Raw genomic sequence first — 72,089 nt, 5'->3', positions numbered from 1 at the left:
CTGCTTAAATGTTTAACTTCATAATTTTTACTTTCATTAAACCTTTCACTGTACTATGATGCACTCTCGCTTTGTTTATTCTCAATGGAAGTTCAGTCAGGGATCAAACTTGTTATAAGTGGTTCGCTTAACGAAGTTTCGCTTAACGAAGGGTTTTATAGGAACCTAATCCCTTCGTTAAGCGGGGGTTGCCTGTATGTATGTATATATATATATATATATATATATATATATATATATATATATATATATATATATATATATATATATATATATATATATATATATATATATATATATATATATATGATGCACATACCTAAAGAGGAGTTCATACTCTTTTTCCCGCAGTACTTCCAGCCGCCGCTGTTCTCCAAGCACTGCCTTCATCCACTCTGCTTCTGCTCTCCTCTGCTTCATCTAAAAAAAATATTATATATATATATATATATATATATATATATATATATATATATATATATATATATATTTACAAAAGGAAAGCTCTATGAGCACTGAGGATTGAGTGTAGGCGAAGCCCAGACACTATACCTGCTGGTCAACATCCTCGGGAGGAAACCCACCCAGCAGGTCCTCCACAATGCCTTCGTCCTCCAAAAGTTCCTGCTGGATGTCTGCTGCTCGCTTCTTCAATTTCAGCTGGTGCTGACGTGCCCAGAATAGCCTATAAGTATTGCTCTTTTTAGTGCTTCATCTATTACAAAGAAGCTGTACATATTCATGCCATGGGGTAAGACTCCATGTGGACAATCAATGAAAACACAATCATGAACACTCACTCTAGTTCCTTGCGCTGTCTCAATTCTTTCATCCGATCTCGCCTCTGACTGATTTCATGCAATTGAAGCTTTTCCTTCTCTAGAACTATTTCTTCTGCTGCTAATAACTCATCTTTCCTTTCCCTTTCCCTGGAAAAAACATTAATTAACATTACACTTTGTACTTCATTTTAGAACAAGAGAAGAAACAGGGGTAAATGTCACTCCTATGATTTACACCCAAACAACTGTAAATCACAATAGTGGCAAATATTTAAATCCTTACTTTATTTGTTCTATTTGAGCTTCTAATTGAACCTTCCATTCTGCTTGTTTACTTAATCTTTCTTCTTGCACTTTCCTCTCTTCTTCTTCAATGCGGAGACGAATTTCCTCAGCTTCTTTTTCCTTTTTTCTGTCCTCTTCAATTCTTCTCTCCCTTTCATCTGCCTTCCACTGTCTTTGGTTCACCCATGCATCTTGTACAAAACGACCGAATCTTTCAGACTCCATCTGGTTAGAAAAAATAAAGTCAATAGGAAAATGTCATGCATAATTGATTCAATTACTATTCATCATCAGTTACCATCTTGAATATCAAATGATGTATCTCAAATTCAACCATTTATACACCAGGTTGAGATCTCCCCTAAAGTGAGGTAACTTAAATCAAAACTTGTCACTTATGTTTGTGGGAATAGAGAGAGAGAGAGAGAGAGAGAGAGAGAGAGAGAGAGAGAGAGAGAGAGAGAGAGAGAGAGAGAGAGAGAGAGAGAGAGAGAGAGAGAGAGAGAGAGAGAGAGAGAGAGAGAGAGAGAGAGAGAGAGAGAGAGAGAGAGAGCCACCAACTGCCTTGCCTGATCCATTCCCGTCACCTTCTATGATGCAAAAGGAATACAATTAGTGTTTTTCCAATCCAGTCATCCAGTCTGTGGCCAGGCCATTCCCTCCCTAAACTTTATACAAATAAACTATGCGGATGTCATATCGAATCTTACTCTCCAAGATCAACATGCAACTATCTTTTTTCTCAACAGTCACAATTATATACACAACATAAAGTTTCCAATGATTTTCATATGGTACTTATGATTACAAGAACTGGTTTCTAAAACAAATGTCAAAAAATATCATAACATTCCTAGAAATTTTCTGTATCTCACAAACATTAAAATCCTGTCTTATTATTTACCTGTATCTCTCACAAACATTAAAATTTTGTACCATCATCTATCTTACAAACATTACAATCCAGTTCTGTTATCTATCTGTATCTGTGGCAAGTTTTAAAATCCAGACAATCCTGAAAACTGTTCTAATCACACAAGATATGTTTTACTTGGGGAATCTACGCACCTGTCTCACTTGAGGATTACTTTTTCTCCAAGCCTCGTAAGACAAAGCCTCGGAGAGCTTCTTTCTTTCTTCTTGGTTTTTCTTTTTCAAGTCTTCTAGGCGGGTTCTCATCATATCAACCTACCAACAACAAGAAAAAAAAGTTGGATTAATCTTTATAGATATCACATAACCAACAAACTTCTGGTATCAAATGTGTACTACTTCTACATCTATCTGTACATCCACTTTTCCTGAATCCATAATAACCTTGAACCAAGTGATTTGATCTTATATCGAGCACTAGCTTAAAATTTCTCCTGATATCTTTCATTATTTGCAGCACCTCATATCAATTTGCATTCAAAGACCCACATCATGTTGTCAAAGATATCAATCAATCTGTCAATATATGCCATCTCACTCAAGCAAACAAACAGAAGTCGGCTTAACCCACTTTAACTGAGAACAGACCTCTGGATACATAAAGTGACGGTGAACAGTATGGTGCTTGGATTCTCTGTACTTCTTTTCTCTTTCATCCTGGTATCGCTTTTCATCTTCTTTTAATAATGTTCTTAATTTGTTCCGTCTTTCCTCCAGCTTCCGTCTCTTTTCCTCTTTCCTTTTCCACTCCTCTTCGTCAGAGCTGGAAAGTAAGAACAACAAAATAAAGATGAAAACAGTACAAAGGAAATCACAACCTATACTATTAAAGCAAAAAGAACCGGAAAAAAGAGCAAAGTACAAAAGGATTGTGTCTTAACATATACACATGCACAATTATTCAACAACATTTCCAATAAAAGAAGAAACATATATATGCACTTTCCTATTCATGTTTTCAAATAAAATATGCATGTTATATAATAATCAGGTTTAGGAAAAACAAAATACTATACAGTATACTGACATTTTCTTCCTTGGCTGAGCAATGATATTATAATATTGAGCTTCCCATTCTCTTCTTTTATACAGGTTTACAGTGTTCCTCCATTCCTCCATCCTCCAAGCCTCCTCATTCCTCCTGTGGTTGTAGGCTTCAAACCACTCCCGGGCAGAACTGGGCCGGCTGCCAGGACGCACCCTCAGTGCCCCCACAGCAGAGCTGGACCGCACTGACCCCGCCGTCCCTGGCCGCCGCCGAGACATGGTCTACCAAATAGTAATGATGGCACTCTCATCTTGAGCATACTGTAAGAACTTAGTGATTTCAACCAGTAAGAAAGTCCATATTCAAAAGTACATTATTGAGTAAATCATAATACAATAGGAGTAATGATCACATTAAGATCCATTGCAAATACCTTATTTTGCTTCAAACCCCCTTCCTCCTCCCTAATACACTGCAATTTTTCAGAGGAAATGGAAGCAAGTTTCTAAAAAACATATAGATGTATGAAATGATCAGTGTCTTAACTATGTAAGATGCAGGGACTGTTTTTGCTATGAGCAATGTGGGCGACTGCCCAGAATGCAATATATTTTAGGGTGAACGAGCACCCCTCCTACCACCCACAAAAGAAAAAAAAAAAAAAAATCACCAGCTTTCTATACTAATACTACTAATTTCCACATCGTTAGAGGAGTGGTCGCTGGGGTGCCCCTTCTATTTGTAATAAAACAATAAATGATATAGTCAGCAGTGGATTTGGGTTTGGTGGTGAGGGGGGGGGCGCCAATGGAGGGTTCCCCAGGGCGTAAAAGTAACCAGGACTGCCTCTGGTAAGATGAACTAGCTGCCATGCTTCACTCTTGACCATGTGAAAGATGTTTTATGAACTTAATAAACACAAGTTCATAGTCCATCAATGTGGACCATTAGACAGTCCCTCGGGACCCCACTGTTCAGATCACTAAAAACAATCATGTCTGTTTAAAGTGAATAATGCCACACTGAATTTTTTTTTATCATATTACAACCAACATTTTTAAAACCTCACATGGACTAATTGTTAAGCACTGACTCTAGTACTAGTTTGGAGCATCAAAATACCGGTAACTTTAGTAGACAAACACCCAAACTACCCTAGAAAATGGTGTAAATACCTATAGCAGTTTTGAGTGTTATTTTCCGTTACATCCGTTAGCAAACCATCACTATGTATATTCAAACTCCTGCCCGAAAAAAATGGTGCATACGCTCCCATTTATAACCCTTCAGTATGAACAGGGATGGTAATGCGGACACCGCCACTAATAATCTCTAATTAGGCATCCAGTAATGTCAAAGTACCGCCAATACACCAGCTGACACAGGTGTTATGACGACGTCCTATCCTCATTTTGTTTTATTTATACACAAAAGCAATCTTAGTAATTCAACTCAACTTAACCAAGTAACCAACACTTACTTGCTGTCTTCTAGATCACGAAGACAAATGTACATCAACACATAATTTCCTCATGTCAGTGGTTTGCGGTGGGCGTCCGTCACCCTGCGTCCATGGCAACGTTTGTTTACAGCTCCACAGTCTCAGGCGGCTCTCAGCTGCCTGTTGGCTCTGGCTGTCAAATGAGTAACTGATAGTTGATACTAACAACTTGTAACAACCATCATCTTCTGTCTTAATAGCAATATAATGATAATCTTTATAATGATAATAGCAATAATAAGAATGATAATAATAATAAAATGATGTTATTTGTATAGCGCTCATTAGTGTTCCCAAATTTAGCACATTTTTATGCTTTTATCCATAATTTCGACTGAAATTCGGTGTTTAACATAATTTTTAGGATAACTGGCTTTTTGACATAATTTTTGCTTAATTCTGCCATGTTTGGGATCATTTTACCTAGATAGCACATTGCTTACAAACTCCTTTCTATACTTACCTAAAAGCGATAGAGGCGAATATCTTACCGCGCGAAATTTAATCAAGATCTTTCTTGTCCGAATGATTGATTGATTGATTGATACATTTATTGCTGAATTAATAAATAATTACAACAAAGGAGGAGGATGGGCCTTGCCACTCACTCCTTGGATTAAAGAATGAAGGAACATAAATATATATATATATATATATATATATATATATATATATATATATATATATATATATATATATATATATATATATATATATATATATATATATATATATATATATATATATATATATATATATATATATATATATATATATATATATATATATATATATATATATATATATATATATATATATATATATATATATATATATATATATATATATATATATATATATATATATATATATATATATATATATATATATATATATATATATATATATATATATATATATATATATATATATATATATATATATATATATATATATATATATATATATATATATATATATATATATATATATATATATATATATATATATATATATATATATATATATATATATATATATATATATATATATATATATATATATATATATATATATATATATATATATATATATATATATATATATATATATATATATATATATATATATATATATATATATATATATATATATATATATATATATATATATATATATATATATATATATATATATATATATATATATATATATATATATATATATATATATATATATATATATATATATATATATATATATATATATATATATATATATATATATATATATATATATATATATATATATATATATATATATATATATATATATATATATATATATATATATATATATATATATATATATATATATATATATATATATATATATATATATATATATATATATATATATATATATATATATATATATATATATATATATATATATATATATATATATATATATATATATATATATATATATATATATATATATATATATATATATATATATATATATATATATATATATATATATATATATATATATATATATATATATATATATATATATATATATATATATATATATATATATATATATATATATATATATATATATATATATATATATATATATATATATATATATATATATATATATATATATATATATATATATATATATATATATATATATATATATATATATATATATATATATATATATATATATATATATATATATATATATATATATATATATATATATATATATATATATATATATATATATATATATATATATATATATATATATATATATATATATATATATATATATATATATATATATATATATATATATATATATATATATATATATATATATATATATATATATATATATATATATATATATATATATATATATATATATATATATATATATATATATATATATATATATATATATATATATATATATATATATATATATATATATATATATATATATATATATATATATATATATATATATATATATATATATATATATATATATATATATATATATATATATATATATATATATATATATATATATATATATATATATATATATATATATATATATATATATATATATATATATATATATATATATATATATATATATATATATATATATATATATATATATATATATATATATATATATATATATATATATATATATATATATATATATATATATATATATATATATATATATATATATATATATATATATATATATATATATATATATATATATATATATATATATATATATATATATATATATATATATATATATATATATATATATATATATATATATATATATATATATATATATATATATATATATATATACAATTTTGTTAATAGTTCATGTGAAGATTTTTTTTTTTTGTTTGTTTGTTTGTTTGCAATGAAGATGATGCAAAAAAATAGTTGAGTAAATTAGTGGGTGTGTTTTTGTGGCACTAGTGTTTTGTATTGAAAGGAATATTTAGCTTTTATAGATCTGGACTTGATTTGAGACAGAGATACCCAAATATTCTTAGCTTTTTTTTCATAGACCTACCTGGCAAACTGTAAATTATGTTTGTAGGCCTATTGTAATGCCAGTAAAGACGCAAAATGAAAGAAAAATTAATATGCTTTATTTTGATACCCATAAAATATCAAAACTGTCCTCAGAAAACCTGAAAAATAAATAAATAAATAAATAAACCAATCGTCATGTTAATTCCTGAAAATCGTACGGGACCTCCTTATTTATAATTGATAAGGCCGAGTTAAGCACTAAAGCTAGCTGAACTTCCGCCTTTAGTAACCATTAATTAAAAAATCATAAGGTGCTCTATTATTTCAAAACCATAAGGATTAGAATATCTTTAAAACAACTCTAATTCCCATCTTTCCTAATTTCCAAATAAAAAATATATAAGAATAAATAAAAATAAATTAACCATAAAACCTTCAGAACTTTTAAATAGACAATAAAAATAAATAAATAAATAAATAAAGTGATAGCCATACGGGGCTCTTATTTCAATATCATAGAGGCGAGAATAGCCCTAAACCAACGAGGACTTCCGCCTTTAGTGACCAGCTGACATTGGGTGCAAGTCAGTTACAAAATAGACCATTATATTTCCTAACAGTCATGGAGCGGTAGATATTAATAGGAGATGGAAATAGTCATAGAAATTGTAGAAATAGTGCATAGATAATTAGAGAGAGAGATTAGCAGTAGATAAGTTAAAATAGTAGTAGTAGTGGTGGTAGTAGTAGTAGTAGTAGTAGTAGTAGTAATAGTAGTAGTAGTGATGGTGGTGGTTGTGGTGGTGGTGGTAGTAGTAGTTGTAGTAGTAGTAGTAGTAGTAGTAGTAGTGATGGTGGTGGTGGTGGTGGTAGTAGTAGTAGTAGTAGTAGTAGTAGTAGTAGTAGTAGTAGTGGTGGTGGTGATGGTGGTAGTAGTAGTAGTGGTAGTAGTAGTGGTGGTGGTGGTGGTAGTAGTAGTGGTGGTGGTAGTAGTAGTAGTAGTAGTAGTAGTAGTAGTAGTAGTGGTGGTGGTGGTGGCGAGATCCCATACCAAGATGCTTCTGAATTAACACTTGTCAGTAAATATTGTCATTTTCTGTCATACTCAGGCTATGTAATATGAGTGAAAAAGTCCGCAAATATGTGTAATAATAGTAGTAGTAGTAGTAGTAGTAGTGGTAGTGATGGTGGTGGTGGTGGTAGTAGTAGTAGTAGTAGTTGTAGTAGTAGTAGTAGTAGTAGTAGTAGTGATGGTGGTAGTAGTAGTAGTAGTAGTGATGGTGGTGGTAGTGGTGGTAGTAGTAGTAGTGGTAGTAGTAGTGGTGGTGGTGGTGGTAGTAGTAGTAGTGGTGGTGGTGGTGGTAATAATAATAGTAGTAGTAGTAGTAGTAGTAGTAGTAGTAGTAGTAGTAGTAGCAGCAGCAGCAAATTGAAGCAAAATATATCTTATTATGTTATAGATTGTCGAGAGAGAGAGAGAGAGAGAGAGAGAGAGAGAGAGATCCCTGTGAAGGCGTAGTGCGTACGTATTCTGTTTACCTTAGTCCTGGCTGGTACTCAGTACTCACTCACTCTGATACTCCCTCTCGCCTCCTGGTAATCGTTTCAACTTGGGTCCAGGGTTCCCCGCGCGGCGCGAACTTGCGGGTAGTATGTGTTGCATATCAGGGTATCACCCGGGTGCATATTTACCAAGTCTGGAAGGGTTCATCCCTGGACGAAATTAGAGCCAATCATAGCGCGAGCTGACCATGACGTCGCCAGAGAGCGAGGAAGTGGCGGAAAAGCTCGCTGTGATCATGAAGGCAGTGCTCTCAGGAAGAAGCTGTGTGTGTGTTGGTGAGAGAGAGAGAGAGAGAGAGAGAGAGATTGTCCCATAGAAGTGTATAATTCTAAGGCTAATTTAATCAAAGAAACAAAGACTTTTGATATTTAACATGCATAATGTAACATTATTGATAGTTAGTGTAGTGTAGTGTGCATAAACAATATTCCCTTGTGAAGCTTGAAAAATCTGTTGGTAACATTTTGCCTTTCCATTTTCGGGGTCTAATTTTATTAGGTGCTGATGTCTAAGTTGTGTATATGCACTAAAACATTGATATTCACTACCAGAACACTCAGTCATCCAGCAAACAGAGGAAATGCGCAAGGTTTACTGCCTATTAATTTGATGCCAACGTCGACGAGCGGAAAGATGCCTCCACGAACTTGTTGGCTTTCCAACCCGTTTGTTTACTGAAGATTCGTAAACACCGCGGAGACCAAAATGGCCCAAGAGGTAGCGTCACTCTCATAGAACGTGAAGAACCAAAATCTGAAATGAGTTTTTTTATTACGAGCTCTTGGATGTTTTTCATGTTATAAAATATTACAATAAAATAAAATAAGATTTCGATTTTTTGTTATATATCGTATGAATCAATTGTTATTGAATAAAAAATAGAAATAGAAATGTTCATGATAACTCATCCTAGACGGTGATTGGCTGGCGTCACGATAAGCTCCGCCCCTTCATCAACCCTTATAAGCCCCGCCCATTTGTTCAAACACGACGTTTTATCGTTTGTGTGTGGTGATGTTTTTCATATTTTTGGCATGGTGTCGTGTGCTGTGGCTACTTGTTTAATAAAATGGAAAAACAAAAAAGAATATATAAGCTTTCATTCATTTCCAAGAACCAGAAAACTAAGAAAAAAATGGATAGAAGCGTGCAAAAGAAAAGACCTAAATAATTACAATGACCTAAAGAAACACCACATGATCTGCTCAATGCATTTTAGTGTTGCGTGTTTCCAGTTTCATACAACCTATGAAAACAAAACTATTATTAACACCACAGTCCTGCCCAACACTAAACCTACCAGGACTGCAAGGCACCATTAAGAACTTAAATTCTTATGAGCAACACATAGAATGAGTATTAATAATATCCCTTATAGTGTGCCATTTTCTGCCTTGTCAGTGTGTGTGTGTGTGTGTGTGTGTGTGTGTGTGTAATTTTTCTCTGTATATTATTAGTATTTAAGGCCAATATATCCTGCAGGACGAAATAAAGATTTATTATTATTATTATTATTATTATTATTATTATTATTATTATTATTATTATTATTATTATTATACAGATTTACAATGACGGCTGCAGATCCATCCATTAAAAAACAATGATACCAATGCAAACTTTAATATATCTTATATATATATATATATATATATATATATATATATATATATATATATATATATATATATATATATATATATATATATATATATATCGTAATATTAGCTAGAGATGTTTTCTGAATAAAAAAAACATCAATCATATCATGATCAAATATAGCGACAATAAGATAATTTTAATTGAAGGTTGCAATGATAGTGAATATCCATACCATCATCATCATCATCATTATTATTATTATTATTATTATTATTATTATTATTATTATTATAGCTGGGTCATGTTTCATCAGTGAATTAGACTAGGCTACTCGATAGGAAAAAGTTAAAAGATATTAAGTTACCGCAAAAAGAGAGCAACTGGAGTTAACAAAAATCTACTTATTCAATAGATGCCATATAAACAATACATTTCACAAGAATCGATGTTCTTATCATTACAGCTCCATATTTTTATTAATACTGCAGTGCAGTGTTCTATGCACTCGCCACGGAGGCAGGAACAAAGGGGCGTGGCCAACCTGCTAGGCTAAAGAGTTGTCAACCAGTGATTTCCTCCAGCCGCGGATGACTATTCCTTCTATACCTACCTTGAAATGGCCAGCTTGCTGGATAAAAATTCCGTTTTAATGAATATGTTATGTGAGAGAGAGAGAGAGAGAGAGAGAGAGAGAGAGAGAGAGAGAGAGAGAGAGAGAGCTATACTGTAGGGTAAGTAAAAAAAAAGCCAGCTCTGATTATTGTGGAGTACAAAGGTAAAACAAGCAGGAAAGGCAACATGTAATCCTATCCTTGCTGGTGAGTGTTTTTCTAAGATAATGAATATTACTGATGAACATTTAATGGTAAAATATTGTCTCCTTTCCTGCTCTTACAATCAGGTAGGTAAACCAGTTCTAAACACGAAAGGGGCATACAGTTTCTACAATAAACAACACTTGTGCATGATGTGCTAGTTACGTATTGGGGTTAAAATCTTCAAACCCATTTTCATCTAATTTAACTATATAGTGGCTGCTTTTAAGATTAATTCGTGGAGACATCTTTCGGCTCGTCGACGTTGGCATCAAATTAATAGGCAGTAAACCTTGCACATTTCCTCTGTTTGCTGGATGACTGAGTGTTTTGGTAATGAATATCACTGTTTTAATGCATATACACAGTTTACTTAGACATCATCGCTGAATAAAATTAGACACCGAAGGCGGAAAGGCAAAATATTACTAGTAGATTTTTCAAGCTTCACAAGGGAATATTGTTTATGCACTGTATTCCAGTGTTGTGCTACACTACACTAGCTATCAATAATGTTACCATATGCATGTTAAATATCGAAAGTCTTTGTTTCTTTGATTGAATTAGCCTTAGAATTATACACTTCTATGGAGACAACTTTCTCTCTCTCTCTCTCTCTCTCTCTCTCTCTCTCTCTCTCTCTCTCTCTGGCACTCCACCAACACACACACACACACACACACACACACACACACACACACACACACACACACACACACACAGCCTCTTCCTGAGAGCATCGCCTTCATCATCAGTGTCGCCTGTGCCAGGTAAGTATGATTTTTCCGCCACTTCCTCGCTCTCTGGCAACGTCATGGTGACGTCATAGTCAGCTCGCGCTATGATTGGCTCTAATTTCGTCCCGGGACGAACCACGGCCAAAGGCTATATAAATAAACAAGACTGGAAAGCGTCAATTTACCGTGTAGCCTAGGCAAACTGGTAACTCTTCTTGTTTGTGGTTCACTCACGCGATGGCGCTGCTGTTGCAGCTTAAGATCAAGATCAGCACCGTTGATCCGTCTGCATGTTTATATGTGTCAACACTCAAACAAGAGGGCCTACAGCAGTGACAGGTTACACGCCGCATGTTCTCAAGAAATCCGCAAAAATGAACACTAGACTGGGGCATCCATGTGTTAATTTTGTCGCAGGACAAAGGGCACCCACCCACACTTGGTCTTCTATCGCTTTCCTAAAGATCATGACAGGTATAGCTTAAGTGAAATAAGTGAAAGGGTGGTTACTGCAGCCACCATACACAGACAAGCTATATGCATAGCTATAGATATGGAGACAGGCTAATGTGCCATGCTGTACAGCACAACTATAGGTAAATAAGCACACACACACTACCAATAATGTACTCTAGTACAGTACATATTTACTTCATCCACCTGTGACCCCGTTCAAGCTCCCTTGTATCCAACTTGAGTTGTAAGTATATCATAGAGATATATGTATATTGTACATGTGCGATAACTATTTATAATTAGTGAGGCAACACACACACGTGTGTGTGTGTGTGTGTGTGTGTGTGTGTGTGTAATTCACCACGGTTGCCTGCTGGTCACCCAGCCAGTCTTTCCCATTACGGAGCGAGCTCAGAGCTCATAGACCGATCTTCGGGGTAGAACTGAGACCACAACACACTCCACACACCGGGAAAGCGAGGCCACAACCCCTCGAGTTACATCCCGTACCTATTTAATGCTAGGTGAGCAGGGGCCACACATTAAGAGGGCTTGTGTGTGTGTGTGTGTGTGTGTGTGTGTGTCGCCTCCCTAATTATAAATAGTTATCGCACATGTACAATATACATATATCTCTATGATATACTTATAACTCAAGTTAGATACAAGGAAGCTAGAACGGGGTCACAGGTAGATGAAGTAAATATGTACTGTACTAGAGTACATTATTAATAATGTGTGTGTGTGTGTGTGTGTGTGTGTGTGTGTGTGGAGGAAGGAACTCAAAGCGATTATTCAAATCGTGGCGCTGTTTGTTTACCGAGGCGTTAGTTTGCGGTTCACTCAATGGATGGCGCTGTTATCCACTATTCTAGCGGTATCTGGCATCTTTACTAGCGACACGAATTTCTTATGGTGAATGGCAATTTTTCCAGTCTTGTTTTATCTATAGTCTTTGCCACGGCCTTCTCATCAGGCCTGATGGATGTGACGTCAGTGCGAGTAGGCCATCTGCGTTTATTGGGTGTGTCGGGAGTGTTTTGGAACTCCGCCGTGGTCTTGTTTTAAGTGGTTTTGGTGCATTCACTAGGCCTTCTGCCATGCCTTACAAGTGTTGCGTTCCTTTATGTAAAGGGAATTACAAAAGTGGGCCAAAGGTGTGCTTATTTTCATTCCCAAAAGAAGAGAAGCTTGCGCGGGCTTGGCTTCATGCTATCAAGCAAACAGACTCCACCCCAACCAAAAGCACCAAGGTAAGTAAACTAAACCAATGTTTATTGTATACAACTAGTATAGTTTTATCCACATTATAATACAGGGTGTAACACGAGTTTCTGCGAATACTTATAGAGGTGAAAGTACAAGTTTGTTTAGTCGTGGGGTGAAATTCAAGTGCATGTGGCGGGGTGACTGTTACACCGGCTGGGCCGGTCGGGTGTTTTATGTTATAGAAACACTATATCAACTTACTCCACCTTACTGTAAGTGTGTGGCATTTTGTATATATTTTCTTCCTTTGGAAATAAATCAAAATTTATTTACCGTCACCGTCTTAACGTGAAATTTCAAACAACTAATTTTCTGCTAGATAGCCTCACTACCGCCTTCCTGCCAGGGGAGGTGGGTAGCCTTTTATTTTATTTGTCACTAATTACAGACATGTTAACATTGTGTAATGTTTACCGGTAAATTCCTAATCTTGTCTGATCATGGGATACTGTAACACCCACAAATTTGCAGAAATGATTGAATAACCCACTACTTTTCACCATCGAACAAACTGCATAACTGGCTATCATTTCTACAAGTTTTGGGGTATAGCAATATTCTGCAATGAGACGAGTAGTATTGACTGAGAGGTAATTTACAGATAAATCTGACACCGTGTTAGAATGTCTGTAATTACTGACAAATAAAGTAATAGGCTATACGGGGACACCTTGCCTGCCTGAGGGAGGCTAGCAGCAGATCAGCTGTTCGGAATTTCACACCAAGATTGACGGTAAATAAATCTCGATGGTACTGCATGATTTTGACAGACAAAAATCTCTGTTGAAAGTACCACACACTTACAGTAAGGTGGACATGGTGTTTCTACGAAATAAAACAATCGCCCGTACCAGCCACACTTAAATTTCACCCCCCCAACTAAACAAAGCCTCAAAAGTCTAAAGAGTGTTTTTAGCTTGCTGGTTTAAATGTTTTAGCTTGAGTTGTTGGTCTAAAAAGTTGAGCTTGTTGGTCTAAAATGTTTTCAGCTTGTTGGTCTAAAGGTTGTTTTAGCTTGCTGGTCTAAAGGGTATGTTTATCTTGCTGGTCTAAAGGGATGTTTATCTTGCTGGTCTAAAGGGATGTTTATCTTGCTGGTCTAAAGGGAGGTTTATCTTGCTGGTCTAAAGGGTATGTTTATCTTGCTGGTCTAAAGGGTGTTTATCTTGCTGGTCTAAAGGGGTGTTTATCTTGCTGGTCTAAAGGGTATGTTTATCTTGCTGGTCTAAAGGGTATTTATCTTGCTGGTCTAAAGGGTGTGTTTATCTTGCTGGTCTAAAAGGGATGTTTATCTTGCTGGTCTAAAGGGTATGTTTATCTTGCTGGTCTAAAGGGGATGTTTATCTTGCTGGTCTAAAGGGTATGTTTATCTTGCTGGTCTAAAGGGTATGATTATCTTGCTGGTCTAAAGGGTATGTTTATCTTGCTGGTCTAAAGGGTATGTTTATCTTGCTGGTCTAAAGGGTATGTTTATCTTGCTGGTCTAAAGGGTATGTTTATCTTGCTGGTCTAAAGGGTATGTTTATCTTGCTGGTCTAAAGGGTATGTTTATCTTGCTGGTCTAGAGGGATGTTTATCTTGCTGGTCTAAAGGGTATGTTTATCTTGCTGGTCTAAAGGGTATGTTTATCTTGCTGGTCTAAAGGGTATGTTTATCTTGCTGGTCTAAAGGGTATGTTTATCTTGCTGGTCTAAAGGGTATGTTTATCTTGCTGGTCTAAAGGGTATGTTTATCTTGCTGGTCTAAAGGGATGTTTATCTTGCTGGTCTAAAGGGTATGTTTATCTTGCTGGTCTAAAGGGTATGTTTATCTTGCTGGTCTAAAGGGATGTTTATCTTGCTGGTCTAAAGGGATGTTTATCTTGCTGGTCTAAAGGGATGTTTATCTTGCTGGTCTAAAGGGTATGTTTATCTTGCTGGTCTAAAGGGATGTTTATCTTGCTGGTCTAAAGGGTATGTTTATCTTGCTGGTCTAAAGGGTATGTTTATCTTGCTGGTCTAAAGGGTATGTTTATCTTGCTGGTCTAAAGGGTATGTTTATCTTGCTGGTCTAAAGGGATGTTTATCTTGCTGGTCTAAAGGGGATGTTTATCTTGCTGGTCTAAAGGGATGTTTATCTTGCTGGTCTAAAGGGATGTTTATCTTGCTGGTCTAAAGGGATGTTTTAGCTTGCTGGTCTAAAGGGTGTGGTTTTAACATGCTGGTCTAAAGGATGTGTATTATATATATATATATATATATATATATATATATATATATATATATATATATATATATATATATATATATATATATATATAAACGTTATTACCACAGGTGTTGGTGTATAGGGTTTATGCTATTATTTAGCTGACTGTACTAAAAATTTTGAAATTAATGAAAAAAATCTAAGTAAAATATATGGTTCAGGTAAAATAATGCAAAATATCATCATCATACGTTTATATTGTAAGACAAAAGAAAAAGATCATCGATAAAAACATAGAAATGATAGAACATTTATGGGAAAAGAGATGAGCAGAGCGGCGCGGCGATGGCCTACTTGTGCTGACGTCACATCTGATCCCTCAGGCCTGTATACGAAGGCCGTGGACGAACCCTTCCAGATTTGGTAAATATGCGTCCCGGGTATCTCGGGTAGGCCAAGTCGGGTACCCTTACCAGCGATTACTTGAATATTCGTACTTTGCCCATCACTAGAGTGCAGTGTTACCAGGACGAGTTGCCAACTTTACCCTAAGTACACCCTTGACATCACCCTGTTTGCTTTAAAATTACCCTGTTTGTTAAGTAATCTATTTATCAAAGATCATTTGTATGTATGTATATGTTAGAAATATTACCATAACATGTATGGTGATTAAATAATATTAGTGTTCAAATTACCCTACAACCAGGTAATTAATTGGCCAGCACCTGCCACCACTGCATGAGTGTGAGTGAGCCGTGAAACAGAGAGACTTCACTGAATGGTATACCGCAACATGGAAGACTGACTCACTTTGTGGCACTGAAGGAATGCAAGATAGAGATGGCAAGAAACAATAACACTGGGAGATTATGCAAGGAGAGAAAGATGAGCTTCCTATGTGTGGACAGTGGTATGGTGGTATGGTGGCAGCCTGGGAGGTGGTCTCATCCCAGCGAGGGCACACTGTGTGGTGGTGATTCACTCAGATTATCAAGCACATATACACATGGATAGGTAGACAGATATATAAATGGACAAATTCGTATACAGATAAGACAGATAGATATGCATGGAAAATGTATATATTCATCTCTTTATTGTCACTTCACTCTGGTTTATTGTCAAAATAGATATAGAGAGTAAAAGAATTTTAAACACCTCGTTTGCTGTCCTGGGGGAGTTGCCAACACTCGCTGTACAACCAGATACAATTTAATATTTCCTGCTTTAACAAATAACTATAGTTGGACACGATAACGAAAAGAAAGATGTCACAATAACCAATAAATCGACATGTGGTATTGGTATAGGTATTGTGTCTCATTAATAAGAGATTTTGTAAAAAAAATATCAGAGACAATTTTACTGTAAGTAGACTCGTACTGCCTTCCCAGACACACCTGCTAGGAATGGGACGGCACGCCGCGGACCGCACGCCGGAACAGTTGTCCAGTAGTCATTGTATATCAGAGACAGACAGACATAAAATGATGCAGCACTATGCCACGGTTGATGAAAAATAACGGCACTAACTACCCCTAACGGCCTCAGCTGTCAAGGACGAATGACCAAATCTATAGGGATGCTGACAGTTGACTTGACACCTTCCTAAGCGGGATGAGATAATTTGGGCTTGTCTGTAATATACGTACACTTAATCCTATGTGTAGTAGTAGTAGTAGTAGTAGTAGTAGTAGTAGTAGTAGTAGTAATAGCAGTAGTAGTAGTAGTAGTAGTAGCAGCAGCAGCAGCAGCAGTAGTAGTAGTAGTAATAGAAGTAGCAGTAATAGTAGTAGTAGTAGAAGTAGAAATGCAATGGTAAAATGCCGGCCAACTGCAGTGTTACTGCACCGCCAGACGCCAGTCCGCCAGACCGCCACCCGTCCCGGCCACCGATCCGCCGTGTGGTGCCGACACATTATTCATTCTTAGCGGTAGGAAGCAGCAGAGTCCCGGCACAGACGCTAGACGGTACAAGCACATTCAGTCGTACCAGTACAGACGCATCTCGCCGAGCTACCGAGACTACGCCGACGCGCCAGGGCAGCCAGTCGGTACTATAAGTGTGGAGCGGTACCGAGAGTGAGAATGACTCAATGTTACTGTCTTACCCATCACCGCTCGCCTTGAGCCACCTCCACGCTGTATACAATTTGCTCAGTACCGTTTCGGTTATTTATCGGTACGGAAAATTTTACCAGTACAGTACCGTTAAGGCTGGTACCGGAACCGGAACTTGCCCACCAGTCCGTGTGCTGCGCTGCACTCGGCAGGACAAGGCGCTGGCCGTGAGGGACAGTGAGTGGTGGAGATGAAGATACCGATAATAGTGATATCTATAGTAGCGAAGAGAATATTGTGTGTGCAGCCTCTCAGTAATCAGAGGTTAACTATTTAAACATGGTTGAGGACACAAAGTGGACAGTGAAGTGTGGGTGCCTGCTAGTGACACGAACAGCCGCCGTCGAGCAGTCTTTGGCTAACGTAAGTAATATATTGGTGTAACTCATCATTTCACGGTGGTGCCATGTCATAACCTAACGTTGGTAACCTCCAGGACAACATATCAGTGAACTAACACCTCCACATACTTATAAAACCAAATAATTCAAATCTTGAAAACGTAAACAAACCGATCCCTGACCCGCCGCCTCTCTCTCAGCCATTATCTGCCTCATCTCTCACTCATTACAGGCCAGACAGGTCACAAAGTGGACCCATAGGCCTAATCTTTCATGTCAGTTGTTGAGATATATCCGCAATTACCTGATTTGTGTGCTATGGAGGCTCAGTGAGAAGAAGCGGGCCTACCCATGACGTCACGAGCCCCAGGCTGTGACGTCATCACCAGCTCCCGCCCAAAATGCCGGTCCCAGATGCTCGACTTCCACTATTATTTATATTTGTCTCAGTTCATTTATTTCGAGTCACAAGTGCCTTTTAAGGGTTTCTAATGATAGTTCGCAGTGTTTTACGTGTCTTCCATGCTTGAGTTGAGTGAAGTACGGTGATGTAGAGGGTGTTTATGACTTGAATGGGAGGGCCAAAATACGCTAAAATTTTTACCTCCGCTATCTGTGATTTTTTATTTGAGGTTGTAGCGAAGTGTTTGTGTTTTCAAAAGATGGTTTATCATGAGAAAAGTGTGCAAGGCTCCTGAGAAGTTAAAGATGTGGACTTTAAGAATGATATGTAGTCCTGTTAATATTGTAAACAACGTCATTTTTTAAATATTATTTTTTCTAATAGGGCGAGTTGCCAGGTTTTGATATATCGAAATGATAGTCATAATTTTTGAAAAACGTTATCGATTCAGTTGAATGAAATTGGTGGGCTTTGAAATTGTGTTTAAGCAAGTCGAAGTTCTAATACTTTATTTAGTATATTTTTGAGCTATTTTTATTATTCCTTTTCTCGGCAATGTTTTTGTATTTTAGAAGTTAGTTTCGATTGATAACGAGTCAGAATTTTTATAACATTCGTGTCCAGCTGCCTTTTTGGGAATCCTCATTTTCAAAATGATTTGCGTAACGAATATATGTGACGTCATCAAGGGAGGGCCGACCCCACCCCGGCTGGACCCAGGCCGATACCTGGCTCCAGGCCCGAGGGTGTGTGTGTGTGTGTGTGTGTGTGTGTGTGTGTGTGTGTGTGTGTGTGTGTGTGTGTGTGTGTGTGTGTGTGTGTGTGTGTGTGTGTGTGCCTTATCTTTCGTTATGAGGAGCCCACCAGCTGGAACCACTGACACCCAGCTCCCAGCTGGAGGGTGTTGGAGGGGAAGGTGGCTGTGTGTGTGTGTGTGTGTGTGTGTGTGTGTGTGTGTGTGTGTTGCTATGGTCTTTCGGTAGTCACCCAGCCAGCCTTCCCCATTACGGACAAGCTCAGCTCCCAGCTGGAGATCTTCGGATAGGAGGAGACTGTGTGTGTGTGTGTGTGTGTGTGTGTGTGTGTGCAGTCTCTGACGAGACAGCCAGACGTTACCCTACGGAACAAGCTCAGAGCTCATTGTTTCCGATCTTCGGATAGTCCTGAGACTGTGTGTGTGTGTGTGTGTGTGTGTGTGTGTGTGTGTGTGTGTGTGTTCACTGTGTTAACAGCTCTGAATCTGTGTAACACACAGGTCCTAGCAGTGAAGCGTGAAACGCGTCGTGTGTACTGTGTGTTGTGCACACTAAATGTGCTGTGTGTGTGTGTGTGTGTGTGTGTGTGTGTGTGTGTGTGTGTGTGTGTGTGTGTGATTCACTATGGTCGCCCGGTAGTCACCCAGCCAGCCTTCCCATTACGGAACAAGCTCAGAGCACATAGACAGATCTTCGGATAGGACTAGACAGACTGTGTGTGTGTCTCACTGTCTGTCTGTCTGTCTGTGTCTGTCTCTGTCGAGACTGTCTGTCCTCGAACTGTCTGTCTGTCTGTCTTTGTCTGTCTGTCTGACATTAGGAAGGGTCTATGGAGGTCAGAAGATTAATGGCTGGAGTCTTCACTATTTTAATCCCCACATAAGTTTCTGAAGCTGTATAAAATCACCTAGCAGAATGCATAGGAAACTGTCTGGTACTGAAGGGGTTACGGCTGTCGCACACCTAAATAGCTTTGTACTGTTAACCCCAATCTCTCTCTGTCTCTCTCTCTGTCTGTCTTCTCTCTTACTCTCTCTCTCTCACATCTCTCTGTTTTCACCTATTCTATCTCCACTTGTCTGTCTGTCTGTCTGTCTCTGTCTGTCTGTCTGTCTGTCTGTCTGTCTGTCTGTCTGTCTGTCTGTCTGTCTCTCTCTCTCTCTCTCTCTCTCTCTCTCTCTCTCTCTCTCTCTCTCTCTCTCTCTCTCTCTCTCTCTCTCTCTCTCTCTCTCATAATCCTAATTCAACATTCCTCTTAGCTCTTCACAACAGACAGATGAGAAAGTCGGAGTAATGAGTGGAGAGATTTGGTAAAGCTTCCAGATACGTGTGTGTGTGTGTGTTTGATCTGCTATGACGGTACAAGCGTCAAGCGGTACCGGAAATGATGCCGGCATATTCAGTCGTACCAGTACAGACGCGTCTCGCCGAGCTACCGAGACCGCGCCGACGTGCCACGGCAACCAGTCGGTACCAGTGTGAAGCGGTACCGAGAGTGAGAATGACTCAATGTTACCGTCTTACCCATCACCACTCGCCTTGAGCCACCTCCACGCTGTATACAATTTGCTCAGTACCGTTTCGGCTATTTACTGGTACGGAAAATTTTACCGGTACACTACCGTTAAGGCTGGTACCGGTATTACCGGTACTGGTACCGGTTCTTGCCCACCACTAGCAGTTAGCCAGTTTCGCAGTTTCCGTTGGCAGCGTTAGCATCATATCAGCCAGCCGTCTCCCTGACACACACACACAGGTTGTACTACGTCACAGCAGGCTGCGGCAAGGCGGGGGCAGCTGCCTTCACACCTTGTGATGCCTAATAAATAAAGACGGGTAGAGACGTTACCCACAATAAAACAAAAAACACACGAGAGAGAGAGAGAGAGAGAGAGAGAGATGGAGAGTGGGGGTGACGGACTGATCTCTCTCTCTCTCTCTCTCTCTCTCTCTCTCTCTCTCTCTCTCTCTCTCTCTCTCTCTCTCTCATCAATGGGGAGATTGGAAGGAAAGTGAAGGAGCGAAAAGGAGTCAACTCTATTGGTCGAAGTGGAATAAAACAGGGTCAAGTAATATGACATGGCCTTAGGAAAGGGAGATGGAGGGAAGGGGGGAGTGAAAGAGAGAGGGAGAGGAGAGGGAAGGAGAGAAAGTAATGAGAGGGAAGTGGATGGAGGAGGGGTAAGGAGTTATAGGAAGAAGAGAGGAGTAAGGAGGTAGAGGCAGGGAGGGTGGAGACACGTGACGCTCAGCCCCGCTATGATAAGCTGGCATTCTATATCCATTATACTATTATTTTTCTCTATTTTAGTTATATCAAGAAAGAAATTATCTGCTAATGTCAACTATAAAGTGCATGCACATAATTCACATTCTCATATTATAATAACATTGACAGTCAAGTGAAACATGGTCTCATGATATACGGCCTACCTTGTACAGAAGTTAAAAACCTCAGTCTAACTACACCAAATTAGTTTTCTTACACAATTCTCTCCCTTACGTTAAGTTAGGTTAGTGATAAGTAATCATTTCGTACTCGGTTTACTCGGTTTCACAGTGTAATCAATACCGAAATACTCGGTTTGCAGAAAGTACTCGGTTCGCCCATCACTAACCACTACACTACGTGGTGTGCATGTGTGTGTGTGTGTGTGTGTGTGTGTGTTTAACCGTTTGATCTGCTGCAGTCTCTGACGAGACAGAGACGTTACCCTACAGAACCCAGCTCATCAGTACCATACTCCTCATATATGTAAGGTTACAATTTTTTTTTCTATTGAAATGTTAAAACAGAACCAGGGAAAAAGAAAATTGGAAGAAACAAAACTTTTAAAGATTTTACATTAGTTTTTATGCAATCCATTATTATTTTTTTTTTTATTGGAAAGGGGGTAGAAACAACTAACCTGCTCAACTTCATTTCTCCCTCTGATGGTATTCCCCCAAGGTGATGGGCACACTAGAAGAACCTCCATCACTTATTTAGTGTGTTCTGTTTCTTGAAGTGTTCTACCTCCACAATAATAAAGGTTAGTGTGTTCTGTTTCTTGAAGTGTTCTAACTCCACAATAATAAAGGTTGGTATATGTTTTAGTTTCCCTGCTCTGCTGTTACATATTTTTTTTGGTGTTGGGCATGCTTTTGACATGTGGGACAATAAAGAAAGGTTGGTATATGTTTGAGTTTCCATCCGAACAGTCCAGCAGTGACATGCCCGCTGCGTCTTGTTTCCACTACATGCTCTGCCTCGTATCTGAAACACACCATCACAAGTCAACTATGGATTTTCTGTTCTTTATATAATTATCTTTTATAAATGACTTGTCTACAGTGTATTTATTGGTATGCGAAGACTAATTATGCCTTCAAACTTTACCATGATAATAACTGGATAATACCAGGACATCAAAACCATATCTAAACTGTGTATGGCAGAAGTTATAGTGAGAATACGTGGTTATAGCTACGACAAAATATTGCCGCTCTGTTCACTGTATCTTTAGTTACTTATCTTACTGACCGTAATTTTTCCCTTTACAGTGAACAACCTGCATAAAAACGAAAGTTTTGAGCAAGAAATTATCTGACATGTTTTGATGAACAAACGTGGAGAGAGAGAGAGAGAGAGAGAACCAACCTGCTGTGTTCAGTGGCCTCCAAACATAGTGGTTTCGAAATCCCATCCGAACAGAATGTCTTTTCATCGCAAAAGACGACACGCTCCCAGAACCCAGCAGGCTTGTCAGAATACTCCAGTGCATATGCCATCCTTTGTTCCATGTTTTGCTCAGACAGTTCAGGCTTACTGGCTGGTTTGCGAATCCTACAGCGGATCGTTTGAGTGCTGCACCGTAGTCGTAGGGTAGCTTGTATGCAGGCAGTAGTTGTTGGAGCACGGCTGATTGTATTGCCATGGCCTATTATAAACAAAGAACAAAAACACGATGGTTAAAGTTAGTGAATACTACTACGTATTTAGCACCATTAACATAGCATGAACACCAGGATTGTTGAGCATTGTGCCATTATAAAATAACAATCCACTAACAGGATAATTGTCGCTTGCAAAACTCATCTTGACCTCATCGGGATTAGTGCAGCGTGGCCGACCAGTCGGTGCCAAATCATTCGTGGCACCACTGTCGCTTTCCCGCCTTAACCACCACGTTAAGGTGTTGCGGTGGATATTAAGCTCTTTTGCGATATAGCAAACCTTGTGGCCTGCTTCATGCAGTGCTACGATATTTCTTCATGTTTCCTGTGAGGTTTCCATGTTAACTGAGAGACGCTTAATACTATTCTACCCGACAATGATTCTGTTCAGGTCTCACTCCCGACGTTTCGAAACAACAGTCCGCCGATTCGATTCTTCCAAACCAGCCACATACAGGCATACCAACCCTCCCCAGAAAACCTGATCGAATACGTCCGTAGTTTTTTGAGCGACTGTACATCATGAAACTGTTTGAGAAATAATTAGGTGTGTGTCTGTGTTCATTAACACAGGTGGCAGGACGTAGGTGGCAGGTGGCATCACCGCCTCGCTGAAACAAGCTGTTCAAACTGCCACTTTCTCATTTCAGTGCCATGAGCATTGGCAATAGTAATTAGGCGTCATACCTGTAGGCCTACGTGCTTCATAATTAGAGCAGCAAAATGTGGATACGTTGGTTTGGCTGGTTAAAGGATTATGTGTCTTGACATTTCAGTAATGCGACATGTCCTCACAATAATAATAATAATAATAATAATAATAATAATAATTATTATTATTATTATTATTATTATTATTATTATTATTATTATTATTATTATTATTATTATTGTTATTATTATTATTATCATTATTGTTATTATTGTAATGATAATAATAATAATATCAATAATAGTAATGGTAATAATGTTACCAATGATAATGATAACAATAATAATAACTATGACAATAATAATAATGATAATAATGATGGTATTAATAATAATAATGATGATAATAATAATAATAATAATAATAATAATGGCATTAATAATAATAATAAGAAGAATTATAATAATGATATTATTATTATTATTATTATTATTATTATTATTATTATTATTATTATTATCATTATTGTTATTATTGTAATGATAATAATATCAATAATAGTAATGGTAATAATGTTACCAATGATAATGATAACGATAATAATAACTATGACAATAATAATAATGATAATAATGGTGGTATTGATAATAATAATGATGATGATAATAATAATAATAATAATAATAATAATAATAATAATAATAATAGTAATAATGGTAATGATAATAATAAAAATAAATCATATATATATATATATATATATATATATATATATATATATATATATATATATATATATATATATATATATATATGTATGTATGTATGTATGTATATGTGTGTGTGTGTGTGTGTGTGTGTGTGTGTGTATGAAGGTAGATAGGCAGATAGATAGATAGACAGACAGATAGATAAATGGCTAGACATAAAGTTATACGTAAAGGAATGTGTCGTGAGTGAGGAGGTTTGAGACCTACGTGGCGTGGGCTACCACCGGCTTACATTTAAGGTAACAATGCTTATATAGAACGATGCTCACCGAGACTGGTTAATAAGTGTCTTTACTGCAAACAAGGGAGGGAGGAGGATGGGGGAGTAGGAGGAGGTGAAGCCGAAAGTAGTGAGGCACACGCGAACGATTTCTTCTGTAGACGTGTGTGCGCCAAGAAGTGTGTCTGGCTGGTGCACTGCCTCGTCACCAGTTTGATAGGTTTTGTGTGCTAGCCTGGTGTCATTTACTCGCGTGGCATTGTTATGTGTCGGGAAGGCATGTTAGACACTGTACAGTGTGTGTGTGTGTGTGTGTGTGTAATTCACTGTTTGATCTGCTGCAGTCTCAGACGTTACCCTACGGAACGAGCTCAGAGCTCATTATTTCCGATCTTGAGATAGATTAGAGACCAGGCACACACCACACACCGGGACAACAAGGTCACAACTCCTCGATTTACATCCCGTACCTGCTCACTGTTAGGTGAACAGGGGCTACACGTGAAAGGAGACACACCCAAATATCTCCACCCGGCCGGGGAATCGAAACCCGGTCATCTGGCTTGTGAAGCCAGCGCTCTAACCACTGAGCTACCGGGCGTGTGTGTGTGTGTGTGTGTGTGTGTGTGTGTGTGTGCAAGAGACAGCCAGACGTACGGAACGAGCTCAGAGCTCCGATGTTCGGATTGAGACCAGGCACACACCACACACCGGGACAACAAGGTCACAACTCCTCGATTTACTGTTTCTGCTAGGTGAACAGGGGAATGTCAAATATCTCCACCCGGCCGGGTTCGAACCCCGGTCCTCTGGCTGAAGCCAGCGCTCTAACCACTGAGCTACTGTGTGTGTGTGTGTGTGTGTGTGTGTGTACCTTTGCCTGTTTCTCATGAACAGGAATGTTTGGAAGTTCCCTGCTGTGTTTTAGAGAAAGGAAGTGTTGCCTGACATTTCGTGGGAAGTCTTGTTTATAGTGTATGTCTCCAACATCTCTTTTCTATTTCATAAAAGTTCATCCGCATTGGAAGTTGGAATTCCGTAATGAAACAGTGCGTTAGTGTTCTATTAATGGAAAGCGCCTCGTAACATGATTGTTGAGGGCTTGGATGTGCATTAATAGCAAGGCTACAAGGTGCTTTTGGTGGCTCTTGGGTGTCCCTTAGCGTGTCTCGGCCTCTCCTCGCTGAGTAGTGGCGCAGAGTAGGCCAAGCTCTGTCACGAACTTTGGTGTGAGCTACGTGTAGGGTTTTCCGTGGGTTTCTTCCATTTCGGTCTTAGTGTCTCGTGTTCAGATTTAGCTTGTATATCAAGTTCCGGTGGTTGTTAGTGTGTGTGTGTGTGTGTGTGTGTGTGTGTGTGTGTGTGTGTGTAACGATCTGAACAGTAGATAATGCTGCCCGAAGCGTGTTCAACCTCTATTGGATTCGGTAATTACAAGCGCATGACTTCAGTGCATGTATCTCCGCTACGTGGCAGCTTCATTCCTACTCGAGATGGAGGGAGCCTGAATATCGGTCTGTGATTACCCAGCTGCCTAACATACCAGCCACATTTACATTCTGGTCTTGCCCAGACCGGAATCCGTTCTCTCACCAGGTATCTTAAAGAAATTTGTGCATTCTTAAGTGTTAATGTAAAACTGATTGTATGCCATTTGAAATGGCAGAAATAGGCTCGCATATGGATTGTGTTCACCACGGAGGTGGAGAAAAGAAAACCTTGTGCCAAACGTGGCCCGAGATAGGTGTAGAGTAGGGGCTTAACTTAAGGCGGGTCAAATTCACCTCGGCAGTGACTTTAATCCAGGTTGTTGGAACTGGGTCCACCAGGCTAGGTGACACCAGGTGGGGTTATTAAGTTAGTGGGATATTGCGATGTGTGAGCGAGTTGTTGGGTTTCAGCTCCAGTTTCGTATGTGGTATGAACCGGTGTACCATTAAGTGTAAAGTTGAAGCAGAGTGTTAGTGTTGAAGCGTCACGGCTCAAGTCTTTCAGTAATATTATATTCACTTGCATTTAATTTGAGGCCAGTCACTCTGATGATCATAGTCACACCTGTCCTACAATTGAGGACAAGGTTGTTCATGATTAAATTTTGAAGGTAAAATGCTATTTGTTACAGGTCCTGCCACTACTGAAGGGAGAACCAAACCAGCATATCCTGACAACCTCCCAACCTGCGGGCTGCGACAGGAAACTGGCTCTTCTTGCACTGCAGGACACACTGCCTCGCTCCACCTTCCACAGAGGAATTGGGAACCTGCCCTGACAACTGGCAACACGCGGTGCCATCCAGGAAGGGAGGACGCGCTGCCTTGCTTCATGTAATCTGACCTAACCAATACATGTTGCGAATCACTCTTATGTTATTGTTAATTCCATCTGATGTGAATGTACGGACATGTGTAATGTTATTATTCCTTCGATGTTCTGTGATGTTCCCACATGACTGGTGTTACTTCATAATAAATCAGGAGGAAGAAATGATATTGATGCTTTTGTTAATTCCTTTGTTCATTCAGGAATACTTCTGAAACACGTAACCTAACCTCAGCTACTCTGCAGTTTAATCTAACCTCACTACACCTCAAATAGTCTAGACCTAACCTAACCCTATCAAGCCCCCCACATATATAAACACCACCAGCTTTTCAAGTGAAAACTGAATAATCATCCTAAATTGAAGCAGTAAATCATCTACAAACTCAACAATCCTGAGGAAGCTCACTCACTTGGCCAAGCTCTCGGGTAAAACGGCAGAAAAATGCCTACCTAATAAAGGCTCCTCGTAAGTAGTGGAATAAAGCTGCAAAACAGCTGAAAAGCAGCAAAAATGGCAAAAAAATGCTGAGGACTGCCCCAAAAATTGTACTGCCTACCTAAAGGCTCCTCGTAAGTAGTGGAATAAAGCTGCAAAACAGCTGAAAAGCAGCAAAAATGGCAAAAAAATGCTGAGGACTGCCCCAAAAACTGCCCCAAAAACTGTACTAAGTCATAAATACTCCGAAGAGTCTCCGGAGAAATAGCAGATGTGTATTTGGGTTAACAATACAATGAAGAGTCTCCCTTCCTTCACTTTTATTCACTCCACAACACATTTTACACAACTCTGAAAAATCTACCAAAATTTTCAACTCAATAACTTTTACAGAATTTGTAAAATTGAAAAATCTACCAAAATTTTCAACTTAGAAAATTTTTACAATATTTTTAATCTCTGAAAACTAGAATTTCAACTTAGAATAACTAGAAAATTTTACAACTTTTACAGCAGAATAGCAGAAATACAATTTTAGACTTAGAATAATTTTCGGAATACAATGCAATATTAGAATTTGTACACCATAACATTTTTACAATTTAACAAGAATCATTTTAGTAGTTTCAACTTGGAATATTTTTTTACAATTTAGTAACTTTTATAATGAACTGGCAGAATTTGTAAAATTTTTGCATTTTCAACTTAGAATAATTTTTGATAATTTCAACTCAGGACAATTTTTTCCAGTTTTACATTACTCTGAGATTGATTTCAAAAGTATTACAGAGAGCAAAATGAGAGTTGCAAGCCATGAGGCCTGCACAAACATGGCAGCAGTCCCTGTATGAACAGGCCTACCTCATTCCACCTATCATTACATGAGTCTTGCACATGCATGGCAGCAGTCCTTGTATGAACAGGTCTATCTCATTCCACCTATCATTGCCATCCATACATTTGTCTAATATAACAAAACCAATGAACATAAGAGTAGTATTTTGAGACATTTTCATTGCTAGTAACTACAAGTTCTAATAGTATTTTGAGACCATTTTCATTGTAAAAGTCTAGGAGGAACTTTCAACTCTAAAATTATTTCTTAAGCAATTCACTATGGCACTGCTCTCAAACAGCATGTTGTCCTTTGCAACACTACATTGTCACCATAAATACACAAAATACAGACCGTCATTCTGGGGCCACATTCTACACAGTCAGCCTCAGGTCTCACTGAATGCCTGACTTTCACTCCACTGTTGGTCTTTGGGCTCATTACTTGTCAATTTTAAATATGTATACAAAGAAATAGCTCCTTGACTTAATTTTTACAATTTAAATTATATTGACATTATATTACTAGTTACTTTGGGAATAGTTAGACTGTGTATCTTAACAAGAAACATGACATGACAAACAGAAGATTACACTCGACAGCCAGACACATGACACATGCAGGCCACGCAAGGCGAGGTTTGTTTGAGTTTTTGGACAACTGATGGTGCCCGTCTTGGCAGCTGTCTCTAATGGTAAATTACTGCATCAACAAAAGACACTATTTAGTCATCACTACAGATATTTATCATTAATTAATATCAAAAACTGTCAGGGATCATGCTATGGTATATACAGCCAAGCTCTCACCATGTTGAACCCTGTCTTGGCACTTATGGCGAGTCACAAGGTTAGAGCCTGTCACAGAAGGACTTGTCTAAAATGCACCCATTTTGTCTCCTACCATCACACCATTAGCTATGACAGTTTGCAGAATGCGGCCCCGAAATCTTGCACAGAACAGTAACGGCAAAGCTCTACAAAGTTCACAAATTTACTATTTAATCGGTCTAAACATTCTCACTCAAAGATGTATATAAACCTAATTACACACAAAATTTCTTCCCTAAATGAAAGACACTGACATCAAGGAATGACTGGCACACTTGTCCACAAAGCTGCACACACACACACACACACACACACACCTTACAGTGATGACTGAAATTCCTTGTGCAGGAAGAGCAATGGCCAATGGTTCATGTCTGTACAGTCTGGACTGTTTAGACTGACACAACTAGATCATTCTGATAAACAAACACCTTTAAACAAATCTTCATAATGCAAGATTTCTTACAAGTCACTTTTTTACACATTGCAAATCTCACAAACCGTTACTCCTTGTAGCTAAATATACACTGACATGTAATGAAGTGATTTGATGCACAAAGGTCAACACAATGTCACAATCTATCAATATGAGTGATGACATACAATCCTTCAGTCAAAACTGTGTGCACTACTTTCCACAAAACAAGAAAGCATGAACCAATGATGCTGTGAATGTTGCAGCATCCTCCATCCTTGCCCCTCTCTGTCTTCAAGCATCCTCCATCCTTGCCACTCTCAGTCTCGCACTCTGCACACACGTTTATGCAAGCAGTGTGCAGTGTGCAGTGTGCCACTGGACCTCCAAAGCCTACAACAAAAGAAAGGAGTCAACAAAAGTTCATGTTTAGCAATCATTTACCTTCATATCATCTTATCAATCTGAAACTGTCAAAACTGCTCACTTGTAATCACATTTGTGGTACACCAAGGCATATAAAAAACCCAGCCAAGCAAAGTCACACAATCTTTTTTTATGCAAGAGAGAAACCAGCCAAGGGCAACAAAAGTTTCAAAAAAGGCCCACTTGAATTGCAAGTTCACTAAAAGATTGGTACAGAATTAGCCAAAGGACAGGGACAAATGTGTTGACACCTTCCTCTTAAAAGATGTCCAGTGGTAGGAAGATGGAAATACAGAAGGAGGCAGGGAGTTCAGGAGTTTACTAGAGAAAGGTGTGAAGGATTTAGAGTATTGGTTAACTCTTGTATTAGAGCAGGGTTCTCAACCTTTTTAATCTTGTGTACCCCTCGAAGTCCTTCAGTATTGATCACGTACCCCTTACCCACAATGCAGCGTCTGGAAGGGTAACAATAAATGCATGGTTTATTGACTTAGTTTATTAAGTTTAAATTGTGTTATATATGTGGAGCAGACAAAATTTTTAATTAATAATAGTATTTTTCTATGAGGTAGTGTCGATAGGAACTGGTACCTCACAGGGAGACACTATATGTAACTAACATGCAATACATTTACCAAAAGGGAACTATATCAGACAATTTTTGATCATTATGGTAATGAACTAGTGTTGCTTGCAGCTAGTTGCAACTTGTAACTAGTAACAGTGATAGATAAGTCACTGTGTGTGTGAATAACATATAAAATAATAAATCAGAACAAATATTATAGGTTTACAAGGTTGTGTGGCAACTGTAATCCAAGAGAGCTTTCTCTCAAGTGATATAACTCCAAGAGTTTCCTTGTTAATGTTGTTAACGTGTTCTGGTTCTAGTGAAGGACACATCCAGTCTAGCACACGTAGGCCACATTGTATACTACAAACAAATTTGCAGCAATTCAAAACTGAAGCATTTTGAGAAACCTGCCACATACCCCCACAATTACTCTCATGTACCCCTGGGGGTACGTGTACCCCAGGTTGAGAACCCCTGCATTAGAGAGTTGGACAGAATAGTGGTGAAGGAGTGAGAGTACTGGTTAACTCTTGTATTAAAGAGGAGGACAGAATAGGGATGAGAGGAAGAAGAAAGCCTTGTGCAGCGATGGTGGGGGAGGAGAGAGGAGGGGAGGCATGCAGTTAGTAAGATCAGTAGAGCAGTTAGCATGAAAATAACAATAAGAGATGCAACATTCCGGAGGTGAGAAAGAGGCTGAAGACAGTCAGTCAGAGGAGGAAAGTTGATGAGACGAAAAGCTTTTGATTCAACCCTGTCTAGTAAAATTGTGTGAGTAGAATCCCTCTCCCCCCAAACATGCGAAGAGTATTCCATACAAGGACGGATAAGGCCCTTGTACAGAGTTAGCAGTTGGAGGGGTGAGAAAAACTGGCGACAATGTCAAAATAACTACTATTTGACAACAAATGCCTCAAAAACTCAATTCCTCCATCTATCAACTCAACACAACCTTCCAGACAACTATCCCCTCTTCTTCAATGACACAAATAGATAGACACCAATAGATAATAAGTCAATAGAGAAATAGACAGATTCTCCCAGGCTCTCACACACTCTCCCAGCCTCCACACACTCTCCAGCCTCTCACACACTCTCCTAGTCTCTCACACACTCTCCCAGCCTCCCACACTCCCTCCCAGCTTCCCACACTCTCTTTCAGCCTCTGACACACTCTCCTAGCCTCCCACACACTCTCCCAGCCTCTCACACACTCTCCCAGCCTCTCACACACTCTCCCAGCCTCCCACACTCTCCCAGCCTCCCACACACTCTCCCAGCCTCTCACACACTCTCCCAGCCTCTCACACTCTCCCAGCCTCCCACACACTCTCCCAGCCTCCACACACTCTCCCAGCCTCTCACACTCTCTCTCTCTCACACACTCTCTCTCAGCCTCTCACACACTCTCCCAGCCTCTCACACTCTCTCCAGCCTCTCACACACTCTCCCAGCCTCTCACACACTCTCTCTCAGCCTCTCACACACTCTCTCTCAGCCTCTCACACACTCTCTCTCTCTCAGCCTCTCACACACTCTCTCATCCTCTCACACACTCTCTCTCAGCCTCCAGCTCTCACACACACTCTCAGCCTCTCTCTCTCTCTCTCTCAGCCTCTCACACACTCTCTCTCAGCCTCTCACACACTCTTCCAGCCTCCCACACTCTTTCCTAGCCTCCCACATACTCTCCTAGCCTCTCACACACTCTCCCAGCCTCCCACACACTCTGCCAGCCTCCACACTCTCTCTCAGCCTCTCACACACTCTCTCAGCCTCTCACACACTCTCTCTCAGCCTCTCACACACTCTCTCCCAGCCTCTCACACTCTCTCTCAGCCTCTCACACACTCTCCCAGCCTCTCACACCCTCTCCCAGCCTCTCACACACTCTCCCAGCCTCTCACACACTCTCCCAGCCTCTCACCTCTCCCAGCAGCTGTGCCTCCAGCTATCTATTGTGCTCCTCCAGAATGCCCATCTGTGCCTACAGCTGCCCCTTGTGTTGCCTCAACAGTTTTGCCTCCGCCAGCATCTCCGCCTCTCAACGCTGAGGGCCCAGGCTGTTCTCAGAGGGCCCCACTCGATGCTAGGACTTCAGATGGTTGTATTCCACTTGCAACACTGTGTTCTCATCCTTCAGGGCTCTGTGGGTGTAGGGGGTGTTTAGAAGGGTGCTTTGAGGGATTTTGAGGTGCTAAAGATGATTTTGGGTGTTTACATGAGTTTTTGGGGTGTTTCTGAGTGTTTTGCGGGTATTTTGGCATGTTTTGGGGATGTTTAGGTGCTTTTTAGTGATGTTTTAGGGGCTCTTCTGGTGCTTTAGGGGTGTTTTGTGGTGTTTTGGGTTTGTAGAGGGTGTTTCTGGTTTTTATTTGTGGTTTTTAGCTGTGCTGTGAGGTGATTTGGGTGATAATGTTTTTTGATGGAATACTGATGTTTGGGGGTGTTTGGGATGTTTAGTCAGTATTCTAGGAGTGTTTTAAGTGTTTGGAGGATGTTTGGGGCATGATTTTGCAGTGTTTAGGTGTATGTGGGGTATTTTTGGATGTTTTTGTGATGTTTTGGGTTTTATGGGGATGATTTCATGTGTTTAGAGGGTGTTTCAGGTGTTTAGAGGGAGTTTCAGGTGTTTAGAGGGAGTTTCAAGTGTTTGGGGGATGTTTTGTGTGTTTTGGGATGTTTTGGTATGGATAATTTATGGGGTTGTTCAAAGTCTATGGTTAATTATATCACAACAATACTCAATAATTATGGGATTATGGGTGAGAGAGATGATTTTATGGGGCACTGTTAATCCTATCACAGTAATACTCAATAATTGACAGCATTTACAACAAAGTCATATAAAATTAATAGATATTGCAATTTCTACTGGGCTGGTCTTATGAAGGATGGCGTTAAGAATCAACAGTTAATCTAATCATAGTAATACCCTTTTGGTCTATGACAGACACACAGACAGACAGACAGAGAGACAGACAGAGAGAAAAAACAAGACAGACACAGAGAGAGAGAAATGAAGAGAATAAAATAAGACAGAGAGAAAAAGAAAGAGAAAATAAAAACAAGACAAAGATAAAGAGAGAAAATGGAAACAAAGAGGACAGAAACAAAATACAAAATAAGATAGACAGAGAGAAAGAAAGAGAATAAAACAAGACCGACAAAGAAAAAAGAGAAAAGGAAAACAAACACAAATAAACTAAAAGATAGATACTAACTAACTACTAACTAAAAAAAAAAAAAAAAAAAAAAAAAAAAAAAAAAACCTGGAGAGAAATGGAGGTAACGGATAATGCTGGGCAGTGGAGCGAGAAAGTGTTACAGTTGACTAGGGTTAATACAATGGACCAGTGGATGGAGGAGCCAACAAGGTACAGGGGGGAAGAAGAACCATCATTGCTTGACCTGGTCTTCACAAAGAAACCAGAATCCCCTCCAATCATACAATACCTTAGTCCAATGGGGAGAAGTGATCATGTGACGTTAGACATGCAAATGCAGGAGGAAGATGAGATGAGTTACAGAGAGGATTATAAAGGAGAGATTAAATCATGCAAAAGTAGATTTTGAAAAATTAACAATTTATTTTGCTGATATTGAGTGAAGTAATATCATGAGCAGAAAGACAAGAGTACAAGAGAAATATGATATATTCTTACCAATATACAATGAAGGAATAAAAAAAGTTTGTTCCTGTTTATAGAGTTCAGAAAAAAATACATGCTTGGTACAATGCTAGATGCATACAAGAAAAAAAGACAAAAGATAAAGCATGGAAGAAACTCTTAAAGCAGGGAAATGACTATAACAGACAGCAGTACAAAGATGCTAGAAATTAATGTATTAGAGTAAGGAAAGAAGAAAGAAATTTTGAGAAAGATGTAGTGGATAAAAGCAAAGATGAACCCAAACTTTTCTACAAGTTTATGAATGGCAAAAACAAAGAATAAGGAAACAATTGAAAAAAACATTAAAGAAGGGAAGACATACCAAACAGAAAAGGAAATGTGTGAAATAATGAATGAGAGCTTCAAAACAGTATTCACTGCAGAAGATGATTTCACAGAACTTAATAGGACATTGGATTACCAAGGATTACAGGAGATTGCAGTGCACAAACAGGATATTGGAAGATTAGTGGATAAGTTGGAAGTCAGAAAAGCAATGGGGCCAGATGGTGTATCAGGCTGGGTGTTAAAAGAATGTAAAGAACAATTACTGGATCCAATTTGGGAAATAATTAAAAGTTCAATAAATGAAGGGAAAGTTCCACTAGAGTGGAAGAGAGCAAACGTAATACCGATATTTAAAGGAGGAAAGACAACTGAACCACTAAACTACAGACCAGTGTCACTTACAAGTGTGGTAGGGAAATTATGTGAAATAATTATCAAAGAAAATGGGTTAAATTTCTAGAAGAGGAGCAAGTCATATCGAACAGACAATTTGGGTTCAGGGCAGGGAAGTCATGTGTATCAAACTTATTAAGCTTCTACTCCAGAGTTATTGCAGGACTTGAAAACAGATGGATGGGTAGACACAGTATACCATTATACCTGGACATTGAAAAGGCTTTTGATTAAGTCCCGCACAGAAGACTTCTTTGGAAACTAGAGAACATAGGAGGACTGCGTGGAACCTTGCTTGAATGAACAAGAGATTATTTGAAGGATAGGGAAAGAGAACTGTGATCAGAGATACATACTCATCTTGGGGTAAAGTAATTAGCGGAGTACCACAAGGGTCAGTCTTAGCCCCCATCATGTTTCAAGTTTATGTAAACGACATTCACATTGGGATAAACAGTTATATAAATTTATTTGCTGATGATGCAAAGTTGCTAAGAGTTATCAAAACCAGAGAGGACTGTCTGCTGTTGCAGGAAGATTTAAACAAGATTTATGAATGGAGCAAGAAATGGAAATTGGAGTTTAATGCCAAGAAATGCCACATAATGGAACTAGGAAAGAGTAAGAGAAGATCAGTATAGAACTATTTGATGGGAGAGGAACAAATAATGAAGACTAAAGAGGAAAAAGATCTGGGAGTGACCATACAAAAAAATCTGAGCCCTGATAAACACATAAGCAAGATATTTGGACCATCATATAAGATGTTGACTAATATAAGAGTTGCATTTCATTACATGGTTAAAGAAATGATGAAAAAAATCATCACCAGCATGATACGCCCAAGGCTGGAATATGCAGCAGTGGTATGGTCTCCGAGGTCTAAAAAGGATATAAGAAAATTGGAAAGGATACAGAAGATTGCTACAAAGATGGTGCCGGAATTAAAGGACCTCACATATGAAGAACGACTGAGGGAAATGGGACTGCCAACCTTACAAGATAGAAGAGTACGCGGGAACCTAATAACTATGTATAAGACAGTAAATGATATTGAAATGATAGACAAAAGAAGACCTGGTGATGTTGACAGAAGAAGATGGAAGGACAAGAGGACATGAAAAGAAGATTAGGAAGAGGCAGTGTGTGAAGGATATTGGAAAATAGTTTTCCACAAATGCATTGGATAATGGAATTATCACAGCACATAGTGTACATAACTTAAAAAAAAAAAAAAACTAGATAAATGGAGATATGGAGACAGGACACTCTGAGCCCCACTCGAACCCTGTATAATACAACTAGGTAAACACACACACACACACACACACACACACACACACACACACACACACACACACAAAAGGTACAAAGGTCGTTTAGGCAGATAGTAAAAAAGCAGGAAGAGGAAAATAAAGGGATTACGCAGAGGGAAATGGTAAAGGCACTAAAGGAAAATGAGTATGTGGTGAGAGATATTGCTGAAAAGAAAAAATATGTGATCATAATAGGATTGCGGGAGGAAACTAACAGGAACTGGCAGGACAGGAGGGGTAAGGAAAATGACAAGATTAAGTCTTTACTGAACAAGATCTCTGTGGAAGAAGAGGACCTATATGCTGAGGTAGAAGAAAGTGTGAGATTGGGAGCTTTTGAGAAAGGCAAGAATAGACCATTAAAATTTAAATTAAAGTCTCAGGTGGCAGCGGAGGCCTTGTTGAGGAGGGCTTGGAAACTTAAGGACTCTGAGGAAACCAAAACAATTTACATAAGAAGAAATATGTCACAAGATGAGAGAATGAAAACGAAGGAGCTAGTATCTGAAGTGAAAGAGAGGAATGACGAAAGAACAGAGGAGGAAAAGATCAAGTTTTTTTGGAGGATGAGAAATAGGAGGCTAAAGAAGTGGTGGATAAAACAGACGGAATAGGCATTACATGGAAGAATGAGACTAGGAATGGAATAAAAGTGACTTACACGAACATAGATGGATTTCTGTCTAAGAGGCTAGAATGTATGGATTACCTAAGAAATAACGAACCGGACATAATGTGTGTAGTGGAAACAAAGCTAAGGCCCGAAATAAAGCTAGACTGGTTTGTTGTAAAACACTACAAAGTATGGAGAAATGATAGAAAAAATAAAGGAAGTGGTGGTATAATGGTTCTTACTAAGGAAGATCTGATAGTAAAGGAGGTGAACTATAGTATGAGAAATGAGGAAGTGATAAGTATGCTTATAACAGATGGCAAGAGGGACATTAATATTATAACAGTATACATACCACCCAGAACCAATGCTTGGGAATATGAACAGTACCAAATGGTGATGAGAAATACTCTAGACAGAATGAAGCAAGAACTCAACAGAAAGGATAGTGATGATAGTTGGAGACTTTAATTGCAAAGAAATAGTGTGGGAAGACTACGAAGTGGTGAATGGTGGTGAGTGGCCAGAAGAATTGTTAAAGGTAGCAACAAATAACTTGATGACACAGTGGGTGAGATCACCAACAAGGTGCAGGGGACAAGATGTTGCAGCAAGGTTGGATTTGGTATTTACCAGGGGAATTTCTCTAAAAGAGGAAATTGAACATGAAAGTCCCTTGGGGAAAAGCGATCATGATGTCCTAAACTTTGAGCTGGATACAGAATTAAGCACGAATAAGATTGTGGAATGCAGGGAGGAAAAATTAAATTATACTAGGGCAAATTATAACCATATAAGGGAGTTCTTTAATGAAATTGACTGGTCCGTGGTATACCAGGAAAGAGATATGCAATTGAAGTACGATAAATTTATGGATTTGTATAACTCTGCTGTGAAAAGTTTGTGCCATATTACAGAAAGAGGACTTTAAATAATAAACAGTGGTTTAATAGAAATTGTGAAGAAGCAAAAAAGAACAAAGAAAAGGCATGGAAGAAACTTAAGAAAAACAGTGATGTATTATCAAGAGAAGGCTACAAAACAGCAAGGAATAGATATGTTGAAGTAAGGAGAACAGCACAGAAGGAATATGAACAGAGGGTGGTGGAAAACTGTGATAGTGACCCAAAAATGTTTTACAAATTCATAAATGGAAAACTAAATAAAAGGGAGGCAATAGAAAAGGTAAAACACGGGGAAGAAGTATATGAAGATGCTGGAGAGATAGCTAAAATTTTGAACGACAACTTTTGCAAAGTGTTTACAAAGGAGGAGCATTTTATGGGAGGAAGGCCTACGGAAATAAAGCAAATGCAGGACATCATGGTTACTAAGGAAGATGTAAGAAAAATTATAAGCAATCTGGATATTAATAAATCAATGGGGCCTGATGGCATATCTGGGAGGTTGCTAAAAGAATGTAAGGATCAATTGTTGAACCCCACATTTGATATTGTGGAAACCTCCATACGAACAGGATTAGTCCCGAAAGAGTGGAAAAGAGCTGACATTGTGAGTGGAGTGACTATCTAGAAAGTGAAAACATTCTGAGTGAAAGGCAGTTTGGTTTCTGAAAAGAAAGATCGTGTGTATCCAATTTATTATGTTTTTATTCAAGAGTGACTGACATACTACAACATAGAGAGGGATGGGTGGATGCTATCTACCTGGACTTGAGAAAGGCCTTTGATAAAGTACCACACAATAGACTGATGTGGAAACTAAAGAAGATTGGAGGAGTAAATGATAAACTAGCAAAATGGATGGAAAATTACTTAGTGGGAAGAGAAATGAGAACAGTGGTGAGAGGAAGGAAGTCTGAGTGGAAGAAGGTAACCAGACATGTTGGAATGACATAGTGCTGGCTGACTAGCCTTTGGAGATGGGGACAACAAAAGATACTTCTTATTTCCCCACTATTTATTCAGGGAGCAAGAAAAGACACTCTAAACAATAACCTAAACACAAGTCACACAATTTTGGTATTTGGGATGTGGGTAAATTTGCAGTCTGAACCATTACAGCCTAACTTATGTTTCTTTTTCCCTGTGTCTAACAAGCCTGGTGACCTCCTGGGAAAGCTTGGGGTTTGAGGGGGAGGGGACGAGGAAAATTTGACCCCTTAAAAAGTCTAGGAGAATAAAATCCACTATTTGGATGACAAATCTCGGGACATTTGCCTAAAACTTAATGAAATTGCCTGAATATACTGAACACCACAGCCCTGCCACACCCTGCCCTGACAGACAGACAGACTGCCACAGCACCTTTGCAATACTGACAACAAATACACAAACACACTCATTGACTGCTGCCGTGGAAGGAGTCACAGCTAGAATTGAGGCAAATCTTAGAAATTCCGTGCTGAAATTATTATCCATTTCCGATGTGGTGAAATGGTGGTACAAATGCTGGAACACCTAACTTAACCTAACCTAAATTTCGTTCTGATGTTATTATTTTCCGATGGTGGTAGAAGTGAGTCGGAGCGTGAGAGTGTGTAGTGACGTGTGGTTGTGATAGAAGTGTGAGGCAGAGTGTGTAGAGTGACGTGTGGTTGTGGTGTGTTGGTTCACACGGCAAACATTAAAAAAAAAAAAAGTAACAATAATAATCAAAACAGCGGCCATCACACCTCCCCTAGACAGACAACACCCATCAGTCCACACTGACACGCTCCCAATACGACTCTATGATACGACACACCCTCATCACCAGCTTGCCACGCCCACACACACCCCTGCAGTAGTAATAGTAACAGTAAGAGCCTGAAATGAGGCAACATTGACATACACCTTCACGTATCTTCTTCCGTCTCAAGTCTTCACAACACGTCTTGCACACTGGGGAGATCATTTTTATTTTATTATTTCTCTATTTCCAAAGCAATGTAGTGTAATAAAATGACTACATAATTAATGAGTCTCATTTTTATATATTACTTGTGTAAACATTTGTTTCGTGGTTTAGTATATTTATATATTTTTTAGTTTATATCAGGAGTAGCGGGCCACAACATCGTAAGCGCCAATTTCAAAATACACAGGAAAACGCGGTTAAAGATGGATAAAATATTCTTATTATACTTCTAACAGATATATATATATATTTATAATGCTTTTTTTTATATTCTAATTAAGGAAAGTATAGAGAAACCTAACTTTTTTTCATACGGAAAGCCCAATTGTTTTGAAACTTTAATATTCTGTTTGAATTGGGGGGGAGGGGTGTAAAAATAGGCTATTCTGTCCATTTCATCAAGATTTGGTGAATGGTTGCGGAGAAAAACAGTGCGTTGTTTTCGTTTTCTTTTTATTTACTTTATTTCACAGACTTTGTTTTAGTTAACTACTGTGAAAAAAAAACACCATAGAAACTTTGTACATATACGCAACTATTCAGGGCGTAGTTTTTCTAGTTTTTGTTTTGTCTAAAAAAAAAAAAATCTAACTTTTCTGAAAAAATCATCGTCTCTGTGTCTGTATCTCGTTTTCAATTGACATTATTAAAAGTCAGGCACCACAAAATATTGCATTTGACTTGTTCTTTAAATCCATACCAAACAAAAGGGAATCAGAGTTTACATCGATTTAGAGAATGTTTTTTGTGTCCCCAAGTCCCCAAGCTGGCATGGTGATGGGTGTTGTGCTGTGCTCCCTCGGGGGTTCTTTGCCTTGCTGTTGGGGTAAGTAGTCAATTAGTAAATAGTTTTTCACTCCTTTATGCTGTGGATGTGTTGTGGATGTGCTGTGTCAAAGATGGCGTAATTAAGTAGTGAGTGAGATTGTAGCAAACTTTAAGCACTTCCTAACTTGTTCTTGACACACTGACACATCTGTCCCTATAACACAGAGAATGAGAGAAATAGTGTAGTCTGCCTCTTAAGCACCGCGGGAGATGCCAACAATCGCTGCACAAGATACAATTTTAATATTTCCTGCTTTGGCAAATAACCATAGCTGGACACAATACCGAGGGGAAAGATGTCACAATAACCAATAAATCATTGTATGGTGTTTATACAAGTAAAGTGTCTCATTAAAAAAAAGATTTTGTAAGAGATAGTTATCATAAACATTTGTACACACCTGCTCCTTTAACAGACACCGCCTGCTACGAAAGGGGCAGCAGTTGTCCAGTAGTCGTGGTGACGGTAGGGGTGGTGGTGTTGGCGGTGGTTATACTGTCCCATACACACACACAAACACACACACACTGCCATGAACACTGAAAAGACACTCTTATATACCGAAAACATTCGTAAACACACTCAAAACACCCTCAAACACATCACCAGCGTGCCTACACACACACACATACACACTGCCATGAACACTGAAAAGACACTCTTATATACCGAAAACATTCGTAAACACACTCAAAACACCCTCAAACACATCACCAGCATGCCTACACACACACGCACACACACACACACACACCGTGTAGTGTAGTGGTTAGCACGCTCGACTCACAATCGAGAGGGCCGGGTTCGAGTCCCGGTAAGCGGCGAGGCAAATGGGCAAGCCTCTTAATGTGTGGCCCCAGTTCACCTAGCAGTAAATAGGTACGGGATGTAACTCGAGGGGTTCAGCCTCGCTTTCCCGGTGTGTGGAGTGTGTTATGTGGTCTCAGTCCTACCCGAAGATCGGTCTATGAGCTCTGAGCTCGCTCCGTAATGGGGAAGACTGGCTGGGTGACCAGCAGACGACCGAGGTGAATTACACACACACGTGAAGTGTTGCTATATCACCGACAGATTTCAAGCAGTGCCAATCACCAATCACCATGCGGCAAGACAAGCAGTGCAATTGCACGCCTTCACCAAACCTGCACACTGCCTTATCTTCATCAATTAAAGGTACTTATAAGGCCATTCACTTATTGTTAGGTTCTTTACGTATGAGAGTGAAAATAGTACGTAAATATTAATATGTGATAGGTATAACGACCATTAAAAAGAGCAAGGCGTCTGTAATACCCGCTGATATTTGCTTCCTTCACTTACCGTAAGCCAAACATGTGTCACAATTCAGCCAGCAGTCTATCATTTCATATATTCCCTGGTCAATAGTTCCATGAGTGGCTTGATTTCACCTTGGTAAGATGATAAAGGCTAAATATGGAGGTCCCGCCGCCGCTCTTCCCGGTATTGCCTCCGGGCCGCCTCCCACCCAAGTCCCCCAGCCATCACCCTCCCCCTCTCTGCTGGGTCAAGTACTTTTATCAAATATTTCCTGAGGGTAATATTACGCTTCCATGGTAAGTTTTTTATGGTTTGTTTAAATGTTTCGTTGTGCTTGAAGTGTGTTCCGCCCCTGTGTTGGATAAATATGTGGCGTTTAGTGGTGTTTTATGGAGAATGTCAAAGGCTTTTTAACGGTCAAAATTTTCCATTTTGAGTTTTCAGGTATTTTATTTGAAGGTATAAGTGGGCCTTTGTGGTATCAGAGAATCGTGTGTGTTCTTTTAAGCGTGAAATCAATCTATTGAGTAAAATATGTGGACTTTGAAATGGTGTTCGGTAGTGTTGAAAAAACATCTTATTTTTCTTTATTTTATTTGCTCACGTTTGTGCTTCTCGGTGTAACTCGCTGTGGAATGCCTTAAAAGATAGCTCATACTCCCTCAAATGTAGTAAAATACGCGCCAAGTGAAAATATCTTGACTTTGCAGGGTGTTTTAGCAGATTTATGAGTTTAAATATTTTTTATATTTAGCATACTTGATTTAGACATTTTTTTAAAAAACTAGTTAAGCTGGAGTTGTTTTGATATTTTTAAAATAAGTATTAGTATTTATCACGTCCTAAAATAACAAGCATTTGGGCATGACTTCGTTTATTCGAAAAGTCATTTTTAAAATCAAATTATTTACGTAATCTAGCCGAGTCAGCCCAGCTCCCGTTCTCTGTGACGACCACAGCTCAGTTGGTGACTCACCATAGGCCCAGGCTGGCGCCTCTTTTCCAAACCCGCAATTCGTCAATATTTTGCCTAATATCTGTGATTTGTACGTGTTTTCGTGTGTTTCTAGGGTCAAGTGTGTAGATATTAGTAGCAAAAGGAAGTAAAAAGGAGAAATAAGGGAGGTTAAGGGGAAAAGGAAGAAGAAAGAGAGTAGGAAGAGAAGCCAAGCCACAATACTTAAGTCACCCTCCATTTCCTCAATATTTTACCTAATATCTAATGTTTTGATGTGTTTCTAGGCTCAGACGTGAAGACAGAAGTAATAGAAGAAAGAAGGAGAAATAAAGGAAGAGTGCGAAAATGAACGAGAAATAGAGGCGGAATAGGATAAGGAGCTAAGATGGAATATTTAGGTAAGTGTCCCTTTTAATCCTAACGTTCTTTATAATGCATAATGTTGGTCTGGGGTATATTTGGGGTGTTTTAAGTGTGTTACAGGGTGTTTTGTGGGTGATATAAGTATATTTTGGGTGTATTTCGTGTGTTTGAAGTCTCTTAGGTGTATTTGACTTGCCTTGAGTGTGGTGTAGAGGTGTGTTTGAGTATCTGCATGTTTTGAGTGTATTTTAGGGGCATTTTGAGGTGTTGCGTGGTGTTTTGAGTGTGTTTTTGGGCAGTTTTGAGTATTTCAAGTTATTTTGGTGTATTGGATGTTTCTAGTAAGTCTTGGGTGTATATTCCAGCATTGTGAAGTATTGTATTGTGTTTTGAGTGTGTTTTGGGTTAAATTTGTGTTTTATCTGATTTTTGTGTGTACTGGGTGTATCTTTTCCGGCATTTTGAGGTGTTGCATGGTGTTTTGCGGGCATTTGGAGGTGTTACATGGTGTTTTGAGTGTGTTTTGGGTTAGATTTGAGTGTTTTAAAATGTTTTGGTGTGTATTACGGGTCTCTTGGATGTGTGTGGGGATGATTTCATTATAAATTGTATGTCTATAGTGGGTGTGTGTGTGTGTGTGTGTGTGTGTGTGTGTGTGTTTGGTGTCATTTGGAATTGTTTCAGGGTGTTTTTATTGTTTTTTCGGATAATATTGAGTGCATTAAGTAGTTTTTGTGTGGAGCAAGGGTCATGATTGTGTGTGTGTGTGTGTGTAAGATATTGATAACTTGGGTGTCTGTACGTAGTGTGTTTTGGGTGAGCTTTTTATATTTTGAGCTGTTGCAGGGTGTTTTGAGTTAGTTTTGAGTGGTTTAAGGGGTTTGTGCATGTGTCGGGTGTGTGTGGGGTGTGTTTTGTGGTGTGGTGTGGTGTTGGTGTCGGTGTATACAGTGTTTTTTTTTTTGTGAACTGTAAATGCATTTGTTGGTAGTTTGAGGTGTTGCATGGTGGATGTATTCAAGGGGATGTGACAAAGCAAGATTCATTGATTTCAGATTGTTGACCAATATAATAGGTTTGGCAGAGTGTTCCAAATTGATATGGTTTTGGTATTTTGTATGCACGAGCGATAGTTTGGAAGTGATCATTGAGTCGGTAGGTTTGTGTGTGGGTGGGGTTAATTCACAGTACATAAGCTGGAGACAATTTACTTGAAAATAATAACAATTATTTAATGTGATTCGCAATATACATAGAGGTGAATGACTTTGGGCAACCTTGCTTATTGTAGGCAACAGTGAAGTAAACCTTTGAGTGTTGGTTTAGGAGTGTAGTTTTTGTTGTCCATCCGTTATTTGCATTTTAAGGAAACACGGAGAAATATGATGAACAGGATTGTGGTAACTTACTGCTAGGGTTTCTCTCTCTCTTCAAACACCATCTAGTCCATCTAAATTTACCTTAATATAGAATAAATCATGAATAATAGTGGTGTTAATATACAAAGCCAGCATCTCGCTCACACAATGCAATGCTGGCAGATAGACCTACAGACGACCCCCGCACAGAAGACCAACGACTTATGTGCCTCAGACAGTCGGTTCTCCTACGGCGGTGTCAATGGCATCTCGAAGCAGTACATGTGTGACGGCTTCAGTGACTACTGCAGCAACGGAGAGGTGAGGAGAAGGCCTTGCTTGTGTCACTCTGGCACGCAAGGCTTAGCGCATGCCATCAACTCCATTGTTTCATATAAAAGTTCCAGGTTTTCTTCCATTGTATACAGTTTAATACAAAATCACAACTTGACATTATTGAAGCAAATGCCTTTCTTGTGGCAGGATGAGTTTGTACAGGTGTGTGGCATTGACGAGTGCCGGGAGAAGGATGTCGGGTGTGTGTGCATCAACACTCGAGAGTCATACTGCTACTACCGCCAGTGCCGGCCATGCAGGATACAGACTCGTCAGGAAGTTCAACTGTGAAGGTGAGGCCTGGCTGGACTGTCACTGTCATTCTACTACGGTCTTTCTTCTTAAACTTGTCAGCCCTTCACCTCTAAATTAACAGCAGCCTAAAGAAGTTAGTGTAGTATTCAAGGGTACTTTTGTTATTCTTGGCATACATCAGCATGCATTTTGTCTCACGAATATGACTGAGATCAGTGATGTGCGGATGGGTTGTTCTTTATGATTAAGTATAATTTTATCTTGTCATATGCATTGCTCATGAGTGGTGATATAATTTTTGTAGTTTTCCGTAACGTATCGCTAAATATGTGTTCCTGAAATGCGTGGAAATCTCTCTTTACCTCCACTCTTTAACCTGTATCCTTAAGTTGTAATAAATCTGTGTTTCTAAGAGTGTAATTCTCCACCCTCAGACGTTGACGAGTGTGTGGATTGGCCTAGATCCTCTCCCAGTTGACCATCCCCTCAGTAGTGTTCCATCCGCCCAGCAGCAGCAACGTCAAGTCCCCAAGCTGGCATGGTGAGGGTTGTTGTGCTGTGCTCCCTTGGGATTTCTTTGCCTAGCTGTTGGGGTAAGTCAAGTAAGTAGTTTTTCACTCCTTTATGCTGTGGATGTGTTGCGGCTGTGCTGTGGCAAAGGTAGCGTAATTAAGTAGTGGGTGAGATTGTACCAAACTTTAAGCACTTCCTAAATTGTTCTTGACACACTGAGAATATTGCATTACTGTATAGTTAGCCGACTCACACTTCATACCTTTCCTTTCATCTCACCTGCAACATGTTCACTGTACAGAGGTTTGTCGGGTTCCTGAAGATGCGTTGACGTGTTATCATCCACGCAAGCTTCCCCAACCCAGCCAGTGTACCAGAAGACAAACAGACACTGAGGAGGACGGGAGGAGGAAGCGAGCGGCTGCATGCACCATTCAACAGGATGGCATTGTATTCACCCCACAGGGGTGACTACAGCGAAGCAAGCCCAGAATAAAGTGTTGAGCGACCGTGATGTGAGTATTGTGGTTTGCACATCACACTTTTATCTCCACGTGTCTCATTTTAAAAGGTTTTGAACTCTTTGTTGTTATTTTTTCAGGACTTATTGCTGTTGACGCCATTTCAATATTGTTCCACCTCTTGTTCGAAGAGTCAGTACTACTAACACCAAAGAAGTGAGGGAAGTGTTTGGAGTGAACGTGCAAGACATACAACAGACACCAGACTGCTGCTGCTGCTACTGCTACTGCCGGTGTAGCCAAAGGAACAAAAGGAGCAGGAGGAAGAAGACGGTGATTCTTGGAGACGTAGCAATGAAGTTGTGAAGGTTGGCCACAAATCTTCATCACTGGTGTAGTGTATTTCATTGACCACTTGTAGATTGGATGGATAAATTTGTAGAATTTGTAGACAGTTGTAGATGTGTAGTGGGTAAGGTTTTTTGCAATGCCTTATCTACACCAGCAGAAAACAGTGATATGGACAAGTTGCGCATAGCATAGTGATAGGAGTGTAGCTACAGTTTACATATTGTGATATATACCTGTTTTTCTTTTCAATGGTAAATATTTCTATTTAATATGTTCTATTTGATATGTTCAATATGTTTTCATGTGTTATTTTATATACCTTGCATTGTGTTATTCCCTGTGTAAATCCTCTGCTTCCACGTGTGAAATATATACCAGTATCCAATTTTCACCCTTAATACGTCCTGTTATATGCTTATTAGTTGGTTGTAGAGACTGACTGGATAGATTTTTAAATGTGAAATATTATCTGATGCCCAGTATGATTTTCGCTAGAACTATTCCACGGAACTTGCTATCTATCAATTATGCAAAAATATAAATAATACCATTGACAATAGAATTTTCAAATTTCAGTATTCTGTGATCTTTTTAAAGTTTTTTATTCAAATTTGCATTCCATTTTGATAAAGAAACTGGATATTTATGGTACCCGGGGGCTAGTTCTCCAGTGGTTTAGAAGTTACCTTAGCTTTAAAAAACAATGTACTGTTTTGAATGATTCGGTATCATCCTTTGCTTCTCTCAAACATGGTATGCCTCAGGGATCAATTTTAGGTCCAATTTTGTTATTGTTATATATAAATAACATAACACGCAGTACTGATAAGTTGAAGTTCCTTTTGTTTGCTGATGACTCTACCATGATGTACACATAGGGCAATAATTTGTATGAGTTAAAAGATAGCCTAAATAGAGAAATGCTTAAAATTGTCATTTGGATTAAAAGTAACAAATTAACAATTAATATTTCCAATATTCATTACATGGTCTCTTCATCATTAATGCAACAACCAACATCAATTGAAATATATTTGGATATGTATTATTAAAACGAATGAAACAATGTAACTTTTTAGGAGTAATAATAGATAGCAAGCTGAAGTGGAGTGGTCACATTGCTGTAACTTGTACGAGGTTCAGTTATAAGATTATTGGTATACTATATAAAGTTCGCAGGTTGTTAACAGATGGTTGTATTAACCAGATTTACTTAGCATTAGCATATCCTCATCTTATGTACTGCCATGCAATTTGGGAGAAAGCCAATAGCACCTATCTGGAAACATTGTTCATTACCCAGAAAAAATTGTTACCTGTCATGTCCGGCAGCAACATTATATGCTCACACGCATCCTTTATTACTTTAATTTGTTAACGCTGCATAATATCATAACTTTACAAACTTAATTTGTGTCTTCATGTATAAATCCCTTCATACTTTTCAGCCTGATTGTGGTTTTCAATTAATGCCAAATACTTTTTATTCTCGTAAAAAATAACCCAAATTGCCATGCAATTTGGGAGAAAGCCAATAGCACCTATCTGGAAACATTGTTCATTACCCAGAAAAAATTGTTACCTGTCATGTCCGGCAGCAACATTATATGCTCACACGCATCCTTTATTACTTTAATTTGCTGCATAATATCATAACTTTACAAACTTAATTTGTGTCTTCATGTATAAATCCCTTCATACTTTTCAGCCTGATTGTGGTTTTCAATTAATGCCAAATACTTTTTATTCTCGTAAAAAATAACCTAATTTTTCCATTATGCAGAACTTCACATGCTCAAATATTTATATCATATAGAGGAGTAAACCAGTGGAATCAACTTCCAGAAAATGTGAAAGAGCCCTTCATTTAATGTACTAAAAACAAAATAAAGGAAATTTAATTATAGAACATGTAGTCAATGTTTCATTTTTAGTTAGTTATTGTTAGAGCAGGACCGGTTTGCCTTCGTTGGCGGTTGTAATTGCTATGTTATTCATAAGGTCTGTAAAAGTTTTGCTAAACAGACCCAGCCCTACTATTTATATATATTTTATTTGTCTCGCAATGTATAATTCTTTTGGGCCAATTCAGTATCAGCATCTTTCCCAACTGGGCACTGGAAACACCAGTCGTCACCAGACTGAGAATTGGCCACACCCGCCTCAACGCCCACCAGCACAGGCTGGGCATAACCGATACTCTCCAGTTTCCAATGGCCCTGGTGCCCTACACAGCCTGACACCCCAGAACACCTGCTACTGCACTGCCCTCGTCACCACTCACACCGTGTGGCCCTCCTACACTCACTATCTGCCTGCTATTCAACCGCGTGGTTGAATAGCAGGCCAACACTTACCAACCTGCTGGGCCGCTGCACAAACACCTCTCTGGCTTTCAAGACTCTCAACCTCACCAGGAGCTTCCTACAGAAAACAAACCAGCTCCACCGCATATATAGCTTGAACACATCACCACCGCATACTGCACCTTTGGGGCACTAGAGGCTGTGACACACAACCTGCACGGCTCCAACAAACCCCCCAAGAAGTACCAGTATCTTTCTTTATAGCTTGTATTTAAAATAATGTGTGATTTAACGTCACTGGGTATTGAAAAAAAAAAAACATCAATCACTTAAATTTTACTTCGTTTTGTTCCTTACCATGTAACTGATATACGAGAAAAAAAAATTGCCATAATTTCTCCCGAAATAGGCCTGAAAACGCTGTATTTTTATTTTTTTTTTCAGTATTGTGACTTTCGCACCAACATCGTTATAAAGGGGTCTACACGACATATTTATTAAACTATAATGTGGTTTACATAAGTCAAACCATCAAGTCTTTCTTAGTTTTCCTCTATTAATGAAAAGAAAGTGGCACTTTCCCATTGCTTAACACAGGAGAGGCCAATGTTTTGGATATAAGTTGCGATCGCTCAGTGCTCGCTGAGTCGCTGCCTTCACTTCTGTACAGCCGCGGGATAGGCGCTTGCCGCCGCCTTCAATCCAACCTCCTCGGGTAGTACTTACCTAAGTCCAAATGGACCATATTTTTTCTATCTTTTCTTCTTTCCACATTTTTATGTATCTAAAACAAACTTTAGTCACGCTTGAAAAGTAAGATTGGTGAAAATAATAGTAACACGCAAGGCGCTGTTTCGCTTTTCATTGTTTACGAAACGCGGGAGAGGAAGGAAGGAAGGAGAATAAGGTGGCGGGAGAGAGGGAAACTGAGAGGCTGTGGCACCATGGTGAGTACATCATTGCATTGTCACCACGATGCAGCTCAGCGTGTATGTATGTTGTGCCTTCAGGTGCTGCATCTTATTAAAGTACATATCTGCTGCAGATACTGACGTTGTTCATTAGATCTGTGTGGTGTGGACGATGAAACAGATAGCCACTCTTTCTCTACCTGACATTCAGTGTTGACGTTCTTGACACTTGTTATGCATGACAGCTGGTCAATCTGTAGTTGTATGCAATTTTTTATTGCAGTACTGCTACTGCTCTTGTTAAAGCCGCCATGTGTTCTTGTTGCTAGCATCTTAACGTAACTACAAACTAAATCTAACCTGACTGGTAATTGGCGATTTAATGTGAAACTAGATGGGTGTATGTCGCTCTGAGAGGAAGACTAATAAAGTTTTAAAAATGACTAGCAGCTTTATTATGAATTCGTGAAACATGTGTATGGGGCTCAATCTGACGAAAAAAGTAAGAATTGTTTCAGCAACTTCCATATAAAAAATTTGAGGCAAAACTAGATAAATTCTAGAAAAATCAAGAATTATATTATGATGAAGATGCCAAAACATGGAATGAAGATCTGGAGCCACATTTGTAAGCCTATTCCAGGAGGCTAACTGTAAGAAACTGTAAAAAATGTAGCTTTCTTCAAAACAGGTTTGAAAAAAAAAAAAATATATATATATATATATATATATATATATATATATAAATTTTTTTTTTTTTTAATTTATTATTATTATTATTTTTTTTTTTTCAAACCTGTTTTGAAGAAAGCTACATTTCTTACAGTTTCTTAGTTAACTTCTTGGAATAGGCTTACAAATGTGGCTCCAGATCTTCATTCCATGTTTTGGTATCTTCATAATCATAATATAATTCTTGATTTTTCCAGAATTTATCTAGTTTTGCCTCAAATTTTTTATATGAAAGTTGCTGAAACTACCCACTCAGGCAAAAGGTTCAAAGTAAGTAATACCGTACATGGATAGGCATATTCCCTTACATTTAATCTGGATCTTGGCTTGAAAAGTTTCAGCAAATTTCCTCTACTTGTACTAACATCACTACATTTCAGTAATCCCTTGCAATATATATCATCATTTTTTTCCAGTAAGAATCTTGAAAGTTTCTATCATATCTCTCTATGCCCTTCTATATGCTAGTTTTGGTGGTTTCAGCTTTCCGAGTCTTTCTTTGATGTTGAAATCTTTTAGTTCTGGAACCATCCTTGTGTTGCACATTCTTCACCATCTCGATGTTTTTTATGAGGTGAGGATTCCAGACCAAATTTGCATATTCTAGATGTGGTCTTATCACTGCTTTGAACAAAGCTTTAAAAACCTCAGCATCTAGTGTATCAAAAGTTCTCCTAATTAATCCAACTAATTTATTGGTTTTATTTACTTTTTCTGCTAGGCATTCAGCATAACTTAATTTTTTCATTGATGATAACACACACATCTTTCTCAGAGTCCATCTTAATTTGATTTTTTTTTTTACATTTGAGGCGCCCCGAGCCAGAGGGAACCAACCCTCAAAAATACGAAAATTGAGTTAAAGGCGGGATCATGTTGTCGAAGGGTGTAAAAGTCGTATAAAATTGTCGGCCAAGTGAAATACGACCATATGGGTACCTATACGAAGCCTCAAAGTGGAGTGATAATGCGTAAAAAAAACGCGCGAAAAACTTCTCCGATCTGCGAGCCAGAAGGTACCAACAGCAGGGAGTTAAAGGCGGGATCATGTTGTCGAAGGGTGTAAAAGTCGTATAAAAAGGTGCGGCTGAGCCTCGCCGTGCGCTCCCCAATCAGTGGCGAGTATTCTCGTGACTCATAGCCGCGCCCCCACCTCGGCCAATCACAGCCTTTGTTTACTTTAGCCCAGAGTCTCCCGCCAAATCCTTCCTTCCCTCCCTTGCCAGGCCCATAATGCATCTTATTCTACTTTGTAAAATCATAGAAAATAAATTTTAAAATACAATATCACAATCTTCTATACAGATACATCTCACACTATAATCTCTTCAGAAATGAAGAGAAAATAGGGAAATAAAACATTTTCGGGAATAAAAGTTGCGCTAGGGGGAAATATTGCTTTATTCGGTCATAAAAAAAAATTCGTAAAAAATCGAGTTAAAAGCATATCGTCATAATTTTTTTACATAATGCTTGTTTTATCATACACTTTGAAAAAATGAACCTAAAACATAACCTTCCTGGGAAAAAATGTTCTGCTACGGGTGTAGGGGTATTTATAATAATCTCTGTAAAAGTTAAAACATAGAATATACTATTAAAAACCACATGGCATGACAGGTCTTGCCGAGACCTTTCAAATGATGTATAATATGATAATATTGTGACCGATCTTACGGTAGGGGGAAATATTGCTTTATTCGCTCATAAAAAAATTTGTAAAAAATCGAGTTAAAAGCATATCGTCATAATTTTTTTACATAATGCTTGTTTTATCATACACTTTGAAAAAATGAACCTAAAACATAACCTTCCTGGGAAAAAAATTTCCGCTACGGGTGTAGGGGTATTTATAATAATCTCTGTAAAAGTTAAAACATAGAATATACTATTAAAAAACACATGGCATGACAGGTCTTGCCGAGACCTTTCCAATGATGTATAATATGATAATATTGTGACCGATCTTACGGTAGTATTAATTGTTCAACTTTAAACGCGTTTTTCTCGAAAGTAGGTTCGTGTGTGTTGGTTCCCTCTGGCTCGGGGCGCCTCATTTGATAGCCTTGATCTTCAATAGATGTTATCTCATCCTCATGTATTTGCATTATCGAGATAAAAATGTAGTAACCATTTTTTGCTCCAAGAATGCCCATCTATAATTTGCTACAGCTTTTGACATTCCCCCTTGCTCTCTGATAGGTCTGAAGATTTTGGTATCATCTGCATACATGTAAATTGCACTGTCATTTGTTGTAATATCTGATAGATCATATAAAAAGAACAAACAGATCCCTGTGGCACTCCACTTGTCACTGGCATCCATCTTGATTTTTCTCCCTTCACTACCACTCCTTGATGTCTTTCTGTTAAAAAAGCAGCAATCCATTCTTGAAATTTCTTTCCGATATTATGACTATTTATTTTACTTGAAAGCTTTCTATATGCAACTATATCAGAAGCCTTCATGAAGTCACAGTATATCACTTCCACTTCATGTCCCTCATCAATAACATCAGTCCATCTATCCAGAACTTTAATGAGCTGCAACACTGTTCACCATCTTAGGATAAAACAATACTGTTTTTCACTAAGCAAATTATGTGTTATCATGTGTTTCATTATCTCATCCCTTATTATGGTCTCAAAGATCTCACAAATAGGTAACACTTGTTAGGCTGACTTAGCTATAATATCTTGAGTCACACTTGTCACCCTTTCTACAGTCAGCGCAAAAGAAATGGCTGCACCCGTTGATATCACGTCAAATCTACTCTTAACTAAGAACATAAGGTATATAAAGGAGAATATAACACTAATACTGCTATATTTTGTTATTATTAATATTTTGTCATATTACCCTTCACTTTCAAGACAGCCGTAACCCAATTTGGCATACTATCAGACAGCTTTGTAAGAATATTCTAAAGTTGCGTCATCCATCAGTCCAGGAATTTGTCTGTTAGAGCTTTAATGCCTTGCACTGAAAGTTACCAGTTACTCTTTTTATTTCATACCACACATTTTCCCTGATATTTCAGTCTGGAATATTCCCTGGCCACTTTATAATGATCTACACAACATTAACTTTATTGTCCATGAACCCTCTTGCAGTTTTTAATGCAGCATATTACAGTAAAGAAATTGACCAGAATTTCCTATATGGCATCTCTAGGGATTATGCCAAGTGTTTACGCGCGAAAGATACCACTGCACTCAGTCACCACTCCCTGGGTGGTCAGTGAGAGGAGGTGCTTCTGGTTTTTCTCCTTCCTTTTTCCTGACATTGTTCACTGTACAGAAGATATTGTTCACTGTTTTTCTCTTCCGCTGATCATCATCACGACAAAATGGGTCCTAGCAAGCTCAGTATGGAAGAAAAGGGCATTGTGTTAGCCTTAGTTCGTGAAAGCTTAAGCAACAGAAATAGCAAGAAGAACAAAAAGATCTGAGAAAAGTGTTCGCCGTGTGAAGAAAGCAGCCACTACACTGGGAACAGGTGTGACTCCGGCGAGGAAGAAGGGGACGGGGAGGAAACGTAAAGCACAGCCAAGAACGGACAACCTGCTCAAACGAGAAGTACAGAAAGACCCTTTCATTACAGCCAGGGAGTTAAAGGAACAGCATGCTGATGTCCTGGGAGATGTAGCAGTTAGGACAATTCAAAACCAGCTACAGAAAGATCTCAAACTGCCGTGTCGCTGAGCTGCTCACAAACCTCTCGTGACGGAGAAGATGCGACAACAACGACTTGCTTTCTGCAGGAGGTACGGACAGTGGACTTCAGAAGATTGGCGGTCTGTGTTGTTTAGCGATGAAAGTGCGTTCAAAACGATATCTAAAGGACAGATAAAAGTGAGACGTCCCATGGGTTCTGATCGCTATGACACTAAGTACACTGTAAAAACTGTGAAATTCCCAGCTGGTGTGATGGTTGCTTCAGTGGTGAGAAGGGTAGTGGTGGATTATATTTTTTAGATAAAAATGTGAACATGAATGGTGCCTTATATGTTGATGTTCTGAAAAATCACATGCTGCCATTTTATGAGAAACATGAGAACCCTCATTTCTTACAGGACAGTTCTCCATGCCATAGAATGGTTGTCTGAGAAGAAAATTCAGTTGATTGAGTGGCCAGGGCACAGTCCAGACTTAATCCAATTGAAAATTTATGGAATGAAATAAAGCGAAAAGTTGCGTGACAAAATTAGCGCCATATGGAATGACATTGACTTCAGTTACTTCGGAAAATTGTCTAATAGTATGCCAAGTACGGTTACGGCTGTCTTGTAAGTGAAGGGTAATATGACAAAATATTAATAATAACAAAATATAGCAGTATTTGTGTTTTATTCTCCTTTATATACCTTATATTCTTAGTTAAGAGTAGATTTGACATGATATCAATGGGTGCGGCCATTTCTTTTGCGCTGACTGTATATATAGGAAGGTGTAGTATGAACAATAAGCCAGTCATGAGGAAATTCCTTATGCTCAAATCAGTCCTGGAAAATGATTTCTAAAGGCACTAATAGGTGCTCCAAGCCCTCCTTTACAATCCTAAGGTGGATTCCATCAGGTCCAGAGGATTTGTGTTTCTTGAGGTTTTCTATAATCCTCTCAATTTTTATCTAATGTAATTTCCATTGCAAATAGGTTTTTTTTTCTATTTCCTCATCACCTGCCCTCAGAAAACACAGTCTACCCCAACAGAAAATATTGTTTTGTTAAAAAGAAAAAAAAAAGGATTGATACTAAATACGTAGACAAAAAAAACTTTATCTGAAGAAATAGTTTTGTCATCACAAGTATTTATATATATCACAGAAGTAACAGTCCAAAATTTGGATTGATACTGCTGTGGAGGGTACTGGCTGCCACCACTAGCCGTGCATCACCGGCTAGGACAATCTAATCATTTAACCAAACTTAAACTAACCTTACCTAGCTAATGTAATTTGGTTGAGGTGACACTGGTGACAGACATCTTTCTCATATTAACCTAATCCAATTAAACTGATCTAACCAAAACAGAGTAACTAAGGTAAGGTTAAGAAATTAATAAGTAGTCGTTACCTTATTTCTCTTAGTAAAATTTGGCGATGTAGTGAAAATAATTGAGACACCCACTGCAGATAGATATCTTCTTTAGGCTGATTCATATATTTCAGTTTGAGTCTCTTCTCACTCCACAGAGTGTTATGATGAGCTAGATTTAGTCAGTATTTTTTTTATTGGCAAGTGACTGTGTGCTCAAACAAAAGAACCAATCACAGTGATTTATTTTGCCTATGCACAAAATATATGACATTGAGCACACAAGAATGGACACACGCCCATCTGGCATTCTTCACTGCCCGCCTGTCCTTCACATGTGCAGGTGCATCACACTCCAGCATTGGCATAGCAGTGCATTAGTTCATTCTCCCAAAAACTGGTAAAAATCTTCAAAAATTCCTGTCAGCATTATGAATAATTTACAATGGGTATATGTATATATATGGTGTTTGAATTATTCAGAATAAGAATTTCTATATGATGACAAAGTAAGACAAGTCATATTGAGTTTGTTGAAAGAGTAAAATGATAGTGAATTGTTGCTGTTTTATGCACAAGAAAGCTCTCTCTCTCTCTCTCTCTCTCTCTCTCTCTCTCTCTCTCTCTCTCTCTCTCTCTCTCTCTCTCTCTCTCTCTCTCTCTCTCTCTCTCTCTCTCTCTCTCTCTCTCTCTCTCTCTCTGCAAAAATCTATGAAGCGTGTCCATTTGTATCATCATTTTTGTTATTTTCTCTCTAGCATAGACATGAATCACTCATTGCTTCACTTCTTCATTCAGCTGTTCCCATTAGTTATCACCACAGCGGATCATCCCTCTCCAATACGCTTGGTCTTCTGTGCCTTCCTCTGTCACACTCACCACTTGCATTTCTTGTTCCACTGTGTGACATCCTCTCTTTCAAGAAAATGGAAATGAACTGAGCACAAGTTACTGATTCTGTAAGTTCTTTTCATTCAGCCTAACCATTCAGTGAAAAACCTACCTACCTTGCTATCCTCTCACTTTCTAAGCTAAGGATGCCCTCACACTAGCACATTCTCCACTAACTTTTCTGTCACTCCAATTTCCATCAGTTTTTGCTTTTATCTGTCATTTTTTTCTATTTGCATGGGCAAACAAAAGTCAATGTCGTCACAGAGGAGCCTTGTCATCAATTTTTGTTGTCAAAGAAAAAATCCATGTTCTTGATGTAAACTGACAAAGGCACAAAACAGTGAATGCTTGCCTGTTTCAGAGGAGCTGTATTCATGGAGAATTGTGGTCCCAGACTGGCTGGGTTTGTGGCCTGCCAGTATGAATGGCCAGTTATGCATTAGTTGCAATGTTATTACAATGGGCAAGTGAGGGTATTGCCACTCTGGACAGGAGATATTAGCAGGCAGTAGCTAATGTAGCTATACAGAGAGAGAGAGAGAGAGAGAGAGATCGCCACCATTGATTACACTCAACTTTAGTAGACAGTAAAGATTGACAAATACACATGCTAGCGTGACAATGCCTTTACTGTACAGGAAACACTTGCTAATGTGAAGCCTGAGTGTCACATATCAGGTTCTTGGTTATGTGTCAGAAAAAAACATTTTATGACTAGATTTGTAATTAATAACTATATATGTTAGCTGATTCTAGATAAATTTTGTGTCTTGCAGGATATTCGTCGATATTTTGCTCCTGCTGGTGGAAGCAAGCCTTCAGGAACATCACAGCACTCCAAGCCAAAGAAAAAGAGAAATGTGATTCATGATTCAGATGAGGAGTCGCCCTCCCCAGTTGTCACCAAGAAGCAGCGCATTGTCGTTCTGGACTCTGACTCAGGTGTGATGGAAGCTGCAATGGGTTATTATAAAGTAGGAAAACTAACCTTTATGGTTTGTTTCAGGGTACATGTGGTGTGTTGATAAGAGTATCTGTTCTGATCCTTTGTCTTTTTTTTTTTTATGTTTATTTTTAATAAATCAACATCACACCATTATGAATGCTCACCACTGGCAGTTGTTGTATCCTCCATGCCTTGTGACTACTGTTACTCTGATGAGGCAAAATCTTTTCAGATCTTATGTAAGTAGTCATTGTAATTATTGCTTTCATTCTATAGTTAAATTCTCCTATATCCTTCATATATTGTATGATCTCCATCACTGTTCTAGATGAAGAGTTGTTCAAGAAGAGTAGTAAGAAGGAAGAGAAAATCTCTAAGACCACCAAACACAACCCTCAACAAAAACCAGAGTCTCCTAAGTACAAGCCCATAACTGCTGCGAGTTTCTTTGGCACAGAGCCTGTGACCTCTAAGGACAAGATCACCTCCAAGAAGAAGGTACAGAGCACATGCTGTAGATATTCAATTTATTTAGATGTTTACTCATATGTTATTTTTCTTTTCTTTCATACTCCTTTTCTTTTGAAAGTTCAGTTTGTGTCAGGTCTAATTGTAATCTCCATTAAAAAACCAATAGCATTATATGTAACCTCTGCCATAATTGATTGGGTTTTTGTTTGATTGATGTGAAACTAGTGCAGGAGTGCTAAGTCATGAAGCTCAGGAAATAGGTTTCTGAATTTTTATTATTTGCTCTTTGTAGGCTTTTTCTTTTTCCATGCTTGCTTCAATTCCATAATTTTATGTGTAAAAAGCAGTTGACTGTCTTGACCTATAACAGTAGACTTTAATTATCCATCTTGCAGTAATCTGAAATACTTTGTGTTCCTTAATGGGACTGGCCATGATAAAGAGTTAAAACCATCAAAATTTTCTCAGAATTAAGATATTCATGTTATCAATAGGTTTGCCACATAAATTTTATTCTATAAATCTCATCAAGAAACTTAGTTTGTGTGTTGCATAATGAAGTTTGTGAATAAATTTCAGAACAATGACAGCAGTGAGAAAGCATTTGAAAAAACACTGCAACAGCTAGATGAAGAGGATTTTGAGATACTTAAGGAAATTAAGGAGAGTTCTAAACACCGCTCAGCTGTGGACCATAGTTCAAAGTCAAGTGAAAGCTTTGAGAAAACCTTAAAGCAGCTAGATGAGCAGAAGACTCACCATAAGGAAGTTAAGGCCAGTCCCAAGCACTCTTCTGTTGCAGAACCAAAACCAAAGCCGAATGAAAACAGTCCCCCAGAAAAGAAAACTGCAAAAGAAATTCCTGCCAAGCAATCAACTGCAAGTAAATTAGGTTCAAAACTAAAGAGATTTGAGTTTGGAAAAAGAGATCATGGTGGCTGCCAGAATGAAGATGAGTTGCAACACAAGGACAAGAAAGTTAAACTGGTGTCAGAAGAAAAGGAAAGGATGCCCAAATACAAACGAGACAGTCCCCAGAAGAAGACATCACCGCAAAAAGACATTAAGGTCAAGAGTGAACAGAAAAAGAGTACTAAGGAGGAGAAAATTGACACAGACTCCAAGAAAGTGAGTGGGCAGTCCAGCAAAGAGGGAATATCTCAGAAGGAGGATAAGAAGGATGTTCAAATGAAAGAGAGGCATATTGTGCCAGAAAAGAAGGTTACCCCCAAGAAAGCTGTTAAGGAGAACACCCAAGCACCAGACACAACACCACAAGATGAGAAGAAGAAAGCTGCAAGAGATGCTTACCTCAAGTTCAGGCAGAGGTCTGGGCCAGCAAATCCTGGCAGCAAAGAAATACCTGAGGTAAACCTCTGTATATTGTTATGTAAAGTTATCTGTTATTGATTGAAATATTGCACTCTTGATTAGTTCAAATCTCTATTTACATTGATCACTTTGACTGTCAACATGCGATTTATCCATTCTGACAGCTGACATTGCAGCTGAGGACACAAGAATAAACACACATTAGAAAGTAACGTTGACTGTTATTAGAGTGACTGCTTGATGTCACTTTGTACAAGATATCTACACTCATATCAATATACTGACAAATCTTGTTCCTATGGTCATTATTAAGCAATAGCCTCATTTTTTATGAGATCTGCATATCCTTTTTTAATGTCTGTACCTTAATTTAATTGTGCTTCATTACTCATTCTTTTAGGCCATGTTTTGTAAAATGTTCATAGTATCCTATCACTGAGGTTTACATTTTATAAAGCAGCATTATTGATTTTTTTTTAGGGGAAACCAGACTGCCTCCAGGGACTTGTGTTTGTTCTGAGTGGTGTGTTTGATAGCTTGGATCGGGAAGAGGCCACAGAGATTGTCAAGAAGTATGGTGGAAAAGTCACCACCTCTGTGAGCCGCAATACTAGCTATCTAGTAGTGGGTGTGGAGGCTGGTGAGAGTAAGCTGAAGAAGGTAAAGCATCCATGCAAGATTTCGATGAAATATTTGTAGGATAGATGTAAATATATTTTCAGGATCAGTAATGTAGGTCAGGTAGTGCCTAGTGCAGCATCTTGTGCATACTTTTGATTGTCTGTCTTTGAAAATTAATGTAATTTAAATCCCTAGTGTGGTTTTTGTATGGAATCATGTTACAAATGCATTCAAGTATGTTAAAGATTAGTTGTAAAGGATCAAGATTTATTGATAGATGGTTTGTTATGATATCTGTATGATTATCTATCAGTTCTTAGTGTATTAAACAGTGTCATCTATCAGGCTGAGCAACTGGGCACCAAGCAGATAGATGAAGATGGACTGCTGGAGCTCATTGCAACTCTGCCAGGAAAGGAGAGCAAAGAGGCAACCCCCAAGCAAGGTAATTTTTTGCCTCCAAGCCCTAAGGCCCTGTTTACACTAGCAGTTTGTCTTGCGTGATTCAAACTGAGGCAGTGATATTACAACATAAGTTAATAGAGCTTTTCACACACAATTACACAATTTTTTCTCCCACTGTGGATCTGCAGCAGATTGATTTACATGCCTTTCAATGGAAGCATACACACTTTGCAATTTGGAGGTGGTGTGAAGACCATATTGCCTTTTCATTGGCTAGCTTACCAGTGATCGTAGCCAATCAGAAGAGTGGTGATTTGTTGCCATGACAGCCAGTACAGATGTCCAAATGAAGTCATTTAAGAATTTATCTTCATGGTCTCTTAGCTAGCTTGGGGGCACAATGTTATGAACATCCCATGGGTTAGTCTGTTGTGTATAATAGGGTGAATCCACTGATGTGTTTGTCTCTTCATGGGCCATGCCAGTCATCGATGCAGGATCCATACTTGCTGCTTCTTCCTCTTACATGTTGACATTATACTGTGACTACAGTGGCATGACTCATGATTAGTGGTACAGTTCCCGCTTAGTGAAATCATCTTTTCACATAAGTGGTTAGTCCTGCTGTGGATCCACAGCAGAGCAAACCACTTGTGTGGACAGGACTTAAATCTGCTTGTCAGTGGTGGTCTTTTGCTTTATCATCTGGAAATGACACCTCAGATGTAATTTTGACTCTGACAGTGCAAAAGTTATCTAAAACTACAGTGTCATATTGAACAAGCAGCATACATTTATGTGTTTGATTTTATTTGTCTTCTTGCTTAACATAAATTCATTTCAGTAAAAAAAAAAAAACAGGTAAAACACTTGACATCAGGAGATTTTGCTGGAGTTTCCTATGTAACATGACTAGAAAAGAAAAGATTAAGGTTCATTATTTTAACTATCTTTCCAGCAACTTCTGGTTCAAGTAAGCTGAAGAAATTTGCCAGAGAGAGTGAACCTAAGGAGGCACCCACACTTGCCTCTCAGTCAGCCAGCCCCAGCACACCTGACAGTTTGGTCACCAGTACCACAACTCCCAAGAGGTCACTTTCAAGCTCCCAGGCATCTTTAACATCTCAGGTAAATCAAATATTTCATGAGCATTTTTTTCATTCCTAAAACCATGAAACAGGACAGTTTTTCTTTATATCATAGTGTGGGATAATGATAAACTTCAAAGTTTTAGAAATGTTTCAAAATTTATTGATTCACAAGATTACCTGTTAAGGCTCAAAACTCCATAGTATTTTTTTTTTACCATTATTGTAGTTAGCTTGTCTTGTTTGCAGGTATTTTGTCCGTTCACCAGACTTTGGTTCATTCTTTCTATGCTTATTACTTGAACAGGAAAGTGGAAGTCCCTCCTCAAGTACCTCCTCTCCCAGAACACAGTCTATCTCCTCCCAGGAACTAAATAGCAGATCAGAAGATGCTCTCATGTGGGTAGACAAGTATAAACCAGCCTCCACCAAGAACATCATTGGACAGCAAGGTGGTGCATCTAATGTCAAGAAACTGCTAAATTGGCTTCAGAACTGGCAGAAAAACCAGCTGGGAGATAAGAGGCCACCCATGCCCAGTGAGTTAGGCTCTTTAGTTTATTTGCATCATATGGAAATATGGTATGCTCATAAAATATTTGTTTTTTTGTTTTAGAATGATCCCTGTGCATTCTTGTACTTAATTCTCATGACCTTGTATTCTTTAGGTCCATGGGCCAAAGATGACACAGGGGGTTACTACAAAGCTGCCCTCCTCTCAGGTCCTCCTGGTGTAGGTAAGACTCCAAAGCACTATGTTCTCTTAGAATTTTCTGAAAATACAGTGAAGACTCAATATTCGAATGTCTAAATACTCGAACGCAAAAGTTTGATTTAATACTAAAAAAATATCTGATAGTTGAGTGACCACACACATAGTTGTAAACAAAGGCTCCCTGGCATCCCCTTCCCCCTCTGCCAGTTGTGACTTGTGCTGCCGTAGTCATCAGAATAATATTCTCCTGTATTCTATCTGTAGTCTTTCATTTATAAACTTACATTAACACCAAAGGCTTAATAGTAGTGAAAATATCTGTTAATCAAACGGTTGCACATTTGGTCGTATATAAAGCTCTGTCATCTCCCTTCTTGCAGCCACCAATGTACCGTTCTGATACCGTATTGCTGGTAAGACTAGTATTACTGTAATACCGGTATACCAGATACCAATGCACATCCTTAGTCCTGCTGTGTCTTGAGAAAAACAATTTGTGTGTTCTGTTGGTAGTTTTTCATTTAGAAATTTATGATAACACCAAAGAGGCTTATTAGTGATGAAATAAGGAATTTAGTGAGAATGCAAGTGTTAGTGAGCCACATCCCAACACTAGTGGATTCGTAGGAATCACACCAGGAGAAAAGTTACAACGATAAAAAAAAAAGAGGTTTTGCTAAGATTAGAACAGATTACCTGATTTATAAGCATCAATTGTCAAACTTTTTAATGCTCAAACAGCCATTTGGAATGAATAAAGTTTGAATATTGAGTCTCCACAGTACAAATGTTTTGTCATCAGTACACTTGTTTTGAGATATCGAGCTAAAATCTAACCATGCTTTGAAGTTAGACCATTCAGCTCATCCTTTTTTCCTATTTTATAGTAGTTTTAAAGACATATTTTCTTTTAGGGAAAACAACAACAGCTCACCTGGTGTGTAAAGAGATGGGCTATGATGTTCTGGAGCTGAATGCTTCTGATGCCCGATCAAAAAAATCCATTGATCAGGTTGTGTCAGAGCTTCTTGGTAACAAGAGTCTGGCTGGGTTTGCAACAGGTAAAGTTGCTCAATAATATATCTGTGAAAATAAGTTTGCATATGCTTGTAGACATAAGGGAAATATATGAAACATTGTTGGGAGCTATGCAGGTAATGTTTTTATTTTTCCACAGGAGGGGGCCACACGAGCTCCAGACACGCATTGGTCATGGACGAGGTTGATGGAATGTCTGGCAATGAAGATAGAGGAGGAGTTCAGGAGTTGATTGCTCTTATTAAGAAATCCAAGATTCCTATTATTGCTATGTGTAATGATAGGAATCATCCCAAAATAAGGTCTTTAGCAAATCATTGCTTTGACCTCAGGTTTTATAAGCCTAGAATTGAACAAATAAGGGTGAGTTGCAACTGTAAGCCTTGGATGTTTCAAGCCTATTGCTAGATTGATGATTTTGTTTTGCAACAATGAAGTTATATTGATATGGTTGCCTGCTGCCAGTTGCAATTTTATAGAAAATAGCACAACAAGCTATTTTTAAAATAACTTGGGACTTCAAATTTCACAGAACCATAATCTATATGTGTTGAATGTGAATATGTCAAATGCCTGCTTTGTGAAAGTGTTAACATATTAATTGCAGTCGTATTACTCCTTCATGTCATACGTGTCTAGGGACCCATGATGAGTGTCTGTTATCGGGAAGGCATCAAGATCAAGTCTGAAGCTCTGGACCAGATCATCATTGGATCAAATCAGGACATTAGGCAAGTCCTGCATCACCTCTCCATGTGGTCAGTCAAGGAGAAGAACCTCCAGACTGATGATGTGAAGAAAGAAGCAAAGAAAGCCCATAAAGACTTTAAAAAGGTAAAGCATGCTTTATCTTTCCATTGATCATGTAGACAATTTTGTCTGTAGGGCTCATATCCTGCTAGATATAGAGGGAAGAGATTTGTGAGAATTGTGACGAAGTTTCGTCTCATATGAGAGGTGAACAAAGAATACTCTAGATGTAAATTTGGATTAAGGACTGGCTGTGTGAATGAAGTTTTGGCTTAAAGGACATGTGTGAAGAATTGAAGGGAGAAAAAAGAAATGTGTATTTGAAATTCATGGATCTCAAGAAAAGTTTCCATACACCTGTACTGTACACTACTTTGACTAATTGATGTAGTAGTAGTTAGAAAGCCCTCCAGGTGCTTCTCTTAATACAGTCACATCTGTTTTCCTATCTTCTCGTATCAATCTTTCAGTAATTGTTCATTATTGTTTTCTGGTAATCAATACTATTATACATATTATTACTTATGAATGTTACTTCAAAAATGTCATATTATTGACCCCTCCCTTTCCATGCATTCTAATTTTTATCTGATATTTCATATGTAGTTTTTACATTAACATCTATGTACTTTTGTTAGGTTTATTGTATAGAACAACTCATTTGTAAGATTGATATGATTTTTAGTTTGCTCTGTATGATGACACGGGAAGGTATTCTTTATGTTTTGACTTAATGTAAACAATTTTTGGCTAAATTTTGACTATTAGAGTTTTTTCTCTTATGTTTCTCCTTTGCAGGGTCCTTGGGATGTGTGCAGAACAGTTTTTACTGAGTCTGAACACAAGAACCTTAACATTCATGAGAAGTCAGATCTGTTCTTTAATGACTACTCAATTGCTCCTCTCTTCGTCCAAGAAAATTATCCAAAGGTTGTCCCTCATAGTGCAAAGTAGGTTGGGAAATTTGACTTGTTAATTTTTATCCACTTATAAGTACACTAAGGATTGTAGGTTACTGGTAATATGTGCATGACAAGATGAGCATTGGAAGTTTTATGTTAAGTTAAGAATACTGTACTATATGAAATTGGGAGAATGATTTTTTGAGAGAAAGATACACCAGTTTTTTTTTTTTTTTTTTTTTTTTTTTTTTTAGATAAAGGATGACCCATTACAGCCAATCCCTGCTTTACGAAGGGGTTACGTTCCTAAAAAGAAGCCCTGCGTTAAGCGAAATTTTGTTAAGCAAACTGATTATAACAAGTTTAACTTGAACTTCCATTGAGAGTAAACAAAGCGAGAGTGCATCATAGTACAGTGAAAGGTTTAATGAAAGTAAAAATTATGAGGTTAAACATTTAGGCAGTTTAACTTAAGTCATTATTATGTACACTAATGTATGTATGTACGTAACTTTGTAATGTTGACGATCTTAAATTTATGAAGGGAGGGAGAGTGAAACGGGAAAGACACTAACCGGCAACCTGTGGAATGTAAACAAAGGGCGCATCATTGTATGACATACAAAACTTATATACCACATTTCCACAAGGCTTTCCATTTTATCCATTGTAGAGTCACGAGTTCAGGTGGTTCTTTTAGCTTGCAAGGAAGATATGGTCTCACCAGCTTTCTTAATAGAGTCTGCTGACTTGAAAATAGTAGAGACAGTAGATGGAGTCAAGATGGTGGCGAGCAATGCTATTAGTTTTCTCGCCTCGTGCCTGTGAATAATATCCAGCTTCGAGAGTAAGAGATTTCCTGGTCTTCTTAGCAATGCTAGGCGACATTGCAGGGTGTTTTGGTGGTAAATTGAGCGAGGGAAGACAAGCTGCTGCTGACGCTGTTATTGTTTTGAACAGGGGGAGTGAGTGGTGCACGTGTTTTCCATGAGAGGCACTGGTGTATTTAAAAGCCTGTTGGCTTGCGTGATACGGCAGGGCTTTCAAACTTGGAAAAAATTAACTGGATAAAACTTTGTTAAAGCGAGTTTGGTATTCATTAAACGAGCAGATGGTAGTAAAATTAAACCTTCGTTGTAGCGAAATTTCATTGTTGTGAACCTTTGTTAAGCAGGGGTTGCCTGTATTTGAAAATAGGTTTAACTGGTAGCTCTCATATCTTTATGATAGCTGCCTTGTAGTGAAGCATTGACATTTATTTATTTTTTACTTATTTTATTTTTTTATTTTATTTATTTATGTATTTTTTTTTTTATGATTCATGCCATTGGGTATCCCAACAGAGGTAACCGTAGGGCAACTCTGCAACAGCTGGCCAAGACTGCTGCCTCAGTAGCTGATGGGGACCTAGTGGGGCAGCTCATACGGTCCCACGGTTCTTGGTCCCTTCTCCCCACACAGGTATTCATTAGGCAGCCTTGATATTCTGGTTCTGTTAGAGTTCGCATTATTGCCATTTTGCTGAAATTGGTACCTTTGTGTAGGCAGCAGCTGAGAGAGAACACTTTCTGTATGATGTAAATGGTGTACACAGTAGTTGTAAACCCTACAAATGACACCAAATTAAGTACACTACTTGCAAGTACTGCATAACTATACTTCTTGGAGGTTGTATTATTAATCTATGTATAGAGTTTTATCACATTGCTTAAGTCATGTAGCAGATCTCACATGAATGTAAGTAAATGAAATAAAATCTTTCATATTCAGAAATTATGCATATATGTTTAACATTACTATTGTGCTTTGTGGCATGCAGTTCAGATAAATTTAATAATCATTATTTTGGTCCTATTTTTTTTAGTATGCCAAGGTTAGCTGAGTTTTTTGGCTGGTCCTTATTTGTAATATTACTCGGGCATGATTTGTCATCAGCTTTGTATACTGAATATTGAATAACAAGTTACAGCATGAATTAAATAAGCCTCCTCTGGGCCTTCTGTGTGTGATGCATAAAGAGTAAATAGTAGTTCATACTGTCAGCTCAGTAGTTCATATATTTGTTTGTGGCTTGTGGTTCTAGGCAGTCCAGGGTTTATTTGTTTATTCACATCTTATTTTAATTTTTAGATATTTCTATACTCCCTCTATATATTTTATTATTTATTTTTTATTCCTTCCTTTCCTCTAGGCTATGTTCAGCAGTGTGATCCCTGGGGAGTACATGTCTGGTCACCTGGCAGCTCAGATTGATTTCCCAGCCTGGTTTGGTAAGAACAGTCGCCGCAACAAGCTGGACAGACTTGCACAGGAGCTTCAAATGCACATGAGGCTCAGGTATACTATGCTTTGTTGTTTTATTTATTTGTTAATTTTTTATGTCTATTCTTTTCCAAAGGTGGCTGATTGGACTAAGTGAATTATGTGTTTGTGAATGTGTGGTGCCTTGTCAAGGCCACCTCTTGTGGAATTGCCTGGTGTATAGATAGATAGGTTATTATTATTTTTTTTTTCTCTCATCTATTTATTCACTTTCTTTTCACTCATTTTTACAGTTGTACTTAAGCTTGCATGTTAAATTTACCTCTTGAAGAGACATCACAATGTTGTATTTGAATCATCAGAAACTCCATATGCTAAATATCCCATCTTGAACATGAACAGTAACAGTACCTTGATACTGGCAGGATATCTGGAAGCAAGAGAGATGTGGGCATGGACTACTGTGAGATGATGAGGGACATTATTGTGACCCCCCTGGTGAAGTATGGAGCTGAAGGAGTGGACAAAGCAGTGGAGGCTATGAACTCATACGATCTGCTGAGGGAGGACCTTGAGTCACTGCTGGAATTGTCAAGCTGGCCCAATAGCAAGAACCCAATGAACACAGTGGAAAGCAAGGTCAGGGATTTTTATTTTAATCCACTATAATGCTCAAAGATTTTAGTAGAAAGCCACTGTAATGGTCAAAGATGTTAATTTCAAGCCATTGTAATGGTTAAAAATTTTAATTTCAAGCCATTGTAACAGTCAAATATTTTAATTTCAAGCCACTGTAATGTTCAGAGATTTTTATTTTAATTAATTGTAATGGTTAAAGATTTAAATTTTAAGTCACTGTAATAGTGATTTTCATTTTAAACCACTATAATATTCTATTATAGGGCATGGTTTTTTATATGAACTCCAAAGTTGGGGCCGCCGTGGTACAGTGGAACCACGCGTGCTTTGGGGTCTGAGGGGTCTCCAAGCGTACAGGTTCGAATCCTGTCCACGGTCCGCGTGTAGGTTGGGCTTTCTCACTCGGGGTAACGGTTTCCTAGCGGGTGGGCTTTGAGATAGGGGGTACCCAAAAAGTATCCCCTTTAGCCCATAAATTCCCGTGAAAAGCCCACATGGTATAAAAAAAAAAAAAAAAGGATTGTCAATATTATATGGATATTTAATGCATAGCGATTAGTGTAGTGGTTAAAGCCATATATTGAATTCATTGTAATTTTTTCATTGGATATCAGTTTCACTTGATAATATGTTTTCTAGCTTCCTGATCCAGTTGCTCAATGGTAATGGCTTGTCCTGTTGATGATTTGTTTTGTACTTCATTCTAAGTCAAACATTGTGTCCTTCCCTTTGGACTGCAGGTCAAGGCAGCATTCACTCGGAAGTTCAATAAGGATTGCCACCTGACACCATTTGCTGCACCCTCCATTAAGAAGAAGAAAGGGAAACCATCAGACTCTTATGGGGAGGAAGAGGGGGAGGAGTCAGAGGATGAAGAAGAGGAAGAGGATGACCTAGGAACAAGTGGCATGATAAAGGTAATTGTGCATTTTATTGCAATATTGACAGAATTACCATGAATATATTGACATGTGAATTTAAAGATACATAGATGTGATAAAGGAATGTCTTGATTTATTATTTTATTTGTGAAGAGCCTTGCCACATGAGGGGAAGCAAAAGAATAATCATATCCTGATTGAGTAATGAACTGGAATACTTTTAGGAAGGTTTTGATGTGTGAAAAGGCTGCCAAGAATAAACTACTAGTAATGATATCTAGAACTGACGATGTGATGTTGATTTAATTGGACACTATCTTGACTAGTGCTTGGCTCCAAACATTAACATTTTTCTCATCATCTCCAGCTGCCTTAATAATCATTTGTCATATTGAAGTACAGATGACTCTTATATCCACTGTGGAGCATAATGGAAACAAAGATTGATCTGAAAGAGGAATAGATATTTAACAGTGAGGCATCCTGGGTACAGATCGAACCCCCTGACACAAAAGAATAAGTACAGCACCTTAGACATTAGGATTAAATAACTGTCAGATATTGGGATAATAAAGAGCGAGTGACAGGTTACATTATAACTAGGGCAAGAGCAGCTGGAGACTGGCAGTGGTGGTGTGATATTGTTTGATCTAGCAGCATTGGGAACATGAGGATAATTTTTGTGGCCTGTGTATTTCTCATTGCTACACAACCACAGGAAATTCTGTGGAAATATACAATATGTACATTGTGCTAAGTGCTTGCAAGAAAATTTTGTGCAGTGGTCTTGTATACCATCAAGTTTGTCTGGGTGTGGCAGGGACATAATAGTATATAATTTTCCACAAAATTCCTACTTTCTGGATTATGTTTTTAATCATTCTTATGTATTTCTTTTGTCAGGTAAAAGTAGGAGGCAGTAAAGGGCAGGGATCAACAGCAGGAGCTGGGAGGGGCAGGGGGAGAGGAAGAGGAGGAGGAGCAACAGCTGCAACAAGAGGAGGAAGAGGTAGGGCGAAGAAGTAACTGTGGATTAAGTATTAATTATTATAATCTACTAAATGCATAATGTAACATGAAATAAAAAAAAATTTAAAAAAATTTGAGGGAAAGATACATTTCCTTGAGTGAAGAAGTGCAAATTGTGCTAAGGTTTTCTACTTGTGATACCACTTTGTTCTTCCAAGTGTAGAGACATGAATTCATGTTGAAAACATTATCTACACAGCATAGTGGTAGTACTTTCATTCTGTTACATATATTTAAAATATAAATCCAGGATTTTAGATTGGAAAAATTACTTGTGTCTGTTTTATGCTAAAAACATTTTTAATTAAGCATCCTCTTGTATTGGGGATATTTAATGAAATATTTGTATACTTGTTATATTTAAACATGGGCATGCTCTTATGGGCAGTCTGAGTGATGTACAAAACCAAAACCATTTCTGTCAAGTGGCCACCACAGTTTGTAACAAACAACTTCTGCACATCAAGTGGCTTTGATCTTTTTTATATTCCTTGCAGTTACTGTAGGCCAGCCAGTCCTCCATACAGATGTGAATACTCAAATGTATAGCCACTTAGTTCAGATTATTAAGATATACTCATTCATGGTTTCTTAAACCAAACAATGAGTCCTGCTGTGATTGCTCTCAAGAATAGAGCTACTTACTACCTCTATATTGATGTCTGTACAACATTTCTGGAAAAAGAAAAGAAAAAAAAATCTTATTTCATATATCTCATTTAAAGGAAAAATAAAAATATACAATATTCCTCAAGGAGACGTAGGATAAAGTGATATCAACTAATGATGCGAGAGTGTTCACAACTCTGTGCCTGAACATTTAGTGTTAATATTCATCATTATGTGTTCATAGAGCATGGGAAGTGAAAGAAAAATCTCTTGAAGAGAATATTCATGGTTTTTGTGGGAGCCAACTAGGTATTATGATTCATGTAGCCATGTATGTACAAATGTCAAATAGGACTATTTACAATTTATAGATAACTGCCACAAATGTTGACTGAGGTAGCCAAAGCAATTCTGTGAAGAGGACAGATGACATCACTTTTAGAATATGAGTTACTTTGAGTTCTTTGATTAGTCACAATTAAAAACTTTAAATGCATCAATGAGTGAAAATCGTCCTGCCATCTCTTTTGAGTTCCAAATAGTTAACTTGGATATAAATTCATGATAGCACATATCTCAAAGAAACTGTTTTAACAAAGCCAAAACATAAGCCCTCTTTTCAAAAGGTAGTGTCTTATGTCCTACACAAGCAAAAATAGTTGGCAGGAAACATAGTGATTCATATAGAAGACCCAAGCAGAGGGGGGTTTGAAGGTATTTTTGTCCCTGTCTTGGCTAACTCTATCAGACCTGTGAGGGGGCTGGCAACTAAGTGGGCCTTTTTTTTTTTTTTTTTTTTTTTTTTTGGCTTTCCTCTCATATAAAAAATTAAGTCTCTGCATTGAATAATTTCTGTTATCACTGCTGCCATGTGAACAAGGCATTTGAGAGGTCTGCCCACTGGATTATAAGGATTTTAAAAAACTACTATGATGGTAATTATACAGATGATTAAAGGTTGTGAACACTAATAGGAAACTTGTATCACTGGCTGAAGAAGCATAAGAATTCATCTGTTGGGTGATGTACAGTTCTTCAGAATGTGTGCTAGGGGGTGTTAATGCACTGACAATGTAACCCTTGCTTTTTAAGTGCTGGAGATGGTGATGTAGGTATTGTTCTTCCATCTGAACTTATTATCATCACCTCCCATGCAAGTCAACCTTCTACATATATAGTGAGAATTAATTTAAGAATTGGATCTTTCTATATGGGAAACTAGCTTATCAGAGGAAGTAAGTGCACTAGATATATTAAAAAGTCTCTCTCTCTCTCTCTCTCTCTCTCTCTCTCTCTCTCTCTCTCTCTCTCTCTCTCTGTTTTCAGTACAAACATTAGAGTATCACAATATATTTACAAAATTTGCCAATTAGAAAGTACTTACCACAGTCAGTAATACACTACTAACGGAGTCTACAAACATGCAATCAAACTTGCTGCAAAGAACCCATAGAGTTTATAGAGCACCAAGGAAAGCGTACGTACTTTACCTCTGCAGGACCTCGAGTGTTTATTCCAATGACTACGTACGTATAGTCGGATCATAACCAGAAATAGCATGTACAGAATAACCTTTCGCGGCATGGGGGTAGCCCAGGACGTAATTACATGGAAGAGGACTCCTGAAATAGCCCACTTGATGGCACACGTGTTAAAGGAGACCCACTTGAACTGAGAGTTGGGGTGAGGAGTCATGGGTGATAAATTGACCCTTCATATCTCAGCCCTTCTAAATGTAGGGCTGGGACAAACAGGTGGAGTTAAAAGGGCGTGTATTTATAACTTAGGGATGTCATATATTATCAACCTGAGAGACGGAATATCAGAGAGAGAGAGGAGTGTCACTAATCACTATTTGCGAATTTTTTGTTATTTTGAGAGACAGTAAAGAAAAAAATCATTGTTTATACCTAAG

General features: G+C 38.0%; 2 protein-coding genes and 3 long non-coding RNA genes across 7 annotated transcripts in view; 2 read left to right on the top strand and 3 right to left on the bottom strand.

The window, feature by feature from the left end:
- Nucleotides 1–4,624, bottom strand: part of LOC123514196 (trichoplein keratin filament-binding protein-like) — a 7,664-nt gene extending 3,040 nt beyond the window's left edge. The window contains exons 1-8 of the mRNA XM_045271850.1: nt 4,469–4,624; nt 3,028–3,269; nt 2,589–2,763; nt 2,136–2,255; nt 1,066–1,292; nt 801–929; nt 553–685; nt 320–420 (exon numbers count right to left, since the gene is read on the bottom strand). Coding sequence (XP_045127785.1) covers nt 320–420; nt 553–685; nt 801–929; nt 1,066–1,292; nt 2,136–2,255; nt 2,589–2,763; nt 3,028–3,266 — 1,124 coding nt within the window. The 5' untranslated portion in view covers nt 3,267–3,269; nt 4,469–4,624. The remainder of the gene's footprint in view (nt 1–319; nt 421–552; nt 686–800; nt 930–1,065; nt 1,293–2,135; nt 2,256–2,588; nt 2,764–3,027; nt 3,270–4,468) is intronic.
- Nucleotides 4,625–22,101: 17,477 nt separating this feature from the next.
- LOC123514050 lies at nt 22,102–23,616 on the bottom strand. The gene is made up of 3 exons (XR_006677505.1): nt 23,397–23,616; nt 22,986–23,265; nt 22,102–22,601 (listed from the first exon to the last, which is right to left on the bottom strand). It is a non-coding gene; the product is annotated as an uncharacterized LOC123514050 (long non-coding RNA).
- Nucleotides 23,617–40,414: 16,798 nt separating this feature from the next.
- LOC123514404 lies at nt 40,415–42,331 on the bottom strand. Its single transcript, XR_006677602.1, has 3 exons — nt 42,054–42,331; nt 41,134–41,272; nt 40,415–40,722 (listed from the first exon to the last, which is right to left on the bottom strand). It is a non-coding gene; the product is annotated as an uncharacterized LOC123514404 (long non-coding RNA).
- On the top strand, nt 41,673–46,617 carry LOC123514403. 3 transcript variants are annotated; one of them, XR_006677600.1, is made up of 7 exons: nt 41,673–41,906; nt 43,254–43,367; nt 44,878–45,011; nt 45,174–45,319; nt 45,716–45,883; nt 46,096–46,309; nt 46,396–46,617. It is a non-coding gene; the product is annotated as an uncharacterized LOC123514403 (long non-coding RNA). The 3 variants fall into 3 exon arrangements; XR_006677601.1 differs by having other exon boundaries at nt 44,874–45,011; nt 45,716–45,874; XR_006677599.1 differs by having other exon boundaries at nt 44,874–45,011.
- Nucleotides 46,618–49,689: 3,072 nt separating this feature from the next.
- On the top strand, nt 49,690–70,034 carry LOC123514402 (replication factor C subunit 1-like). Its single transcript, XM_045272318.1, has 18 exons — nt 49,690–49,859; nt 57,263–57,428; nt 57,761–57,930; nt 58,483–59,271; nt 59,716–59,895; nt 60,202–60,301; nt 61,220–61,389; nt 61,657–61,888; nt 62,018–62,086; nt 62,979–63,125; nt 63,242–63,465; nt 63,742–63,936; nt 64,651–64,802; nt 66,098–66,215; nt 66,946–67,091; nt 67,442–67,655; nt 68,396–68,572; nt 69,440–70,034. The coding sequence occupies exons 1-18, from the start codon at nt 49,857–49,859 to the stop codon at nt 69,560–69,562; spliced, it is 3,375 nt and encodes a 1,124-aa protein (XP_045128253.1). The 5' UTR covers nt 49,690–49,856; the 3' UTR covers nt 69,563–70,034.
- The last annotated feature ends 2,055 nt before the right edge of the window (nt 70,035–72,089 follow it).

The sequence above is a fragment of the Portunus trituberculatus genome, chromosome 37 (genome assembly GCF_017591435.1).
Source record: "Portunus trituberculatus isolate SZX2019 chromosome 37, ASM1759143v1, whole genome shotgun sequence".
Classification (NCBI taxonomy): domain Eukaryota; kingdom Metazoa; phylum Arthropoda; class Malacostraca; order Decapoda; family Portunidae; genus Portunus; species Portunus trituberculatus.
This window is presented reverse-complemented; position numbering and strand designations above follow the sequence as displayed.

Excerpts from the sequence above, each read along its gene's own strand:
- LOC123514402 (XM_045272318.1), top strand. Across the intron at positions 61,390-61,656 it reads AGGCATCTTTAACATCTCAG|GAAAGTGGAAGTCCCTCCTC; the intron begins GTAAATCAAATA and ends TTACTTGAACAG. Across the intron at positions 64,803-66,097 it reads GTTGTCCCTCATAGTGCAAA|AGGTAACCGTAGGGCAACTC; the intron begins GTAGGTTGGGAA and ends GTATCCCAACAG.